The following is a 72,089-nucleotide window of genomic DNA, read 5'->3' as shown; positions in this document are numbered from 1 at the left end:
TTACAATGTAATTTTAATGGGAGACATGAATGGAGTGGTTTCTACAAATATGGACAAAGCACAAAGACAGGTGATCTCCAAGGATGGGAGACTACCTAAGACCTTTTTTGAAATGACTGACAATATGAACCTGATTGACATTTGGAGAACAAGGAACCCTCTTGAGAGAGAGGGAACTTTCTTTTCTGAGGCAAAAATGACTTGGACTAGAATTGACCAAATATGGGTAACTAGTGGGATGGCATCAAAGATTAAGAAAGTGGAAATCTGCCCAAAGACTTGCTCCGACCATAATGCTGTAAAGATGGAGATGAACCCAACAACAGCTGGTTCCTTTAGATGGAGGATGAATGACTCCCTGTTTAGAGATGAAGAGGTGTATAAAAAGGCCCAGAAAGAGGTAAAGGACTACTTTGAGATAAATCTGAGAACAGAAGTGGAAAAAAGAGTAATTTGGGACGCAAGTAAAGCCGTCATGCGAGGATTTTTAATACAACAGAATGCCATAAAAAGGAAGAGACAGAATGAGAAGAAGGATAAGATCTTGGAAAAGATAAAAGAAGGAGAAAAAAGATTGAGATCTAAACCAAAGTCACATGAAATTTTGAGAGAAATTAAGTTCTACCAGAGACAATATATGGAACTGATGAATCAAGAGATAGAATGGAAAATAAAACAAATGAGACAAAAGACATTTGAATTGGCAGATAAATGTGGGAAACTCCTGGCATGGCAACTGAAGAAGAGACAAAAACAGAATACGGTTACAAATTTAGAAGTGGAGGGAAAGAACATTTATAAACCAAATGAGATTAGAAATTGTTTTCAGAGTTATTTCAGGAGACTTTATGCACAAGGGCCGGTGAATGAGAAAGAAATAGAAGAATTTCTTAAAAAATATGGATTACAAAAAATTTCCGAACAAAGTAAAGTGATTTTGAACCAGAAGATAACTGATCAAGAAATTGAGTGAGCCATTCAAAATATGCAATTGGGAAAATCTCCAGGACCTGATGGACTGACCTCCAGATACTACAAAGCTTTGAAAGAATGGCTTATACAACCGTTGAAGGAGGTCTGCAACGAAATTTTAGAGGGGAAGAAGGCACCGGAATCGTGGAAAGAAGCGTATATTACACTTATACCAAAGTCAGAGACTGAGAAGAATCAGGTTAAGAACTACCGCCCTATATCATTACTTAATGTGGATTACAAAATTTTTGCAGACATTTTGGCAAAAAGATTGAAGAGAGTTTTGGTGGGGGAGATTCATAAAGACCAAGCGGGCTTTCTTCCAGGAAGACATTTGTCAGACAATGTGAGAAACATAATAGATATTATGGAGTTGCTGGAAGTTAATATTAATACTAAGGCAGTATTAATATTTGTGGATGCGGAGAAAGCCTTTGACAATATTTCTTGGAGTTTTATGAAAAAGAATCTCCAAGGGATGGGGGTAGGCCAAGGCTTTGAGAATGGTATAGGTGCAATTTATTCTGAACAAAAAGCAAAACTGATTGTAAATAATGTGGTAACAGAAGAATTTGCTATTGAAAAAGGGACACGACAGGGGTGCCCAATATCCCCATTACTTTTTATATCTGTCTTGGAGGTTTTATTAAACATGATCAGAGGGGACCAGCTGGTTAAAGGGATTCAGGTCGGAGCTAAACAATATAAATTGAGAGCGTTTGCAGATGACCTAGTATTAACTTTACAAGAGCCAGACACTAGTACGAGAAGAGTTTTAGAGTTAATACAAGCATTTGGTCAAGTAGCAGGATTTAAGTTGAACAAACAGAAAACGAAAGTATTGGATAAAAACCTAACAGTTGCTGAAAGAGAGAAGTTCCAGAGTGAAACTGGTTTAATGGTAGCAAAGAAGGTGAAATACCTGGGGATTAATTTGACATCTAAGAATGTGAATTTATTTAAAGATAACTATGAGAAATGTTGGTCAGAAGTTAAGAAAGATTTAGAAGTATGGTCAAATTTGAGACTTTCCTTGTTAGGCCGAATCGCTGTTATTAAGATGACTGTCTTGCCGAGAATGTTGTTTTTGTTTCAAACATTGCAGATTTTGGATAAAATGGATTGTTTCAAGAGGTGGCAAAAAGACATTTTGGATTTGGAAGGGTTCAATAACAGATTTGGCTGGCATGCATATATATGGTATGACAAGGTTAAAATCCACCAAGGTTTCAAAAACCATATTGTTAGGAAAGCACTATACAATGTTTGGATTCGGTACAAAGATTTGTTGGAAAATAAAACCCCTAGGTGGTTGTCACCAATGGAAGCCAAGGAAGTGAAAAAACTTAATATGGAATCCAAATGGCCAAAATATTGGGAAATTATAGAACATGAGGAGGGAAAAGTGAAATTGCAGAGTTATGAGAAATTGAAGTCCAAAGTAAGAGACTGGCTTCATTATTACCAGATAAATGAAGTTTTCAAATTGGACAGGAAAATTGGCTTCCAGGTGGAGAGGTCAAAATTAGAAACAGAGCTATTGGAACCCAATACTAAGAATCTGTCAAGAATGTATAACTTGCTGTTGAAATGGAATACACAGGATGAGACGGTTAAATCAGCTATGATTAAATGGGCACAAGACATTGGTCATGACATTATGTTTGCTGACTGGGAACAGTTATGGACTACCGGTATAAAGTTTACGGCATGTACTGCCTTAAGAGAGAACATTATGAAAATGATCTATAGGTGGTACATGACCCCAGTCAAGCTTGCAAAAATCTATCATACGCCCAATAATAAATGTTGGAAATGTAAGGAAACTGAAGGTACTTTCTACCACCTTTGGTGGACGTGCCCAAGGATCAAGGTCTTCTGGGAAATGATTTATAATGAAATGAAAAAAGTGCTTAAATGCACATTCGTGAAGAAACCAGAAGCCTTCCTCCTGGGCATGGTAGGCCAATTGGTGTCAAGGAAAGATAGGACGTTTTTTATGTATGCTACAACAGCAGCAAGAGTTCTTTTAGCAAAGTATTGGAAGACACAAGAGCTACCCACACTGGAAGAATGGCAGACCAAGGTGATAGACTACATGGGACTGGCTGAGATGACTGGCAGAATCCGTGACCAAGGGAAAGAGACGGTGGAAGAAGATTGGAAGAAATTTAAAGTTTATCTTAAGAACTGTTGTAAAATTAATGAGTGTTAAAATGTCTTGGGTAATGCAAAATAGAATTGCAGTGACAAACAATTGGATATGAGAAAAAAAGATTTAAAGAAAGTGCTATAAGTAATTGAAATTAGGGGTTGCTGGAAAGATTTAAAACAGGGATGCAGAAAGGGGAGGTATGGGGAAGTCGTTGAAAGAAGGTTTAAGGAAAAAAGGTTAAGAAATTATACGTGTTTATATGTTTGTTTGTTTATGTATTGTGTTGTATTGTCTTTTAATATGTGTTGAAAAACCAATAAAAAATTTATTTTAAAAAAAAATATTCCTTTTTTCCAGATAGATCTTATATCTGTAGCACCCCTAAATGCCACGCCCTGGCCAAGGAAATTTATGCTCTCCTTCCAGTCTGCAAGGACCCCACATCTTCTTGCAAGACAAAAAGATCGGCTGGCACCCTGGGAGATTGTAACAACAAGAGTCTTTAAGGACACGAGTGTTAAACCTCTTTTTGCCAACATCTTAACTGGCAATGAACGCTCGTTTCCTTCTTCTGTTCCTATAATAACGGGAAAAACACCTAGCCGGGTATCCCCTGTTCCACCTGCGACCCCAAGTGCCCATCTAGTTACGTTGAGGAATGATCCAATTGCAAGCGGAGATTGGAATATCCCTGAAGAGAGAAATCTTATCTCCTCTTATGGAAAACTCCCTTCAGAAGAACAGCAGGCTATTCTCGATAGATTGGATCTACTCAAACAAAGACTTCTATCGCAAGGGGACCCCTCTATACCGATGAGAGAGGCGAGCAGGCGCTCCACGTCCCACATGGCGTCTCCATCAAATGCCCTGATAATTTCTCAACCTGTTACCTTGTTACCCCCTACTGATCTGAATCAGCAGTCACCTGTTGATCAACAGCACCATTCTACCGTGGAGGAAGTCGATAAACTCAATACTCCCGTCTCAGACCTTATGCCCAATCAAAATATGGAAGTTGATGACTCCTTTGCCTCAATGCCTGAGCTAGAATCTACCCTGCCTGAAGATCACCAGGAAATGACTATGCATGCACCATCCTCACGTTCATGTCCTTTAATACATCTGCGTGATAATTCCTCTCCATCTGCGCAGCAACTACAAGTGATGGCTGGAACACCTCTTAGCGCTACCCTGGTTAAGACTGATAATTCTGACGGATCTACTAGTGTAGCCCATCAAAGACTTGTTACTACTCACCTCAATGAACAGCATCCGACCTCACCAACTTTGCCTAATTCTTCCTTCCCGGCAAAGCCCTTCCTGCCTGTTAATGTTACCAAATCATCGATACAATTAACACAGAAGAAGACCTTATCCGCACAAACTAAAATTACCGATTTCCTTATGGGTCCTCGTTCTACCTCCAAGAACCCATTAAACAACTCAAAGTGACAATTACCGGGACAGCACAAGGACTCGACATTATCAATACTTAGCTGGAACATTGCTGGTTGGAGAACCAAAAAATCAGACCCTGAATTCAGGAAGTACATAAATTCATTTAAAATCATTCTATTCCAAGAAACATGGGATGAGGAAGAGATTACCATAGATGGCTTTGATCTTCTAACACTTCCGGCCTCCCCTTCTTTGAAAGGTGGTCGCCCCAAAGGGGGCCTTTTGATTGGGATTTCACTCCAACTTCGCGCCAAATTCACTCTGGTACGGGCTTCCCCGCCTTTTGCTCTATCTGGACTGATCACAGAAGGGAAGTCCTCATTACTAATTACTAATGTTTATCTCCCCCCCCCCCCCGAAGGCTCAGCGCCTGATCTTGATTGGAGATGGGAATCATTTGAAAATCACCTACTGTCATGTCATACTAAATGCCCTAACTCGTACTCCTTAATTGGGGGAGACTTTAATGCTCGTATTGCCACAAATTGGGACTTACTAACCAAGTCCAAATGGTGGACTCCCCCATGTTTGGACAATTTTGACTTGGAACATGCCAGAATTAGAACTTCAAAGGACAACAGAGTAAACAAAGCAGGAGTGACCCTTTACCAAATGGCCATTCGCCTGAATCTAGTATTTTTGAACGGCACCTTCCCCCCCGATATACCGGGGAAGTTCACTCACCTGGGACTAACATCTAACAGTGTTATCGATTACCTCTTGATCTCCGCAAATCTGGCCGTTAATGTACTTTCCTTCCAAGTTGAAAACCAACATTTCAGTGATCACCTCCCAATAGTGACCACTCTGTCATTGTTCCGGTGCCAGACTGACAATAAACACTCAGTCCTTCTGGAAACCTCATCATCGATCAAAATAAGAGGGATCAAATGGTCGGAGGCTGTGGCCCAAAAATACCAGGTTTTCTTCCATAGGGAAATCAACGCCTACTTACCTCAAATAACTACTGATTTACAAGATTCCAATTCGGTTTTGAAACTTTTTAACCTTCTTATAACAAACCTTACCACTTTTTTTACACCACCTCCTCAAAAGGCGAAAGTGGCGCATTGCAGTGCTAGGGCCCCTTGGTTTAACACCTCTTGCAAACAAGCAAGATCCCTTCTTCGTTCCATCTATAATGAATACAAAAACTCTAATGCTCAGGCTCTACCATCTTCCTATTTACAAGCCAAAAGAGCATACAAACAGACTTTAAAGCTGGCCAAACGCGAGTGGTATCAAAAACGTTGGTGAGCCTTGATTGCGGCCTCGAGATCCCGCAGACCACAGGAATTTTGGGCTCTGATAAACAAAAGAGGAAGGAAGTACCCACTGACGATTATCCCCGCGCCCACATGGGAACAATTCTTGAGTAAATATTTCTCCTTGGCAGAGGAATCCAACTCATCCACGGAACTCCGAGCCGACCATCTACCTTTGTGGCCCTCCACTGACCCAGACCTGATAATGGACTTGATATTAGATCTGAAAACGGGCAAAGCCCCCGGGCCGGATCTAGTCCCTGCTGAGGCTATTGTTGCGCAACCGAGGTGGTGGGCTGAAATTCTGGCCAAAGTCTTTGATGCAATTAATTCTACGGGGCTTATCCCTAGGTCATGGAAGGAGGCCGTGATCGTGCCAGTCCATAAAAAGGGTCCCCCTGCTGACCCGGAGAACTATCGGAACATCAGCCTTTTGTCTATCATCGGGAAAATCTATGCAAAATTTTTGCTGTCCAAGCTGTCCCATTGGGCAAACGACTCAAATTTGATTGGCCATGAGCAAGCGGGCTTTAGGAACAATTACTCGACCTCTGACCATATGGTAATCATGTATCATCTTGCCAGAAAATATTCTGCCCCGAGTCGGGGGCGCCTATGTGTCGCTTTTATAGACCTAAAGGCTGCCTTCGACAGTATCCCGAGAAATTGCCTATGGAAGAAATTAGAGAGATGGGGCATAGATAGAAGGCTGTTATGGCTTATAACCCAATTACACCATGGGTCGTCGGCTAGAGTGAGACTCACACCGGCGGGAAACCTATCCAACGAGGTCCCAATAAATAGAGGTGTGCACCAAGGCTGCATTTTGGCCCCACTCCTCTTCAACCTGTTTATTAGCGATATGAAGCTCTTTCTGAACGAGTCTCAAGCCAACATTCATGCCCCCCGCCTAGCTGATTTTCGCTGCCCTTTGCTCCTATATGCCGACGATGCAGCGATCCTTTCCTACTCTAGAGTTGGTTTATGCAGAGCTCTAAAGATTTTTGCGGCTTATTGCAAACTTAACCATCTGACAATTAATCATGGGAAATCTAAAGTCCTGGTCTTTACCAGGTCTCGGAAAACTTACAGCTGGAAGTTAGATGGAGTCCAATTAGAACAGGTTTTCAAATTTAAATACCTGGGAGTCTTTTTTCATTACAATCTAAGCTGGAAGCCACAGATACAGTATTTACTAAACAAAGGGAAAACAATACTTTATACTCTACTCCAATTTCTTGCGGCCGACGGAGCCTCTCACATCCCTTCTGCATTGAAGGTATACCACGCAAAAGTGGTTTCCACCCTCTGTTATGCTGCCCCGCTCTGGGCCCCAGGGTCCAATTTAACATCACTGGGGACATTGCAGAATCAGTTTCTCCGTCGCCTTCTGAAACTCCCCATGTGTGTGAGCAACGCAGCCATACGTCTGGAGTTAAGGATTGCATCATTGGAGACTGTCATCTGGAAGCGAGTCTTTGGCTATTGGCTGTCCAGCTGGCACAGGCTTCCCGACCATTACCTTTTTCAGTGCCTCTGGCGGGACGTCTTTGTCAATCCGTGGGTGGGAAAAATCCATGCCAAACTTCTGAGCATCGGAATTTCCCCAGCGGACTCCTTAAAGATGAACTTACGCTCAGCCAAAAGCCTTATTGAGCAAAGATTAGCGGACATTGAAAATCAACACAACCTCGCCAGGGGTGGTGGTGTCTGCTCCCCCAGGTATCACGGAATAACCCCACCACTTGGCCTTCCATCATACATGTCATCTCTTTCATCAGTACCACACCGACGTGCATTTATTCGTGCAAGGTTCAATGTCTTTCCATCGAACCTGCTGAACCACAGATTTTCCAAGGGTTTGGTGTCTCCGCTATGCGTGTGTGACGGGGAAACTGTTGAATCTCTTTCACATATAATGTTCAACTGTCCCCTACATAGCATAGCCAGGGCTAAATTCCTGGGTCCTGCTTTACTGCGCTTGGTTGGCAGGCCTGTTGAGTCACACGCCGCACTGCTTTTGCAGGATACAGATCCTTCTGTAACTCTGCAGGTGGCGAGATTTCTGAATGCGGTTATCTCACACTCAAAAACCACCAAAAAACAACAACAACATCAAAACTAATCGGACTGTTATGATGAGAGTGCATGTCGGAGTTCGTCTTCAGTTTTCCTTTTCTGTGATCCGTCCCTTGGAGCTCTCCTGGCCCCAAGTTGTCACTTGGCTTTGCTCAATGACCCACCCTTCAATGTCGGATATATCTGTTTTTATGTCCCTGTGTTTTTATGTTTGTACATATTTTATGGGCTAATAGCCGTAAATAAATAAATAAATAAAATAAATAAATAAATATCTGCTTGGCAGGGTATTGAGGAGGCATCCTGCTAGCCAAAGGAGACATGGACTTAGTTGTGTATGTGCAATTCACATTTGTAGTGTTCTAAATATGTACAAAGCAACCTTGCTGGCGGATGTGGATGAGGTTAACCCTTTCTCTCCCTGCCATGGTCCCATGAAGCTGCTGTATTTCAAGGGAAGATCCCTTGGCCCCCCTGGCAGAGAGAAAGACTTTGACTCCCTCCTCCCAGCCATCCCAGCAGCCCTCAGGCTTCCCCTTGGCTGCTTCTAAGGTAATAAACAACCACCAATTAATACAATGCCTACTTTGGATCTGAGAATTAAGAAGATAACCTGCCAACAACAATACACAGCTATTTCTCCCCCTCAAGGTACCTTGTATTCCTCGACAGCCTCTTCCAGAGGAATCACCTTGTGGTGTTGGTGCTTCTTGGATCTGCCCCAAACCACACAGATGGGGGCTTCATCCTCCTTGCTAAAGAGTTTCAGGGGCTCCTGGTGCTTCTCACAGACTCCTCCTTTTCCTCCTTCCTCCTTTCCCTCTTGAAGACTGAGATTCTTGGCTACTTCGACAAAGGTAGCCAATTGTCGACTGCGGACGAGGCTCCTTCTCTGGACTCCAACTTGGCCTTGAGGACAGGAAGCCAGCCTCCTTTTTGCCCCGCTGCACTGGATCAGGCCGGACCGGCAGAAGTTGTGCCCACACTCTGGGATGGTCCCTGTGTCATAAGAGAGTCAGGGTCAGAGAGGGGAATGAAGGAGAAGGTGTCGGAATCAAGCCTTAGTCAGAGGAATTGGCCACTCTCCAGCATTGCTGGACCCTACCAATATCAAATAGATCGTATTCTGCCTTCACACCCTACAAGAAGGTCAACGGTGCCTTGGGGAATGGATCGTTTTTCGCTGTATATTTCTCATTGACTTTAAGAATGGATCTGAATGTATTTTTCGACTCAAATGTATTTTTCCTCAAAATGCTGTACTTTTCTAAATGTATCCAAATGTATCCAAATGGGTTTTTGTATTTCCCCCCAATCTCATCGCCTAGAGAATGTTCCCTAAATGTAACAATCACTTGTTCCAAATGTATTTGATTCAAATGTATTCGAGTGTATACTTTTATGGGAAAACGTAGCTAGGAAAATGTGGCGAGAGATATATATATATATTGCTTATAGTGCCTTTGAACGGTCAACGTTCCACCCTCTATCCTTTCACGAGCTGCCAAAAACACTCTCCACACCACACTGCCATCTACTGGGTCTACAAATGATACCATGAATACACACAAATACAAGCTCTAAAATAAATTAGTTTTCTTTTCGCATAAGTATGCACACCCGAATTGATAGCTATGCAGAACAGGATTTCCCCCCTCCCTCCATCAGATAGCTGACTGCGCGGCTGTCTTTGAGGGGGGTGGAGGGAGGAACGGGCGGGATCGACATCGGATAGCTGCCTGCCTGCCTGAACATGCCGTGCCCCCGGGGGGCGCTGCGACCGGCGCCCATTGGGAAGGAACAAGACAGGAAAAGGAAGGAAATGGGAGAGGTATTTTTAAGGCCCCACTTTTCACATGGTGTCCTGTTGTGTGGTCGGAAAGTACTCTTTATTGTTTGATTTGGGTTAATGTCAGAATAAAAGCAAGTTCCTTCAAAATAACGCATTCCTTTTTATCTTACCAATTTCTCATATTGTAAGAAGCGGAAGAAGAAACCATAGAGAGCATTCATATTTTCCTTCTGATCAATGAAGTCAAACGTTACAATTATCCATTTTAGAATGAGCACCTATAGGGAGAAGACAGATCTCAGTAAGCCAAAGCAAGGCCAAGACAACAAACCCCTTCTGGAATATGGTCAGCGTGTACAACATCTAGCTGAATCATCACCAGGATAACTAAGTCAGACTGGGGGAAATATCATTCTTCAGAACCAAGACATCATTACCATGCTTTCCAAGTTACCTGAAAGTCACTAGAACACTTGCGAGCACAGAGCCAAGACACAGCTGAAAGAAGAGCAAAAGACGGAGTTTGGCCTCATTAGGTCCCCCTACCATGAACTCCATAGGTGGGCCACCCTGCGCCCGCCTCGGCATCGCGCCTCGCTATTCTGCAACTCAAGATAACACTGAACTGCTCTGCAGGGTCGTTGTAAGGATTGCAAGTCAAGGCATCCAAAGTGCCTTTGAACATTGAAAAGCCCCTAGTCAATGCTCTGAACTACTGTCGCTTTAAAAAGGAAACTCTGATTAGTAAGAGTTTGGGGAATTAAAAATTGGTTTGCCCTGGGGACGCTGAAGCTGTGTTCTGGCTTGAAAACCCAGTGAGACCACTGGGCCATCTAGTTCTCTATGGTCTGCCACAGCCAGCAGCTGCTCTCCAGGATTTCAGAGCTCTGTTTCCCATGAATGCCACTTTTTGCATCGTGTGCCTCTCCCAGTGGGCCACCCAGAGCCATTTCCTGTATAGCGTTCTACATCCCATGTAGTCCTGCTTCTTCCAGCTCAATTCAGTTCATTCTGCAACTGTGCAAGTTAGGCCGCATCTGCTTTATGCATTCAAAGCACCATCATGCCCCTTGACATGCTAACAGTTGCATCTTTGTATTCAATCCCTTCAGCACCTTGGACAGCAGTCTCTCAAGGCTCAGCCACAGGTACCTGGTGCCCCATGCTTCCTAGGCCCAGGTCCGTGCTTTAAAGGCACTGTGTCCGAGTGTTTTGTTGTCCCAGGGCTGTCTAATTCTGGCTCATGTTCAGCATCCCTTTCCAGGGCAGCTTTATTTATTTCATGTCTTTAAGGAGTCCTCTGTGCGTGGCAAAGGCTTGTTGCTGGGACAATAGGAGGCTGCCTTATACGGAGTCCCACTATGGCTCTATCTAGCTCAGTCTTGTCCACAATGGATGGCAAAAACTCTCCAGGGTTTCAGACAGAGGACATTCTAGCTGGAGATACAACAGATTGAACCGGAGAGCTTCTGCATGTAAGCAGCTGCTTTACCACTAAGCTATGGCCCTTCTCCCATTGCTTCTGCCCTGAATGAACTGCAAGCCTGTCCTCCAGTCCTCCCAAAACTCTCTTTTGTGGCTACACTCTGCAGGAGGTCATTGGTTGCAGAAGTTGAGCTGTCTGCACAAGTGACTGAATCCACGAGAAGGCTGATCTGTAATGAAATGCTGATTTTCAGGCATCTCTTGAAGACCTTTTCTATGCCAACAGGTCTGTGCTATCATTTAAACATTTCCTGAGCACCCAGACATTTGAATTCTTTGGACTGATTTTAATGTCCACCCTCCACCCGCTTTTGTACATTGCCGTATTTTATGACATGCCCTAGCTTCTGAGAAGCCTTTCGCTCAAACCAGTTAGACATGACATGAATTAGTCGTTTTATCCACCCGGCATGTATGGAACAGACCCTGACAAATCAACTGACAACGCATAATTAATCCCCCTGCTGAACTGAACTGGGAGCCGCAGCTGGGGTAGAACATGCAAACAAGAAATTATTAGTTCAAGGTACAGAAGCCCCAGAACACCCCAGCCACATGGAGTTAAGAATAGCAATTCCAGATTAAAGGGCTTGCATCTGAGACATTTGTTCCTTCCTTTTTGCCAAGACAGGTGATGTTCCTATGAATACATTGGAAATTTTGAAAGGACCGTGGGCATTTCCCCTCCGCAGCTGAAGATCCAGAGCTATCTGAAGAGGGGAAAATACCAGGTCTTGCTCAGCTGGAGATGTCTTATTTCCTTTTTAGATATAAGCTAATGAGAATTTTAGGCTGCTGGGGGTGGGGCAAAATCTGAGGATGGGAAAAATGATATCACTGGCAGTCACATGGGAGGCTGCTGAAAATGCACATGGAGAAACAATGGGTCCTTGTACTGAGGGGACTGTCTGACCTGCAGGAGGAAGCCAGTTGTTGAAAGGGAACATGGATCTGAGAAGGAGCTTAGAGGGAGATTTCAACATCCAGCTGGAGCCATCAACGGCAGTTAATCACTAGTTTGGAGTTGGGGACTCTTTTTCAGTCTTAAGGGCCATATTCTCCTCTGGGAAACCTCCCAGGGGCCGTGTGCCTGTGGTGGAAGGGGCCACAGGTGAAAGTGGGTGGAGTGATGAATGTAAACTTTGTTTTCCTAAGGAAGGCTGGTTTCTACACACATTCAACTCTCCACTCTCTGTCCTTCATGACTCAAGGTTGCGAGGGGAGGGGTAGTACCTCTGGTGGGGGGCACGTTGTGCTCCTTCTGGGGTAGTTTGTCCACCTTTGGTCACTACAGCTCTCACCTGCGGCTCTTAGAAACTGTCAGCCTGCAGCAGCAGCCACACCCCAGGAATGGCTTCAACTGGCAGGCTAACCAGGTGAGGGGAGTTGATGGGTCTCAAACCCTCAGTGAGTTAGGGGCTTCCCCTGCATGCAAAGCTAGTGTCGGGTACTGGCTAGAGGAGGAGGAATGGTGGGAGGCTACAGCCAGGGAACCCCCCCGGGAAGCATCAAAGTGGGAAGGCTCCAAGCCAGGAGACTGCTGGTGGGATGCAGGAGACAGGTCAGAAGAAGAAGAAGAAGAAGAAGGGGGAGCAGATGGCTTGGAGGCTAAACAAGCAACAGGTTTAAGTGAGACTGAGGCAGCTGAGGAGGAGGAAGAGGAGGAGGAGGAGGTGGAGGCTGAGGCTGCAACAGATCCCCAGGCACCTGCCATGTCCACTGTTCCCTTCTCCCCTCCTCCTCTGTCCCCAGGAACAAGGGAGGCATTACATGGAGCAGAACAAAAGGCACAGAGAGCCCCTCCACGACTGTTGGGAAGTCAGCCGACAGGGGAGGAGCCTTAGGCTAGGGATGCCATATTTCTAAAAGTAGAAACCAAGACACCCCGAAAGCTGTGGAGCTATTTTTAGGAAGACCCCCAAATTGTTGAGCTTCTTAAAGGAAGACCCAGAAGCTGTTGATGTCTGATAGCCCTACCTTAGGAGGAGGCTAAGATCCTCCTTTCTGGCAACTGGGGCTAGTCCTGCCTGTGGAGTTTCTCTGCCGGGTTATGTCTCTCTGAAGAAAGAGTCCACCTTACTGCTCATCTCTGAGTTTTGATGCTGAACTGCAGCTGAATCAGCCCTGACAGCCAGGCTCCGGCCAATTGAGCAGATGAGACCACTAGGTGGTCCAACAGTCAAGAAGGTGGTTTCTGCCCGTGCTGTAGAGGGAAGTGACGAGCAGTGGGGCTCATCCACCTGGGAAGGTAGCTCATTTAAGAGAAGCAAGTCCCTGATCCTAAACCTGATTGATCCATTTAGTCCAGTATTGCCCACTTCCAGCCTGAGTGGCAGAAGCTCTCCAAGGTCTTGGGCAGAGAGAGGCTCCTACCTACATTGAGCTTCTAACTGCAGGTGCTAGGGACTGCACCTGGGACCTTCTGCATGCAATGCAGGTGCTGACACACTGAGGCTATGGCGCCTCCACAAAACCTTCAGGTATGGGCAGGAGGCACTACTCGGCATCCTTATATCCCACCCTTCCTCCCAAAGGAGTCCAGGGCAGCAAAGACACAACAGTTAAACAACCAAAACATCCAAAAACAGTTCCTACACAGAAGCAGACTAAGAAAAATCTCTCCTTAGAAGGCTTCTTGAAAGAGGAAGAGGAAGAAGGCATTGAAAAGATAGCAGAGAAGGGACCCCCGATAAGATGGTACCTGCAGGAAAATGTCACTACTCCTCTTTTGTCTCTTCCTTCTGAAGGATCCCGGTGAACAAGCAAAAAGCACTTGGAAAACACACACACATACACATACAAGAGGACAAGACAAGACAGGACTGTGCACCACAAACCATCCCAAAATAAGCCTCCATTCTGTGGGATGTAAAACACAGGAGCAGTCAATGACAACATTCCTAGAGTGTACATGTTAGAACATGGGGAGGGATGTCTGTCCAGCAAGCAGGTAAACTTCCTGGGACGGACTTCCTCCGCATGTGACCAGAGGTGGGTGTGGCCTCACCTGTGCAGGTAAATGATAAAAGCACAGGGCAGGCAGCCATCTCTCTCTCTTGCCTCTTGCCTCTCTCATCTTCATCTTTTGAAGAAGCAGGATGCCCTCTTGGCTCTCAGCCAAGAGAGGAGGATAGGACTATCTTCCTATAAGATAGATTCTAAATGTATTTTACCTTTTTAAGCCTGTCTGCCTTCTGGGATCATATTGTGAACAGAACGTGAGTAAACTCTTTTATACTTTTATAAAGACTGTGTCCTGTCTTGTATTTTAAGAGGGATCAAAAGGGGGAAATTACCAGAGTAATTATTATAGAGGTTCTAGCGAACCTGTGCAGACGTTACCGTTGCGAACTTAAAAGGGGGAATGTTATAAACTCTGCTGATATTTTGGGAACTTGTTAGCACAAGTTGGATTAGGATATAATCTCACAATATATCCTCTCCTGCACCCCAGAACATTCCCACACATTCCCCATCAATCAATATTGGGCTAAAAGCTATAGAACACAAAGCTAAATGCACCTAAAAACTGGTTTTGAAATAGCCTTGGTCTTGCCTAGTCCCTCAGCCTTGTGAGTTGAGGAGCTAGTCTGCAAGGGTGAAAATCTAATGGAGGATTCCATTGTTGAATTAACCAAGCAAGGGTCATAGTTGCCACCTATGTACCTTGTGGTTGCTCTGTGCCAGAGGGCAAATGAGGGTGGGCCTCCTCCCTCGCCTGGCTGGGAATGAGAAAGGAAAAGGTCAGAGTTGTGTGAGAGAGCTGGGCTGGAAGTTGCAGAAGTCACAGAGAGAGAGCCATGCCTGATTTCTTCTTGATTCGAAGGCTGTAACTGGAAGAAGCAAGACCTTCTGGGGCATTAATGCTGTGAGCCTCTCCATCTTCGGTTCAGGTTGTATATGTGTGTGTATAAACCATATATCAAAAAGACACCACAGTCTCCACTGAGCCTCATTCCAAGGAAACTTGCTCTAACAACCTCACTAATGCAGCCCCTTCAGTCCTTTATTCTAGTTCCCCTTTCCATGCCGTACCATACAAGGCTTTGCCAGTATTTTCAGGGTCATCTTCCACCACAATTTAGGGTTGCCATATGACTGGGGAAACCCGGACATGTCCTCTTTTGGGGGACCAACATGCCTATCTGGGCGATTTTTTACATTTTAAAGGAAATGTCCAGGTTGAGGGGGAGTTGTTGGGGTCTCGGGCTCAGGTGGCTCGGGATTGGGCTGCTCTGCCCGTCATGGCCCCTGCCAACCCGAGCTGGGGAAAGGGGCATGGCAGTGGCGACCCCGCCCAGCTCTTTTCCCAGCTCGGGCTGGCAGTGCCTCAGGCTGTCCTCTTCTTTTGCTCTTGTACCCTCGTTTTCAAACAGCTTAGTTCTTGAACGTTTTGGCTCCCGGAACTGATTCCATTCAACTTCCAAGGTACGACTGTAATCAAAATAAAAACAACAACCACCCAGTAACCCACAACTGGATGGCCCCATTGGGTTCTGGAATTATGGAGGGATGAAAAACTTATCGCATTCCACTTTCTCTACACTATGCGTGTACCCCTGACCGTGTCCTCCCTTACTCATTTCCCCCCTAAACTAGAAAGCCCCAAATGTTTTAGCTTCTCATCTGAATCATAGAATCATAGAATCATAGAGTTGGAAGAGACCACAAGGGCCATTGAGTCCAACCCCCTGCCAAGCAGGAAACACCATCAGAGCACTCCTGACATATGGTTGTCAAGCCTCTGCTTAAAGACCTCCAAAGAAGGAGACTCCACCACACTCCTTGGCAGCAAATTCCACTGTTGAACAGCTCTTACTGTCAGGAAGTTCTTCCTAATGTTTAGGTGGAATCTTCTTTCTTGTAGTTTGGAACCATTGCTCCGTGTCCGCTTCTCTGGAGCAGCAGAAAACAACCTTTCTCCCTCCTCTATGTGACATCCTTTTATATATTTGAACATGGCTATCATATCACCCCTTAACCTCCTCTTCTCCAGGCTAAACATGCCCAGCTCCCTTAGCCGTTCCTCATAAGGCATCGTTTCCAGGCCTTTGACCATTTTGGTTGCCCTCCTCTGGACACGTTCCAGTTTGTCAGTGTCCTTCTTGAACTGTGGTGCCCAGAACTGGACACAGTACTCCAGGTGAGGTCTGACCAGAGCAGAATACAGTGGCACTATTACTTCCCTTGATCTAGATGCTATACTCCTATTGATGCAGCCCAGAATTGCATTGGCTTTTTTAGCTGCCGTGTCACACTGTTGGCTCATGTCAAGTTTGTGGTCAACCAAGACTCCTAGATCCTTTTCACATGTACTGCTCTCAAGCCAGGTGTCACCCATCTTGTATTTGTGCCTCTCATTTTTTTTGCCCAAGTGCAATACTTTACATTTCTCCCTGTTAAAATTCATCTTGTTTGTTTTGGCCCAGTTCTCTAATCTGTCAAGGTCGTTTTGAAGTGTGATCCTGTCCTCTGGGGTGTTAGCCACCCCTCCCAGTTTGGTGTCATCTGCAAATTTAATCAGGATGCCCTTGAGTCCTTCATCCAAGTCGTTGATAAAGATGTTGAATAAGACAGAACCCTGTGGCACCCCACTAGTCACTCTTCTCCAGGATGAAGAGGAACCATTGATGAGCACCCTTTGGGTTCGGTCAGTCAGCCAGTTACAAATCCACTGAGTGGTAGCATAGTCAAGACCGCATTTTACCAGCTTCTTTACAAGAATATCATGGGGCACCTTGTCAAATGCCTTGCTGAAATCAAGGTAGGCTACATCCACTGTGTTCCCTTCATCTACCAGGCTTGTAATTCTGTCAAAAAACGAGATCAGGTTAGTCTGACATGACTTATTTTCCAGAAATCCATGCTGACTATTGGTGATCACAGCATTCCTTTCTAGGTGCTCACAGACTGTTTGCTTAATGATCTGCTCCAGAATCTTCCCTGGTATTGATGTCAGACTGACTGGGCGGTAATTATTTGGGTCCTCTCTTTTCCCCTTTTTGAAAATAGGGACAACATTTGCCCTCCTCCAGTCTGCCGGGACTTCGCCTGTTCTCCAGGAATTCTCAAAGATGACTGCCAGTGGTTCTGAGATCACATCTGCCAGTTCTTTTAATACTCTTGGATGCAGTTCATCTGGCCCTGGAGACTTGAATACATCTAAACTAGCCAAGTATTCTTGTACTATCTCCTTAGTTATTCTGGGCTGTGTTTCCTCTGCTGAATCATTTGCTCCAAATTCTTCAGGTCGGGCATTGTTTTCTTTATCGGAGAAGACTGAGGCAAAGAAGGCATTGAGGAGTTCAGCCCTTTCTGTGTCCCCTGTTTGCATTTCACCATCTTCTCCTCTGAGTGACCCCACTGTTTCTTTGTTCTTCCTTTTGCTACGAACATACCCATAAAAGCCTTTTTTGTTGCTTTTAACCTCTCTAGCAAGCCTGAGTTCATTCTGTGCTTTAGCTTTTCTGACTTTGTGTCTACACGTGCTGGCTATTTGTTTGAATTCCTCTTTGGTGGTTTCCCCCCTTTTCCATTTTTTGTACACATCCTTTTTAAATCTTAACTCAGTTAAAAGTTCTTTAGATAGCCACCCTGCCTTTTTTAGGCACCTTCCATGTTTCCGTCTCATTGGTATTGCCTGAAGTTGTGCTTTTACTATCTCCCTCTTAACAAACTCCCAGCCATCATGAACTCCCTTTCCTTTTAGTATTACTGTCCATGGGATCTCACCCAGCACTTCCCTAAGTTTTATGAAGTCGGCTTTCTTAAAGTCAAGAAATTGAGTCCTAGTATGCTTGGCTGCTCCTTTCCGCTGTATAGTAAACTTCAGAAGAGCATGATCACTCGCGCCTAATGATCCTTCCACTTCTACCCCACTAACCAGGTCATCAACATTGGTTAGGACCAGATCTAAAATGGCTGTTCCTCTTGTTGCTTCTCCCACTTTCTGGACAATGAAGTTGTCTGCAAGGCCAGTGAGGAATCTGTTTGACCTTATGCTCTTGGCTGAGTTTGACATCCAACAAATATCCGGGTAATTGAAGTCCCCCATTATTACTATCTCCCTTCCTTTTGCATGCTTGGCCATCTGTTCCAGGAAGGCATCATCTATGTCCTCCGTTTGGCTTGGGGATCTATAGTAAACTCTCACAATGAGGTCACTGTTATTCTTCTCTCCCTTAATTTTGACCCAAATGCTCTCACTTTGGCTTTGAGGTTCTAAATCTTGGATCTCTTCACAGGTATACACATCCCTGACATATAACGCCACTCCTCCTCCTTTCTTGTCTGGTCTGTTTCTCTGAAATAGATTGTATCCCTCCATTATTACATTCCAATCGTGGGACTTATCCCACCAGGTTTCAGTGATGCCTATTATGTCATATTTAGTTTGCTGTACCAAGAGCTCAAGCTCATCTTGTTTATTTCCCATGCTTTGCGCATTAGTGTACAGACATTGAAGTCCATTAATCATTCCCCCGTGTCTCTTATTTAAGGATTTTTTCCTCCCACCACTAGGTCTACGTGCTGTTTGCTCCATTTGGTCTATCTGGGAGTTGCTCCAGCCCCTTGATAATTTTGGTTGCCCTCTGCTGAACATTCCTGCCCCCCCCCCAAGCTCTGCCTTCAATGCAAACGTGGCAGACAATGCCTTCCCTGCAGTTGCACTGCCAAAAAAGTTCAGTTTTACTTTTAAGGACAGGAACTTCTCCTGCAGGCCATCTGTGCTAAAGAGAGGGTGCAGATATAACTCTCCTTGTTTTGGACCACGCAATTTGCATAAAAATAAGACAAGATTAAAAGTGTTGAGTTTTCCCCACCCCATGGAAAAGGAGCAAATGAAAAATCCTCTCCTGAGCTGTGGCTGCGACTTCCTGAGCATGAGAGATGAAAAGGGCCTGTATGGATTTGGCAAAGTCAGCATTCACAGTTCAAGAATCACACTTGGCTCATGACCAAGGGTGACCAAAAATAGCAAAAGCCAAACTTTTGGCTCAGAGTTGAAATGCTGATGTTCCTCTTCTCTATGGCCTGCTGGTCAGCGGATGCCTTGACCAAGACCTGGTTGTCTAACTTTAGACCTTTCGCCTACACCTGCTGTTCTGGGCTATGAAACAACAGCAGCAATTCAGCCCTTGGCTCACTGCAAATCATGTGTGCAAACACAGAACCTGGCTTGGGGCTGCTTTGCCTCTGACTTACTTTGCAACATCCTCTCCCTCCAGAGGAATCTTGCTTTGAACAAAAGTAACCCACAGTGGAGGATCAACTTCACTTTACTTGACTAGACCCAGTGGCATAGTGGGCTGCGGGGCACAGGGGCAGTTGCCCCAGGCACAAAATTGTTAGAGGTGCACAATTTCAGCACCTGGTGCTGCCTCAATACAGCTGCACGCTTCCATCACTGGGGTCCGATGACAACGGCTTGTCCATGCGATCAGGTAAGTGACCTCTCCAGACAATGGGTTGGCTCTTCTTTTCTTATCTCTGTGGCTGTGATCCCCTGGGTGATGTGGATGCCATTCGGCAGTCGAATGCGCATGCATACTCCATCTGTTTCCCTCCCTCCTACCCCCTCCTCCACGTGGCCCCGGGAACTGGCAAGCCGTCCTATGTCTCTGACTAGGCAGAGCTCTGGCACCCTCCTACCTTGCTGGAGTCTACCTCTTTTTATCTGCAGAAAAACTCATGACAGGAGTCATTACAGGAGATCTTGGACTCTGTATCAGACCCTGATGGCAAAGGTGGTTCTGTTAGACTATGAACCACCTGAAAGAGTCTCCTGGTACTGTTTTCACCAACAGATCCAGCAACAATGGTCCTCCTCACCGTCGCTATCGCCACTTGGTAGGCTCTAACTTGGTTGAGCTCTAACCCGTGTTTGGTCTCATTTGACGTGGGTTTTTCACCACCAGCACTTTAGCTGTCTCAGGAATTGTTTCATCACCCTCAGCCCCAGGGGTAGAACCACAGGGTCATCCAAGTGCCATGCCATTGGAGAGGGTGCTTTTTAAGGTTTGTGGAGCAGCACCCTCTTATTCCCCACCACCAAATGTGCTTTCCATGTGTTTGGCCGCCGTCTATCGGGTCTCCCCAGATGAATTTGCTATTAGAAGGAGGCATGTGAAGCCATCATCCTGGAAAGAGATTCTGGAGAGAAGCACTCGATCCAAATTTAGCCTTTGATTCTGTGAGAGGCGCCCAGTGCTTGGTCTTACTAGCTGCAGCTCAACTTTAACTATGTTTACAGCAGAGGAGCAAGTCCTGGAGGGCTGGCTTCCTATTCTGCCTCTATGGGTGAGTTGGCATTGATGAGGAAAATTCCGGGGTGTGAGGCTACTATATTTTTTCAAAATATAGTCCGGCCCACCACATGCTCTTGTGGGATGTGAAACACAAGAGCAGTCAAGTACAATATCCCTAGAGTGCACATGTTTACACATGGGGAGGAATGTTTGTCCAGCCAGCAGGTAAACTTCCTGTTTCCTTCTGGGCTGGGACAAACTTCCTCTACATGTGACTAAAGGTGGGTGTGGCCTCACCTGTGCAGGTAACGACAAAAGCACAGGGCAGGGCAGCCATCTCTCTCTCTCTTTCACCACATGCATCGAAGAAGCAACATCTGCTTAGCCGAAGATGCCCTCTTGGCCTCTAGCCAAGAGAGGACAAAGGGACTGTCTTCTTATGGAATAGTTTTCAAGTGTATGTTACTTTTCTAAGCTAAGTCTGCCTTCTGGGATCCGATTGTGAACAGAATGTGAGTAAACTCTTTTTATACTTTTATAGAAGACTGTGTCATGTCTTATCTTTTATGAGGGAATAAGGGGGAAATACCAGAAGAGTTATTATAGAGGCTTTAGCGAGCCTGAGCAAACGCATCCACTGCCAATTTTAGAAGACGGGAATGTTACTCTGCTAAATTGTGGAACTTGTTAAGACCAGTTGGATAAGGATATAATCAGACAATATATCCTCTCCTGCATCCCTGAACATTCCCACAGGTCTGAGGGACGGTGGACAGGCCATAGGCAAACATGTCCAGACTTCTCACTCAGTACAAGCTTAACACAGGTAAGCATGTCCAGGCACCTCTTAAGTAAAGCTAAAGGTAAAGGGAGCCCTGACCATTAGGTCCAGTCGTGACCGACTCGGGGTTGCAGCGCTCATCTCGCTTTATTGGCCGAGGTAGCCGGCGTGCAGCTTCCGGGTCATGTGGCCAGCAGGACTAAGCCGCTTCTGGCGAACCAGAGCTGCGCACGGAAACGCCGTTTACCTTCCCGCCGGAGCGGCACCTATTGATCTACTTGCACTTGGACGTGCTTTCGAACTGCTAGGTTGGCAGGAGCAGGGACCGAGCAACAGGAGCTCAGCCCGTCGCGGGGATTCGAACTGCCGACCTTCTGATCGGCAACCCTAGGCTCTGTGGTTTAGACCGCAGCGCCACCCGCGTCCCTCCTGCACATCCATACCCTGGGGCAAGTCTGGGGATGGGCTCTTGGTTTCTTTGGCCAACTAAAAAAGGTAAAGGGAAAGGTACCCCTGCCCGTACGGGCCAGTCGTGTCCGACTCTGGGGTTGTGCGCCCATCTCACTTAAGAGGCCGGGGGCCAGCGCTGTCCGGAGACACTTCCGGGTCACGTGGCCAGCGTGACGAAGCTGCTCTGGTGAGCCAGCGCAGCACACGCAAACGCCGTTTACCTTCCCGCTAGTAAGTGGTCCCTATTTATCTACTTGCACCCGGGGGTGCTTTCGAACTGCTAGGTTGGCAGGCACTGGGACCGAACAACGGGAGCGCACCCCGCCGTGGGGATTCGAACCGCCGACCTGACGATCGGCAAGTCCTAGGCGCTGAGGTTTTACCCACAGCGCCACTCGCGTCCCTTTTGGCCAACTAACTGCTCAGTAATTGTCACCTTTGGGCACTTCCCTGGGTGTACACGTGTCCTCACGCTTGAGGGATTATGGCGGGAGATAGAGGGGGAAAGAGTCCTTTCCTTAAGGGCAAGAATGGCGTTGGAATGGAGGAAATTGATGCAGGAGGTTGATTTTCGAGGATTTTCTGAAGTGAGGGGCTTTTCCTAAGCCAGCAGTCCATAAGGGAAGTGGCTTGACAGATTTCTTGCAACAAAGGATCACTTTTGGCAATAGAAACCAGTTCATGGGCTTTTGATGGACTGAGTCCATTGTTCTCTCAGCAGGCGGCCACTCACGAGCTCAGTCAAGCTGGCAAAGCTCCGCTGCTCTGCAGAACGGAAACAGGCAGCGGCACAAGAAAGATTCTGTCCACTAGAGGCCGCTATCCGCTATTGGCTAGCTGTCCAAATCCGATGCTTTTGATTGGGCTATACGCAGCAGTATGTAATTACAGAGTTCATGCCCAAGTCCCCGTTCATATTGATACGCTTTCATACCAGAAAGAGGGAAGCAGGGTCTTTTCTTCATAAAAAAAGATGTGGTGCTTGGTGCGACAGGGGAAGGAAAGGGCTTTCTCGAGCTCATTGTCTCGCGCCCTAGCTATGTGGAGGGGTTTCTGGGGAAGGCAAGATCCGTAGCGAATTTCCCCCTCGGGAATTCCGTATAGCATATTCTTAAAAAAGGGGGGGGAAGGAAAAAAGGAGGGGGGGAGAGAAAAGACTGAAAGGGAAGAAAGGTTTCCTCTGTTCCCCTCCAGTCTTCCAAAATAATTCCGAGCTGAGGTGCAGAGCTCTTTCCTCCCTTGTGACCTCCCCACCCTCCTCCTCCTCCCTTCCACATAACTGGCTGTGTCACTGTTATGTACTGAGTTGAATAGGATCCAAACTGCAGCAGTCTGATTGGTCCTAGAACAATAGGATCCAAAAGGCAGCAGTCTGATTGGTCCTAGAACAATAGGATTCAGAATGCAGCAGTCTGACTGGTCCTAGAACAATGCAGCAGTATGATTGGTTGGCAGGAACCACCCAATCATGCTCCAGATAGAAGTGAATCCACAACCTGATTGGCTTACAGTAGAATTCCGGAATTAGCCAATCATGTGCAGCCCATTGTGTAAATAATGTATATAAAGCAGATACCTTGATACCTTTCATTCATTCCTCCTCACCACTATGAGCTGAATAAAGAGCATGGAATCACTTTGCGACTCTGAGTATATTTCACTGGCGACGAGGATGGGATCCCGCTGAGCTGACTGCCACACACAGCACCGCAGTACCGCCACCTGCCGCACCGCTGCCTCACACTGTGTATCCAGGCTTCAGCTCCGGGACACAAGGAACTCAGAATGGCAACCGACAGCAGCTTCTCGCCGTTCAACCCAGCATCTGGAGACTGGGAAGCGTACGCCTCCCGTTTCACCTTTCTCCTAGAAGCCAAAGGGGTCACCGATGAAGAAGGCGCCGAGTTTTAACGTTTTACTAGCTGTTTTATTACCTCCTCGCTTTGTTTTTAGTTTATTGTTTTATTGTTTTATTGTTTGACTGGAGAACGGCGGGGCGGAGCAGTGGGTCGAGGGAAGCCACTTTCTACCTCCGAATAGCGATGCCCCAAGCTCGCAGAGAAAGCACCTTGCTCTCAAGTTAAAGAAATCTGGAGCATAAAGTGAAGTCTCGGAGCAACAAGGAGAACCCGGAGAGAAAAATTTCGTGGAGTTCAGCTGACAGCCGAAATCAGCACAGACGCAAAGCTATATGCAGAGCGGAAAAAGGAAAGTGAGTTGCCCTAGCGGCCATTGTTTCTTTCCCCCTACTAACTTTTTTTAAAAAAGTAACTTTTTAAGAAGATACACTGAGTGTTTTATCATTGTTTTAAGTGATAAGGAAGGCTAACAGCTGAAGGAAACCTGCTGTGAACTTTTAATGCAGCTGAGCATTGTAGCGTGTTTATTACAACAATAAAGAAATAATTTACAACTTTAAAGAAACAATGGTGATGACCAGAAGTGGTTGCAAAACCTCAGGCTTTTCTCTGAAGGCTGTAAGACCCACCTTTAAAAGAACCACTCTAAAGAATGCGCAAACAAAAATCACTCGCTTCTACATGAACAAAGCAAAATGTGGAACAAATGAGGAAACGACTGAAATGAGTGAGAACAAGAACAAGAAGGGAAGAGAAATTCTACTCTCTCCTACCAATCTCTCTTACAGCCATAGTGAAGGACTGGTTATGCAAAGAAAGGAGTGTACTAAAAGCAGTGATAAAAGCCTGAATATATTGGAAGCAACACAAAACATCCTCGATACAGCCGATGAGGCATCCCCGAAACTGAAAGGCAAATCCCAAGTTCCCCCCGAACCATCGTTAGATCAAAAAATGGAGGAACTAATGTTAAAACAAATTTCGGAATTGGCCTCGGGAAACAATAAACCTTCGAAAGACTCTTATCCTCATTCCCATGAGACAAATGAAGAGGGTCTCTCAATCATCAAATGGCTGGTGCTCCTTACTGAGGACATTGAATCCATAAAGTCCTACCTGGACATTTGCACAAAAATTCTTACCATCATGGCTGACTCCTGTAAAACTTTCTGGAGAAAACCCGTCGGAATGCCTGCAGAATCAGAAAGTAACCATGGCCTCGCCTCCACCCTCTGTAGGAGTGGCCCATTAAGGAAGGGTAAGAAAGCCTGCAGAGCTAATGCTTGTAAAAGAAGACCCATAGTTGTAAAGAATGTTAAAAAAAGTAAAAACATAAAAAAAATTAAGTCAGTGCATTATAAAAAAATGGTTTTTAAAAAGCTTTTTAACCTACTTGAGAGCACAACAGCCTCTGGGACTAGAGGGAACCTGGTGAAGTCTTTAGCCAAGAAGTCAGTTAAACAGGATTTGCCCCCAAACGTCTGTGCTGATAAAGCTCTGGATTGTCTAAAACCTTCAGCGCATGCTCCACCACCAAGCCCTAAGCAAGATTTATTGCCCCAAGACCCATGGTCCTACGTTTTAACCATAGACAACTCCAAATCCAATAAGGAGAGCATTCCAACAAATAAGAACTGGAAGCTGGTGTTGCTTCAAAACAAGCTTGTTTTTTCAAGCTATCCTAAGCCTCCAGGATTTATATCACAAGAGGATCGCAAAGTCCATTTACTGAACTTCCTTAAGGCATACATGCCAGGTACTTTGAGTAATCCCTCGGAGTTGGACAAAGTGGAATATCTATATTTTGATGGCTTGCTTGCCAGGGCGGTGGTTACATTCCATGATCGGAGATTGGCAAAACTGATATATAAACACAGAGAACACCTAAAGACAAGTGGTGTAAGAATATCAAGATACTTTAGGAATGAGGCCTCTCCTATCCCACTATTCCCCAGTCCTGAATCCTCGACTGCAGCACCTCATCAAAAGGCTGAATACCACACTTTAATTGATATAAAAGCCAATGAGGACTCGCCTAATCACCATCCAGAGTTACTTACTAATGATCTTCTAAGACCAGACTCTCCTGGGACTTTATATGAGGCGAGCCAAGGTAACGGGTTCGATAGTTTTGAAAATAACTTAATTAACTCCTACTGCGCTCTCCCCCAAGAAACTCAGAACAAAATACTCTATAGACTGAATAACCTTCGTTCTTGTCTGACAAAGCTGACGAAGGACCAACTGGGACCACACAACCAAAACATATCTGATTATGTCCCAGATCAGGCTTCATGCTTCTATCGTCACGAGCTGGATTTATGGGTCGGGAAACCCTCCGTCACCCCACGCCAATTGGTTGTTGCGGAGATGAATCCATCCTCTCAGATCTTGGAATCGAAATGCCCCTCCTATAACCCAGCTCGCATGCAACCCATCCCAGAGGCAAACCTGGTCACTACATTAGCATGGGATAAAATGAGAGAATTAAAGGAGACTGAATTGGGCTCCCCAAATAAAGTCCCCAGCATGGGTGCGCCAGGTTGCAATCTTAGCATTCCACCCTCCTCAAATGTGAGCATACTGAATACATCTTTAAACATCATCGAATTAGCATCTGAACTATCTGAACCCGGTGAAAGGGCTAATAGTAAGAATCAGAGGAACTTGGTGTGACATCCGGAATGCACCATGCATACCTCACTAGCACCCTTAAATCAAAGATCTCTCCAAACTCTCTCTATTATGTCCTGGAATGTAGCTGGACTCTCATGTAAATTAGCTGATTCTGATTTTATAAATTTTCTTGAGTCTTATGATATAATACTTCTGCAGGAAACCTGGTCTCTTAAACCTTTAAATATTCCTAATTTTATTACTTATAATTTACCTGCTACTAAAATGTCAACAAAAGGTCGCCCTAAAGCTGGTTTGATCTGTGGTATCAAACAGTCCTCTAACCTTAAAATCAATTATATCAGAAATATTGGACAGTATGCACAACTATTATCATTTTCCATTGTTTACAGGGAAATTCTTCTTTTAAATATATATTTTCCTCCCTTAGAGTTAGAAATTAGACCAGATTATGGTTGGAATATAGTCTCTGAAGAGTTGTATTTAATACGTAGTAAATCCCCAAATATCCCCCTGATTGTAATGGGAGACACCAATGCTCGAATTGGATCAGATAATACAGCTCTCTATAAACACTATGTCTCAAATCTAGCTGAAGACGCCCCTCTTCCATTGAGAATAGGGAGGAATTCAAAGGACATCATTATTAATAAAGCGGGAGGAAAACTCTTACAATTGGTTTTAGAATTTAACCTCTCATTTTTGAATGGCTCAATGTGGCCGGATATTCCAGGAAACTTTACCTTTAGCTCCAAAAGGGGTAGGAGCGTAATCGACTATTCTCTAGTTTCCGTTGAAATGTTAAATGAAGTTGCCTCTTTTACAGTTGTACCTCGCTCAGAAAGTGACCACTTCCCAATAGTTTTAGAGATGTACATGAATCCTAGAAATAATGATATTAGTCCTCTTATTAGTATTGATAAGACTATCTATGCCAAAAGAGTTTATATAAGTGATAAAAATAGGGAGGATCTATTAGCAGTATTTGAAAATAACCCAGTTATTCTTGAACCTGTGGCTAACCAAAATTTGATGCCCCTGGAGGATAATGATTGTTATTATAAGACTATCCAGGATTTATTTTCTTCTTTTTTAGACCCTCAGTTCAGCAACAAACCTTCAAATAAATATAACTGGTTTGATAAAGATTGCATTAACTATAAGAAAGAACTTAGAACTTGTCTAAAAGAAGCCTATATTACCAACTCTCAAGGTCTCTGGAAGACTTATTTTGAAATGAAAAAAGCTTTTAAGAACATGCTCCTGGAAAAAAAATCTGAGTTCGCACTAGCCAAATGGACTAAAATTGTTGCTGCATTAGAAATTAAAGATACCAAAACTTTTTGGTCACTTCTCTCAATAAAAGATATCATTGATTTCCCTAATATAAGCGATGAGGCTTGGATTTCACATTTTACTGCCGTTTTTTATGATCACCAAGTTTGTAAAAAGGAAAATTTTAAATTTTCTCTGGCAAAAACCACACAATTTCAAATTACTGTTGAGGAGATGAAAAGGATAATCTTTTCGTTTAAGCAAGGGAAATCACCTGGTATGGATGGCATTCCAATAGACCTGTTGAGATTAGATGTAGAATGGTGGGCCAATAAACTTGTACCGCTGTTTAATTCTATCTATCACTCAGCTCTTGTACCTAAGTCGTGGAACAACTCAATAGTGGTACCAATCTTTAAAAAAGGTGATAGGAATTGCCAAGAGAACTACAGGCCTATAAGTTTGTTACCATGCATAAGTAAAATCTATGCCAAATCTCTGCTTATTAAATTGGAAGAATGGATGCTGACAAAAGGTCTACCTGGTAAAGAGCAGGCTGGTTTTAAGGCAGGCTCGTCAACTCTTGACCAGTGTCTAGTGTTAAGTCATCTTGTGGATAAATATGTCATGAGAAGTAAACGAAAACTCTTTGTGGCATTTGTGGATTTAAAAAGTGCCTTTGATTCGGTCGACCGCAATAAACTATGGACTAAACTAGAACACCTTGGTATCGACCCATATCTACTTACATTGATTCAAAGTTTACATTCTAATAACCAAATATATGTTAAAGTATCAAAAGATGGTAGACTTGCAGGTCCTATTCTGAATAATCGAGGAGTTAGGCAAGGCTGTATCTTGGCCCCTACCCTATTTAATTTATTTCTATCTGACCTACCATTATTTCTTCAAAACGCAACCACTCATACTCCTTATTTAAACAATAGCCCACTCTTTTTATTACTTTATGCAGATGATGCTGTAATTATTTCACTCTCTGTTTTGGGTTTAAAAAAATTATTTAAGAGTTTCTCAAACTACTGCTCTCTCAATAATCTCAAAATTAATTATGATAAGACAAAGATTATGCAATTCAGAAAGAGAGGGAACCCAAAAGGCTGTATAATTAATGGACATCTAATACAGGAAGTTAAGCACTTCAATTATCTGGGAATCACATTCAAAAATAATATGAATTGGAATACACATATATGTGCTGCAATAGCTAAGGCCAAAGTGACAGCCCACCATATTAAATCCTATTTTTTTTCTCCAGTAGGAAACAGATTTATTCCAGCTGTATTGCAAGTGATTGACATGAAACTCTGTGCCCAACTTCTATACGGCACACCAGTGTGGATTTCAGGTGACCTCAAGAGGTTGGATAAATTTCACGCATCCCTTTTGAGGTCATTATTAGGACTTGCAAACTCTGTAAAATATGAAACAATATGTTGTGAGCTGGGAATACTGCCTTTATCAGTAAGGGCATGGCTGAGGACCTTGAAATATTGGATCTTCCTCCATTATAGAGCCCTATCCCCTAATACTATACTTTACGATCTTTTAAGTGATAGGGCAATCTACAATCTATCAGTGATTTGTAGGAGAAAACTGGATTCGATAGGGCTCACTCTAACTGATTTTGAAATCTCTGATCCCAAAGATATATGGGAAATTATCAGGAAGACCCTCACAGAAAAAAGTGTTCTCGCCATGCTTGAGGTTGCAAAGCGCAGCACCTGCTCTCCTATCCACCTAAATCTCCCTTTGTGTAGAGATTTCCAAAAGGGATACATGACAAATCTGAAGAAACATGAATCGTGTAGGCTGTTTATGTTGGCCAGATTTAACATGTTTCCCTCGGCGGTAGTGAGAGGAAGATACTTAGCTATACCAGAATCAGAGCGTCTCTGTAAATGCAGAAAGCAGGAACCCGATACTCTAGAGCATATATTCTTTTCCTGTGATTTTGGCAGCTATGCCAGAAGACAATTATCTGAGGCCCTAAAATTTAATAGACAGTTTTTTACACAACCAACTGTTCAGGACCTGCTGGCGGACAGTGATGATCAAATTACTTTAATAGCGGCTGAATTTTTAAGTGCTGTCCATGAAGAAAGAATGGGCCATGATAAAGAGACTTAGTGGTTTTAATGGTAGGTGATGTTGCTGTGTTGTATTATATTATTTATGTACATTGATTTATTTTTTGGAGTTAAGAATAGGACTGGGATAAATTGTGTTCGCTGAGCCCGTATTTTATACAGTCTGTATATGATGTTTATTGGTTAATGTGAGGTGTGATATGCCTAATAAAGGATTTTGAATTGAATTGAATTGAAGAAGGCGCCAAGAAGAGGGCAATATTCTTCAGCGTCTGCAGAGAGGAGACATTTGAAATCGCCCGGGCTCTCCTTGCACCTGAAGACGTTGCTACTGTTCCATACAAAACAATAATGGAACAGCTGAAGGGGCACTTTTCGCCACAGCCCTCAGTGGTGGCTCGTCGAAATGCCTTCTACGCAAAGCGGCAAGCCCCTGGGGAAACCATAACTGGGTTTGTGACCTCTCTCCACCAAGCTGCCCGGTTCTGCAACTTCTCAGAGCTGGAGAACATGCTTCGTGACCGCCTCGTCGGTGCCCTGAAGGATGAGAAGCTGCAACGACGCCTCTACGCTAAGAAGAACCTAACGTTCCAGGTCGCTCTGGAGGAGGCCCTGGCAATGGAAGCTGCCGAGAGGTCGACGCAAGAGGCACAGCCGAGCCAGCCGTCCCAACTGAGGGTCCACCACGAAGACCTCACCGACGACTCAGGATCCAACAGGGAGGAGGTGCACCGAGTACAGCAGCGCACTCAAGCAGCCCACATACCACAGCTGCCTCGACGAGAAGGAGGGAACTGCACAAGCTGTGGAGAAAGTCACGAGAGGAGGACCTGCCGTTTTCGCAACGCAGATTGCAGGCAGTGCAGAAAATTGGGACACATCGTCCGGGTGTGTCGGGCTCGGCCCACCCGACGCCAGGCATCAGATGACCAATCCAAGAGCCCCAGGTTCCGGGGCCCAAAGCACCAAGGCAACTCGACGGAGCTCACGGACTTCCAGGTATACCAGTTGCCCCACCCCAACGTAGAGAAAATTTATGTAGAGGTACAGATAGAGGGGGCCCCATGCCGCATGGAGCTTGACACGGGTTCAACTCTATCCATAATCTCGGCAAGGACCTTAAGGAAACTGTGTCCTACTGGGGGTCCCAAACTCAGGCCGGCCCCATTCACCCTCCGGGACTTCCAGAAACGTAAGGTCCCCACAATGGGGGTGGGGACCTTCAGGGTGCAGTACCGAGGGCGGACGCGGCAACTGGACTTGCTTGTGGTCAAGGGCCCCTACATTAGCTTACTGGGATTGGCATGGTTTGGACCACTGGGGCTAGCTGTCACCGGGGTGAACCACACTACCTTACAAGTGGACGTGGACGCCATATGCAAGGAATTTCCGGGGGTTTACGATGGGAAATTGGGACAGTATACGGGCCCCCCATTGCTCTACAGCTTGACCCCGCAGTACGACCGGTCAGGCTCAAGGCCCGCTGGGTCCCGTTCGCCCTGAAACCCCGTATAGACAAGGAATTGGACCGACTCGTGGAGCAAGGAGTGCTGGAGCCGGTGCCTAATGCCCCCTGGGAAACCCCAATCGTCACACCCGTCAAGCCTAATGGTTCGGTCCGCATCTGCGCAGACTACAAATGTACCATAAACAAGGCCCTCACGGCCCATGCATACCCAGTGCCAGTGGTCAGCCATGTCCTTAATACCCTGGCTGGGTCGAAAATTTTTGGCAAGCTGGACCTGGCCCAAGCATATCAACAGCTGCCAGTAGATGAGGCCACAGCAGAGGCACAGACGATTGTGACGCACAGAGGAGCGTTCAGGGTAAAGCGGCTGCAATTCGGTGTCAGCGTGGCACCAGGCATATTCGAGAATCTAATGGACTCTCTCCTTAAAGGGATTCCTGGTGTCACCCCCTTCTTCGATGATGTGTTGATTGCCGGGCCCACACCCGAGGAGTTTGAGGACCGCCTCCGCACTGTTCTGCACCGTTTCCAGACGGCGGGTCTCAAGGTGAAGCGGGAAAAATGTCTACTAGGAGTGCCTCAGGTGGACTTTCTGGGATTTATGGTGGACGCAGAAGGGGTCCACCCGACTGGGGACAAGGTACGGGCCATTTGTGATGCCCCAGCACCCAAGAACAAGACTGAACTTCAGGCCTTCTTGGGACTATTGAACTTTTACCATTCCTTCCTTCCCCACAAGGTGGCGGTAGCGGAGCCCCTACACAGACTCCTGGACAAGCGGGCCCCTTGGGTGTGGGGCCAGCGCCAGGAGGCCGCATTCCAGGCAATCAAGGACTTGCTTGTCTCAAACTCGGTCTTGGCACACTTCGCCGAGAGGCTGCCGGTGGTGCTAGCATGCGACGCCTCACCCTATGGCATTGGCGCTGTCCTGGGACACCAACTCCCGGATGGAAGAGAGGTACCGGTGGCATACTTTTCCCAGACACTCAACGCAACCGAGCGGAACTACTCGCAAATCGACAAGGAGGGTCTGGCAATCGTGAAGGGAGTAAAAAAATTCCATGATTTCTTGTACGGGCGGCCCTTCACCGTGGTGACTGACCACAAGCCGTTGCTTGGCTTGTTTGCCCCCGAAAAGCAGACCCCCCAAGTGCTGTCTCTTCGCGTCCTCAGGTGGTCAGTTTTCCTTGCCAGCTACCAGTATGCACTGATTCACCGCCCTGCGAAGGCAATGGGCCATGCGGATGCCCTCAGCAGGCTACCACTACCGGAAACAGGCCCCGACCCAGCACCTGCACAAGAGGTTATGAGCCTGGAGCTGCTTCCCGAGCGCCCCATTCAGGCACAAGAAGTTGCACACCATTCCAAGAAATATAGGGTCATCTCCCGGATCCTGGACTGGGTGTGGAGGGGATGGCCCAGCAGCAGCCCCGGGCCAGAATTCACCGGCTACACAACCCGCAAACATGAACTGTCGGCCCACAAGGGGTGCCTGTTATGGGGAAGCATGGTCGTTGTTCCCCAGCCCCTCCGCAAAAGGGTCCTTACAGCCCTACACGAGACACACCCAGGGGTAGTAAGAATGAAGGCCCTTGCCAGGAGTTACGTGTGGTGGCCGGGGATCGACGGAGAGATAGAGGCCTGGGTCAAACACTGCCAGGCCTGCCAAGAATCCTGCCCAGATCCCCCAAGGGCCCCAGTCCAGTCCTGGGAGTCCGCCCGAGCACCATGGTCACGCCTGCATGTGGACTTTGCTGGCCCCTTTCAGGGGAAAACATTCTTCATAGTGGTGGACTCCTACACCAAATGGCTGGAAGTCGCACTGGTACCGTCCACTTCTATGTCCGCAGCCATCCGGGTACTACGCAGGCTGTTTGCAACCCACGGGCTCCCTGACACTCTCGTCTCAGACAACGGGACTGCATTTACGTCAGGAGAATTCCAAACCTTCACAGCGCAGAACGCCATCCGCCACATCCGTTCGGCGCCATTCCACCCTGCCACCAATGGCCAAGCAGAACGCATGGTGCGGACCACCAAGGACACCCTTCGCCGCATGACGCAAGGGGATTGGGAGTACCGCCTTGCCACATTCCTTCTAGCACAGCACAGCACCCCCAGCTCAACGACTGGCCGGAGCCCCGTTGAACTACTAATGGGTCGGCGCCTTGCAATCAGATTGGACCGCCTTCACCCCGATAGAGCTCAGGATGAGGTAGTGGTGGGGGAAGGCAGGAACCCCCGGACCTTCGAGGCCCAGGACCCAGTGTATGCAAAGAATTTTGGAGCAGGCCCTGCATGGGTACCCGCCACAGTCACCAGGGTCACTGGCCCCGTGTCGTACGAGGTGCTAACAGATGGGGGGGCAATGCTGGCACCGCCACTGCGACCAGATACGGTGACGATTCCCGGGAGAAAACCAGGAGGAGGAGGACAGGTCAGAGGAGTCCCAAGGGAACAGTGGGGCAGTGAGGCCCATAGAGCAGCAGGGGCAAGCAGGAGAGGCAGAATCAGTAAATACAGAGAGGACCCGTGAGGCCGAAAGGACACTGGAACCAGAACCACGACTGAGCGAGCCGGTTGCGCCAGACCATACAGCCCCATCACAGCCAGCATCCTTGGAACACGAGCCAGAACCTGAACCCCAGACCAGGGAACACCCCAGGCCGCAACGCACACGTAGGCCGCCGGCGTACCTTGAGGACTATGAATGCGACCTCCCGGGCAGGACTGGAACTTAGAGGGGAGGGGTGTTATGTACTGAGTTGAATAGGATCCAAATTGCAGCAGTCTGATTGGTCCTAGAACAATAGGATCCAAAAGGCAGCAGTCTGATTGGTCCTAAAACAATAGGATTCAGAATGCAGCAGTCTGATTGGTCCTAGAACAATGCAGCAGTATGATTGGTTGGCAGGAACCACCCAATCATGCTCCAGATAGAAGTGAATCCACAACCTGATTGGCTTACAGTAGAATTCCGGAATTAGCCAATCATGTGCAGCCCATTGTGTAAAAAATGTATATAAAGCAGATACCTTGAGGGGACTTTCATTCATTCCTCCTCACCACTATGAGCTGAATAAAGAGCATGAAATCACTTTGCGATTCTGAGTATATTTCAGTCACCTTGCCTGCCAATCATACCTCCCTTTGAACTGAAGCAGAGTTCCATCCCTGTTTGTGCCAGTTCTGGAGTCTAAAAGCCGAGGACCTAAATCTTTTTTTTTTTTTTTTTATAATATTTTTATTTTTCCATATAGACACAATACAACAAACATAAACATACAAAAACAAAAACAAAACAAAAAACATGTATCATTTCATATCCTAATTTCATATCCTATCTTCCCTGACTTCCTCATGCCTCCCCTTTCTGTATTCCAAATTCTTATCGATTGTTCAGCAAATCTTCCCTTATTTTAATTTAAATTTAGACTATTCTTCCTTATTCTCCTTGTCATAACCATTGCTAATAGTAACCATTTACTTTCCAGTCCAACATCATTCTAACTTTCATTAACTTTGTAATATTTCTTTAAATAGTCCTTAAATTTTTTCCATTCTTCTTGCGCTGCTTCTCTTCCCTGGTTTCGGATTCTGCTCGTCATTTCTGCCAGGCCCATATAGTCTATCACCTTCATCTGCCATTCTTCCAGTGTGGGTAGTTCTCGCGTCTTCCAGTACTTCGCAATGAGTATTCTAGCTGCTGTTGTAGCATACATAAAGAAAGTTATATCCGTCTTTAACACCCCTTGGCCGACAATACCCAAGAGAAAGGCCTCTGGTTTCTTGGTGAAAGTATATTTAAATACCTTTTTAAGTTCATTATAGATCATTTCCCAGAATGCCTTAATCTTCGGGCAAGTCCACCAAAGATGAAAAAATGTACCTTCAGTTTCTTTACATTTCCAACATTTGTTGTCAGGCACATGGTAAATCTTTGCAAGCTTGACTGGGGTTATGTACCACCTATATATCATTTTCATAATGTTTTCTCTTAAGGCATTACATGCCGTAAATTTTATCCCGGTGGTCCACAACTTTTCCCAATCAGCAAACAAAATATTATGACCAATGTCCTGAGCCCATTTAATCATGACCGATTTAACCGTTTCATCTTGTGTATTCCATTTCAGCAGCAAATTGTACATTTTGGACAAATTCTTAGTACTGGGTTCTAACAGTTCTATCTCCAATTTTGATTTTTCCACCTGGAAGCCAATTTTACTGTCCAGTTTAAACGCTTCATTTATTTGATGGTAGTGGAACCAGTCTCTCACCTTCCCTTTTAATTTCTCAAAACTCTGCAATCTCAATTTGTCCCCTTCCTTTTCCAAAATTTCCCAGCCGAGGACCTAAATCAGCCAAAGGAAAATGACACCCTTCCTACCCACGTAAAAATGCAACTTTCATTGGTCTGTTTGCTACTGGACGTGGGTTTGTTTTTTTCTTTTGTTTTAAGAAGCGAAGCAATAGCTCATTTGCTTGCTAGTGTGGGAGTCTGCAATTCTTGGTGTTCCAGGGCTTTTTGCAAGTTGGAGTTGCCTCCAGTCCACCCCGGATGTAAGAACAGTCCTTCTGGATTAGACCAATGGATGATCTAGTCCAGCACCTTGTTCCCCATAGTTGCCCAGCAGAGGCTCACAACAAGCCCATAAGCAGGACCTGAGTGCAATGGCCCTCTCCCACTCATATTCCCAAGCAGGGCCGGACCTCTGATGAGCCAGAGTGAGGCAGCTGCCTCAGGCGGCCGATGCTGAGGTGAGGGGATTGAGCTGGGAGTGGCCTGTGGCCTGGCCTGTACCCCTACGTTAGCTGACTGCTCTTAAGTGCAGGGAAAGCTCCTGTCCTTTCCAAAGTACTTGGAAGAAGATTCAACAGTCAATCCAATTGGCTTCGGTACAGGAAAGATTTTGGGGTGTTTTACTGTTTTGGATGTTTCAATTTGCTGGCAGCACCCAGAATGGCTGGGGCAACCCAGTCCGATGGACAGCATAGAAATCTCAACGTTGAATTTGTCTGATTTCCTTTCAGAGCCATTCAAGTTGTTACTTTTCAGCACCTATGGGTGTAGTGGCATCTGGACCATGGACCTCTCAGCTGGTGACTTGTGGGAGTCAGTCTGCAGCTCACCACACCTCAGCCAGTGGGATGTATCACCAGAGATTACAGAACCCCAGCCGAGTCTTCAGAGATGTCGTGCTCTCAGCAGAACAGCTTCTTCCAGAGCAGTGGCGGAGCAGGGTGGGGACGGTCCGCACTGGGTGTCATCCTGCGGGGGGGGGGGACACATTCACTGTAGGCTCGGGAAGCTGGGGGTCGTGGGTGGGCGCTCCCGGCTGGAGGAGGCAGGCAGGGGAGAGGACGGGAAGGAGGCAGGTGAGCAAAGAACGGAGGGGGGCAGGAAGGGGAGAGGAAGGAAGCGGGATCGGTGGGTGCGCCTTTCATTCTGCCTGGAAGACCAGCGCCTACAGCTGGACTATCAAGTGGATTGAAAGGGTCACTTTGGGGGCAGCGCTGCAAATGCAGAAGGGATCTTGGCCGGTTTCTAAAAAGGAAAAGTGAGTTTCCCTCTGACAAACGCTTTCTGCCTCCCCTCTGCAAAGCTCCACATGTTTCCGCCCCACCCTGTCCTCAGCCAACCCCCCACTTAGAAGCCACTCTTGGGTTATTGACATCTGTGTGCTTGTGTATCTGTGTCTCCCGTGTGGGGTTCCTCTCTGCGTAAAGTCTTCAAGCTGTGCCTGTGTGCGCCTGACAAATCTGCCCCATTGCCTTTCCCTCGTCAAAATTTATCTTTCCCCCCACCTCCAGTCTCCATTGTTGTGTGTCCTGGCTGAGAGGAAAAACAGAAGACGGGGGGCCATCGGTCAGGGATAGTCTACTTGAGATTCCTGCATTGCCCCAGGGGGTTGGCTTGATGACCCTCAGGGGTCCCTTCCAGCTCCACTCTTCTCTGGTGCAGGCTTGTGCAGAGTTTTAGGTACAAGTTGGGTGCAAGGGGTGCAGCCCATCTTATGCACCGCCGGCTCGGGAAGAAGTCCCACTGATCATGATGAGACTCACAGGCGAGTACATTGCTGCTGTGCAGGCCTGCTGTTGAAATCAATGTTTTCCTTTTCAGAGCATGGTGAAATCCCCATGACTAAAACCTCCCATTCCGTAGTTTCTGTCAGGAGTTCAGCCTACACTCGAGTAGCACCCTGGCAGAGACACGTGCCCGACTGGCATGTTCCCTCCCTCCTGGTCGATCGTTTGGGAGCTTCATAAGCTTTCTTCAGCCCGAACATCACAGCGAACGATGCCAAGCGACACCGGCACACTTAGGGATCCGCAGAGTTTGTGCATCATGCGTGACAGACCTCAGCAACTCAGCATTTTGGCTAATCAGCTTTATTTACATATCAACACACACACGGAGCACTGCAACATGGCTCCCTCTCTCTCGAGCATCAGACAGCAAAGAGAAAAAGAACAAAGGACAATAGTCCCACTTCGCGGAACACAGGAACACAAACATCCTGTCGCCGTCACTTCCCACTCTGTGGAGTCAAAACATAGACAACAATCCCATGACTGCAATCATGGAGCTGGAATTCTCACAGTTTCAAGCACTCCTACAGGTTCCGCAGAATATCTGTACTGCATGGTTTAGTGTGGCAGCACCTGCCCTTTGGAACTCCCCGCCTCTTGCAACAAAGCACGTGCCTTTGCTAGACGCTTTTCAGGCACCTGCTAAAAGCGTTCTTGTTTAGGCAAGCATACCTATAAGCTTAGGAAGTTGAAGTAATTTTCATCTCTTTTAATATTTTAGCTTTTGTATGTTTTAAAGTAGGATTGTTAATTTTTCTTGATTTGACTGCTGTGGTTGTTTTTGGTTTTTTGTTTTGGTAAACCACTTTGCAGGCTTTTAAAAATATATTTTATTAAATAAAGAAGCAATACATAGAACTAATAATAGAAATATATAGGGGAATATATATTCCCCCCCCCCCATTTTCTTTATTTTTCCTTCTCCTCCTCCTGCTGCTGCTCCTCCTCCTCCTCCTCGTGTTCCTCACCTGAAGGAAAAGCCAAAGAACCACCATTAAAATTGGTGCCTGGTATGTGCAACCATATGCTGTATTTTTATTCTTTTTGGCAAGAAAATGGGCACACAAGGAGGCAGCAAACCTTTGTGCCCTTCAGAGGCACATGCACAGTCTGCTACTGGCCTCTGGTCTCCTGCGCATGGGGTGGGGGTGGGGGGGAAGCCACCCCTTCCACGCAGCGAAGGCGACCCTGGCATGGCTACCAGCTGCCCACAAAGGCGCACTGAACTGGGCTCCAGACTGTGGTGGGACTCCCCTAAGCCCCAGCCAACATGGCCAGCGCTCATCAGGGATGATGGAACTTGAAACCCAACATCATTGGGAGGGAGGGCCATGTGAAGACAGGATTCTCAAAAATACCTCTGGCTTGCGGCTCTTCGAGTGTTGCTGGCAACGCCTGGAGTTTCTCTTCAAGCTCCCAGAGCTTCACAAGGAATGTTTGAGTTTCCTTAAATACTGTTTCAGCTCCATGCCACACCTCAGCCAAAAGAGCTGCTATCACTGAGAAAAAGAAGGGAGTATCTGTGCATGTCATTCCGGTCAAGTTGCACCGAAGTGGGACTTGTTCATCTGAGCTCCACAGGCTGTTTTTTTTTAATTGTTTGACTGGGGTTGTTTGTTGGTTTTTCTTTAATTTGGGGCAAGGCCTTTTTATGTGCCCTTTCAATCCCCAAGAGCCAGCACTGTAAATCAGTTTTAAGGGAGTCCTAGAAGCACAGCTGCCACCCCCCAACATCATCATCAGTTACACATAAAGGCTTTTAAAACTTATTTAATATCTTTTTTAAAAAGTTAACCTTGTAATTCCTAAATCATTTTAAACACTTTGAAATACTTTCTAAAATTCTGCTTTTTAACTTTTATGTAAATGATGTAATAAAGGAACCCAAATGGCCAGATATTTCCCTGTTTCAGTTTTATCCCATAATGTATCCATTTTGCTACATGCCAACGATACGGTGTTGATAGCACAAACGCAAATGGGTATGAGGCGATTACTAAAGAACTTTGGGAGACTGTGTCGTAACAAAGAGTTGAATACAAATTATTCCAAGACAAAAGCCGTAGTATTGGGGGCACAGCCCAGGAAGCAGAAATGGCTCCTAAATGGGCAAGCCATTGAACAAGCCAGGCATTTCAACTACAGTGGTACCTCTGGTTGCGAACGGGATCCCTTCCGGAGCCCCGTTCACATCATGAGCAGAACGCAACCCGCATCTGCGCACGTGTGGGTCGCGATTTGCCGCTTCTGCGCATGCGCGAGCAGCGAATCCTGGAAGTAACCCGTTCCGTTACTTCCGGATCGCCGCAGGATGCAACCTGAAAAGACGTAACCTGAGCCGAGCGGAACAAGAGGAATGACTGTATTTGAGGATTTGCTTCTCTGATAGGAGTACTGGGTCTCATCAGATGACAGCCTCGGCCTTGAAGGCATCAAGATCTACACAAGCAATTCTTAGCTTTACCAGAACTGAAGGCAGCAATGGGATTGCCCCTGCTCCGAGAAGATATACAGTGGTACCTCGGAAGTCAAACAGAATCCATTCCAGAAGTCCGTTTCACTTCCAAAACATTCGGAAACCAAGGCGCGGCTTCCGATAGGCTGCAGGAGCTTCCTGCACTCAATCCGAAGCCGCGGACATTTGGGCTCCAAAGAACATTCACAAACTGGATCACTCACTTCCGGGTTTGTGGCGTTCGGGAGCCAAAACATTCGTGTCACAAGGCGTTTGGGATCCAAGGTACGACTGTATTCGTAAGGCGCCCCCACAGGTAACATGGGGGGGGGGAGAACGATAGGAGGGGATCGGGAGAGACAGGGAAGCCCGGAGGGAACGCCCCACCTAGCCCAGCTCCGACCCCAAGCCAATATCACCAGCGGTTGGAGCAAAAGAGCAGAGGAGCCTCACACCAGGGACCGGCTGGGGGCTAGAAGAACGCGGTGTGGACCCTCTTCTGCCAGTGCAGGGGGGCACAGCAAAAACCATGCTTTATTTTATTTAATTTATTTTCAGTCCATTTCTTATCAGTATTTTAAAGCCCTATGAACCCAGGTAGGCGGCCTGAACCATTGGAGCCCATTTCCTGGAACCGCCACCTCAGCCCTGATCTAGGGACCCAACACCAAGCCCTGGGGGTCCCATGGGCAATTAAAACTGCCCCTTTTTCTTGTTCCCTTCTCTCTCTCTCTCTCCCCTCCTTCTTCTTTAGTTATACACACAACCCTCCCTTTTTTATTAATACATTATTACTCATTATTCATCCATTTATATTCACTTCTTTTTTAAAAAAAGTTTTTTTTTCTAATTTCTCATTAAAGAATTCTATATATATATCTACTTTTCCATCCCCACTCCCCCCTTTTTCTATTTACTTATTACATTTTTTTTTTCTTTTCCTTCTCTTTTCTGAACAAACAAACCAACCATTTTCAGTAGGATTTTTTGTATTTTCTTTTTCTTTTTCTTTCTTTCTTCTTTTTCTCTCTATCTCTTTTCTCTTTTTTTTTTTAAATAAATTTTTTATTGGTTTTTCAACACATATTAAAGACAATACAACACAATACATAAACAGACAAACATATAAACACGTATAATTTCTTGACCTTTCTTTCCTAAAACTTTCTTTCAGCGACTTCCCCATACCTCCCCTTTCTGCATCCCTGTTTTAAATCATTCCAGCAACCCCTAATTTCAATTTCTTATAGCACTTTAAATCTTTTTTCTCATATCCAATTGTTTATCACTGCAATTCTGTTTTGCATTACCCAAGACATTTTAACATTCAATAATTTTACAACAATTCTTAAAATAAACTTTAAATTTCTTCCAGTCTTCTTCCACCGTCTCTTTCCCTTGGTCACGGATTCTGCCAGTCATCTCCGCCAGTCCCATGTAGTCGATCACCTTGGTCTGCCATTCTTCCAGTGTGGGTAGTTCTTGTGTCTTCCAATACTTTGCTAAAAGTACTCTTGCTGCTGTTGTAGCATACATAAAAAACGTCCTATCTTTCCTTGACACCAATTGGCCTACCATGCCCAGGAGGAAGGCTTCTGGTTTCTTCACGAATGTGCATTTAAGCACCTTTTTCATTTCATTATAAATCATTTCCCAGAAGACCTTGATCCTTGGGCACGTCCACCAAAGGTGGTAGAAAGTACCTTCCGTTTCCTTACATTTCCAACATTTATTATTGGGCGTATGATAAATTTTTGCAAGCTTGACTGGGGTCATGTACCACCTGTACATCATTTTCATAATGTTCTCTCTTAAGGCATTACATGCCATGAACTTTATACCGGTGGTCCATAACTGTTCCCAGTCAGCAAACATAATGTTATGACCAATGTCTTGTGCCCATTTAATCATAGCTGATTTAACCGTCTCATCCTGTGTATTCCATTTCAACAGCAAGTTGTACATTCTTGACAGATTCTTAGTATTGGGTTCCAATATCTCTGTTTCTAATTTTGACCTCTCCACCTGGAAGCCAATTTTCCTGTCCAGTTTAAAAACTTCATTTATCTGATAGTAATGAAGCCAATCTCTTACTTTTGACTTCAATTTCTCATAGCTCTGCAGTTTCACTTTTCCCTCCTCATGTTCTATAATTTCCCAATATTTTGGCCATTTGGGTTCCATATTAAGTTTTTTCACTTCCTTAGCTTCCATTGGTGACAACCACCTGGGGGTTTTATTTTCCAACAAATCTTTGTACCGAATCCAAACATTATATAATGCTTTCCTAACAATATGGTTTTTGAAACCTTGATGAGTTTTAACCTTGTCATACCATATATATGCATGCCAGCCAAATCTGTTATTGAACCCTTCCAAATCCAAAATGTCTGTGTTTTCAAGAAGCAGCCAACTTTTCAGCCAGCAGAAAGCCGCTGATTCATAATACAACTTTAAGTACGGCAGGGCAAACCCCCCTCTTTCTTTTGCATCAGTTAGTATCTTGAATTTTATTCTGGGCTTTTTGCCCTGCCAGACAAATCTAGATATATCTTTTTGCCACCTCTTGAAACAATCCATTTTGTCCAAAATCTGCAATGTTTGAAACAAAAACAACATTCTCGGCAAGACATTCATCTTAATAACAGCAATTCGGCCTAACAAGGAAAGTCTCAAATTTGACCATACTTCTAAATCTTTCTTAACTTCTGACCAACATTTCTCATAGTTATCTTTAAATAGGTTCACATTCTTAGATGTCAAATTAATCCCAGGTATTTCACCTTCTTTGCTACCGTTAAACCAGTTTCACTCTGAAACTTCTCTCTTTCAACCACTGTTAGATTTTTATCCAATACTTTCGTTTTCTGTTTGTTCAGCTTAAATCCTGCTACTTGACCAAATACTTGTATTAGTTCTAAAACTCTTTTCGTACTAGTGTCTGGCTCTTGTAGTGTTAAAACTAGATCATCTGCAAATGCTCTCAGTTTATACTGTTTAGCTCCGACCTGAATCCCTTTAACCAGCTGGTCCTTTCTAATTATGTTTAATAAGACCTCCAGGACCGATATAAAAAGTAGTGGGGATATTGGGCATCCCTGTCGTGTCCCTTTCTCAATAGGAAATTCTTCTGTAACCACATTATTTACAATCAATTTTGCTTTTTGTTCAGAGTAAATTGCACTTATACCATTTTCAAAACCTTGGCCTACCCCCATCCCTTGGAGATTCTTTTTCATAAAATTCCAAGAAATATTGTCAAAGGCTTTCTCCGCATCCGCAAATATTAAAACTGCCTTGGTATTAATATTAACTTCCAGTAACTCCATAATGTCTATTATGTTTCTCACATTGTCTGACAAGTGTCTTCCTGGGAGAAAGCCCGCTTGGTCTTTATGAATCTCCCCCACCAAAACTTTTTTCAGTCTTTTTGCCAAAATGTCTGCAAAAATTTTGTAATCCACATTAAGTAATGATATAGGGCGGTAGTTCTTAACCTGGTTCTTCTCAGTCTCTAACTTTGGTATAAGTGTAATATATGCTTCTTTCCACGATTCGGGTGCCTTCTTCCCCTCTAAGATTTCGTTACAGACCTCCTTCAACGGTTGTATAAGCCATTCTTTCAAAGCTTTATAATATCTGGAGGTCAGTCCATCAGGTCCTGGAGATTTTCCCAATTGCATATTTTGAATGGCTCCCTCAATTTCTTGATCAGTTATCTTCTGATTCAAAGTCACTTTACTTTGTTCAGAAATTTTTTGTAATCCATATTTTTTAAGAAATTCTTCTATTTCTTTTCCATTCACCGGCCCTTGTGCATAAAGTCTCCTGAAATAACTCTGAAAGCAGTTTCTGATCTCATTTGGTTTATAAATGTTTTTTCCTTCCACTTCTAAATTTGTAACCGTATTTTGTTTTTGTCTCTTCTTTAGTTGCCATGCCAAAAATTTCCCACATTTGTCTGCCGATTCAAATGTCTTTTGTCTCATTTGTTTTATTTTCCATTCTATCTCTTGATTCATCAGTTCCATATATTGTCTCTGGTAGAACTTGATTTCTCTCAAGATTTCATGTGACTTTGGTTTAGATCTCAATCTTTTTTCTCCTTCTTTTATCTTTTCCAGGATCTTATCCTTCTTCTCGTTCTGTCTCTTTCTTTTTATGGCGTTCTGTTGTATTAAAAATCCTCGCATGACGGCTTTACTTGCGTCCCAAATTACTCTTTTTTCCACTTCTGTTCTCAGATTTATCTCAAAGTAGTCCTTTACCGCTTTCTGGGCCTTTTTATAGACCTCTTCGTCTCTAAATAGAGAGTCATTCATCCTCCATCTAAAGGAGCCAGCTGTTGTTGGGTTCATCTCCATCTTTACAGCATTATGGTCGGAGCAAGTCTTTGGGCAGATTTCCACTTTCTTAATCTTTGATGCCATCCCACTAGTTATCCATATTTGGTCGATTCTAGTCCATGTCATTTTTGCTTCAGAGAAGAAAGTTCCCTCTCTTTCAAGAGGGTTCCTTGTTCTCCAGATGTCAATCAGGTTCATATTGTCAGTCATTTCAAAAAAGGTCTTAGGTAATCTCCCATCCTTGGAGATCACCTGTTTTTGTGCTTTGTCCATATTTGTAGAAACCACTCCATTCATGTCTCCCATTAAAATTACATTATAATCCAAAAAGTCTATTAATGCCTCATGCAATTTCTTAAAAAATTCTGACTTCCCTTCATTTGGTGCATAAACTCCTATTATCAATAATTTTTCTCCTTGAACTTGAATTTCAATTGCCAAATACCTTCCTTGTTCATCTTTAAATATTAATTTAGGGGCCAACTTTTCCTTTGCATAAATCACCACTCCTCTTTTCTTCACTTTGTCCGATGAAATGAATTCTTGTCCTAATCTTTTGTTAATAAGTAATTTTCGATGTACTCTAGTCACATGGGTTTCTTGTAAACAAATCAAGTCCAATTGTTCTTTTTTTAAGATATGAAAAACCTCTCGTCTCTTTCTAGGAAGATTGAGGCCATTACAATTCCAACTTAGAAATTGCAGAGACATCTTGTTCTTTATTTGGTTACCCCTCCAACAGCTCCAAGAAGGTCATCTTCTGTTGATTTTTTAGCTCCAAAAGATAAATTGGAAATATCTGGTAAATCCTCAAGGTCCGTAGGTTCCGCCGTTCCCTTCAGAAGATCCTCCTCATTCCTTGTCAGAAACTGTTCTTTGTCTTGCACTGTTTTAATCTTAATTTTCTTTCCTTTGTAGTTAAAAGACAGGCCTTGTGGGAACTCCCATCTGAATAGTATGTTGTTCTTTCTCAATAGAGTGACCAAATCCTTGTAAAAGGTCCTCGCTTCCAAAATATATTTAGGAATATCTTTAAAGATCTGCACACGAGAATCTTCAATCTCAAGAGCTGTTTGGAAGTGTAAATTCAATATCTTGTCTCTCTCCTCCTGAGATCTCAAGGTTATCAGGCAATCTCTTGGGCTCTTTCTGTTCTGTCTCCTTCCCAGTCTGAAAGCAGTTGTTATCTTAAATTCCTCCTCTTTTAAGCTGTCCTGCCAAAAGTCCAGAAATTCTTTTGTAAGATAGTCTATCAAATTGTCCTTTTCATTTTCTGGAATAAATCTCAATCTCAAATTTTTACTTTTCCTCTGTAGTTCCATTAAAGACAGGGCAGCATCATGTTCTTCCAGCTTTTTACAGACTGGTACTATCTTTTCCTGTGTGTTTCCTGCAGAAATTTTTGCCTCCTCTGCCGAAGTTTTTGCCTCCTCTGCGATCTTTCTAGTTATCTCATTTTCTTGAACTAATTTATTTATAGTCTCTGTGTTCAGGTCCAATTTTGTTGATAATTCATTCAACTGTTTGGAGTTTTCAGTGCTCTGCTTTGTTAAGACTTCCAGAGTTTCATTTATTTTAACCAATGCCTTTGTTATTGTTACTGTATCCATGGAGGGAGTTGAAGCAGGTGCAGTTGGGTTTGTGATTGAGCCTCTTCTCTTTTGTTCAACTTTGCTCTTAGCCCTGGTTAATCTCTCCTCTGTTGGGCCACTCATATCCCAAGGTCTTTCCCACGAGAATCACTTTCAGCTGGGAAATTCCACAAGCCTGTTCCTTACAGTAAAAAAATAGTGGCTATATTCCTACAGCCTCTAGATGGAGCAACACAAAGTTCCAAATACAAAGAAACGAAAGTTCCCTTCAGAGGTAAACAAAAGTAGCAGCCAATTGTCCAATAATTTCCAAAATATCAAATTGTATCTTTCCAAAGTGCCAAACTTATAACAAATAGTGTCTTTAGTTTATCCAAGGCAAAGCGCCTACTTTGTAGCAAATCAAATGACAGTTCTCAGTCCCGGTGGCTCACTTTCCAAGCAGTCCTCCCCAAGGGTTTAAAACGGCAGAACTTTCCCCTTCTAAGCTTCTTCCATGCAGGTAAGACAAATCACCAATCTTCCCCCCCTGCCCCTGCCTGCTAAGGGGGGGATTTAAGTCCAATGTCAGAGTCCGTCACTTTAAAGGCTGCTTTCTGTCAAATTGCAGCTTCCTATTTCGTTGCTTTAGTTAACATGCAGTCCGAGGAAGGCAGACTTCCTTACTTTTTGCCTTCTCCGTTTTCAGCCAATTTCAAATTGTTACCTTTTAGATTTGTTGTTCAATCTTACTCACGGTAGTCCAATTTAAGTTCCAAATGTCAGGAAGGAATCGGCGCTCTCCGTCAATGGCGACGCGGCTTCACTCCACGGGCTGGGTAGCGGCTCTCAGCACCGCGCTCCCCGATGCCGCTCCGGAGCCTTTAAAAAGACTCCTTTGCAGTAAGGGGGGGGCGCTTAAGGTGCCCACCGAGCCTCCTTGCTCTCAGGCTTCCGCGCCTGAGATTTTAGGGGTCCCCGCTTCGCCGTAGCGGTCAGACCCGAACTCGTGAAGAAGCCTCCCTGAGCGGAGCTCAGCAGGAGGCGGCCATTAGCGCTGGCGCCGACCGGAAGTCCTCCTCTATCTCTTTTCTCTTTTCCTTATCTTTTCTTTTCCATCTTGTCTTTTGTCTCACACTATAACTTGAATCACCACAGCGACTTTTGATTTTTAAATAGAATTGCATTAGCCTTTACATTTTTAACTTTGGACTCTTATCTGCAAACTCCCAACCCCACCTCCCCACCTTAACACTGGGAGGGCCATGTCCCCGGAATTTGTGAAGACAGGATTCTCAAAAATACCTCTTCCTTGCGGATCCTGAAGTATTTTTGGCAACAGCTGGAGTTTTTCTTCAAGCTCCTGGACCTTCATAGGCAATGCTTGATCATCATTAAGTACTGTTTCCGCCCCCGTCTTAGGGCTATTGGGCGCCTTCTTCAGTATTTCAACATCCTGGAGAGGACAGACACTTCCTGCTAGACATTTACTCCAGACATTTACAGAAGGCACAGAGGCACTGGCTGAAGAAGTTGGGAATGAGCAGACAGTGCTTTTGCTGAGAAGGAGCTCCACCCCAGGGCGCTAAAGAGCTCTTTCCCTAGCCTGCAGGTGCCAGAAGGCCAAGCGCTGGTGTTGCAGTGGTGGTACTTCAGAGGAGTATGAGAAAAGGCTGCTCTGGATTCCGGGTATATAAATGGCCTTGCCTGAAGCTGTGGGTTGTGCTCTGCATTAGCAGAGAGGCTCTACTTAGTTGCAAATGAAGCACATTTCAGTTATTATAGAAACCGGTGTTTCCATGCATGCTTGTTCAGGAACTCTGTGAACTAGACAGCCGCTGTTTTAAACTGGCCCTTTTTCTGGCAGGTTAAACGATTAAAGTTGACTTGATTAACTTCATCCGCCAACTACCCTTCTAAGCAACCAGAGCAATTACAAATCAAAGGCTCTCCAACCGTGCGCTATCCCTATCTGCAAGCAAGCTCTCCCACAAAGTGTTCTATGAGACACATGAGCCAAATAGCCGAGGAGACAGCTTTTTAGCTGCCTGTCATTCATACACTTTATACGGAAAGGATTTCAGGGGCAGATGCTCTTTTTCTGCATGGAGGGTGGGGGTTTCCAAAGGAGCACTATTCAGACCTGCATTCATGGCTTATGAGTCGTAGCCGTGTGACAACTGCACCTCATGCTGATGTGTTGAAGGGCTGATGTTGCACTTCCAGGTAGAAGAGCTCGTTGGCATTATTTTAGGCTCTGTGTCAATTGACTTTGTGACATGATGGGGGGGGGAGTTTTTATTTTTAGAGTATTTACCTGCAACCTATTATGTGGGAATCTCAAGGTACTTTATAGCTAGTTTAGAAAATAGGTAAACATTGAAATGCAGCAGAATAAACAGGCCTACAGTAAAAAAAAATATCCTTCAAAGCCCATATTGGCTGGCAGCAGCATCCCCCCAAGTCCATGATGGATAAACACTTTCCCCACATGGAGCAGAATTGCACCCATGTTGGCAAAGGCCTCCTTTCTAGAAGGGGGAGCAGAGGCTGCCCCCACCCACTGCTCTCTTCTCCCAGGCATCTGAAGAGACAAACGGCTCCCCTTCTCTACCTGTGTGCCACAAGCCTGAATTGCAAGACAGTTCCCACTTTGGGGCAACAGGGAACAAACATGCAGAGGACGAGTTCTGAGGCTCCCCCAACAAAGCCATTTCCCTGGGCCCACCTGCCAGCCTGCTGCTGGCTGGCTGCCCACCCACAGGAAAACGGCACGATTCTCCCCGCCAAGAGGACATAACAAGATGGGGACTATAACATAGGACTTCCTAACTTGTGAGTTCTGATGAGCCGCTGCTGCTTCCCCAGTTTAAAGGATGGCGGCTCAGGTGAGCCATTAAGCTAGAAGCTGCCTTTTGGAAATGTGGCACGCAGCAGGAAAAGACCGACCCCGGGATGGGCTGTCTGCCTTCCTTTTGCCTTCCACCTCACGACATCCTTCCCCAGCCTGGTGCACTCCAGGTGTTCTGGGGCTCCATCTCTCACCAGGCCCAGGCGGTATGGCCAGGGGTCAGGGATGGGGGCAGTTGTCCAAAGCAGCTGGAGAGACTCAAGGAGGGCATTGCAGCCTCAAAGCCCTTTCCCTACCTCTCAATCTGGACTTACCTGGCCTTGCCCCTGGCCGCCTTTAGCCAGATCAGCTGTGCTCGGAGCTGGGACAGACCCCTCTGGAGACTTAGAGGTAGAGGAAACAGCCTGGGTCCCCTGGAGAGCACTCCCAAAGGAGATGCCCTCAAAGCTGATCATACTTTTCCTACTCCCAGACTGCAAGCTAGAGAACGTCGCTGCACACTGGTGACCCGTTCCCTGGGAAGAAGAAACCTCATCCAGAGATGGGAGGGAAGCACTTTGGCCAGTGCCATGGGGCCTTTCTTCGGAAAGCTGCTCGGGGACCTGCAATGGAGCACTGCCCAAGGAGGAAGAAATGTGGGAGGCCTGCTGGGAAGGCTGCTGGGACCCCGACTCTTCCTGGCTAAGGGAAGCAGCTCTTCCAGTGGTATCTCTGGGAACAGAGGGCATCGAAGTGAGCTGGAAATGAGAAGGCTCAGCCAGATCATCTCCAAATCAGATGATTTGGTATTGACATTACAGGAGCCAGAATCTAGTACTAAAAGAGTACTGGAACTGATTCAAGAATTTGGTCAGGTAGCGGGATTTAAGTTGAACAAGATGAAAACGAAGGTTTTAGAGAAAAATCTAACAGTGACTGAGAGAGAGAGGTTTCAGAAGGAGACAGGATTAAGCCGTCATGCGAGGATTTTTAATACAACAGAATGCTGTAAAAAGGAAGAGACAGAATGAGAAGAAGGATAAGATTTTGGAAAGGATAAAAGAAGGAGAAAAAAATTGAGATCTAAACCAAAGTCACATGAAATTTTGAGAGAAATCAAGTTTTACCAGAGACAATATATGGAACTGATGAATCAGGAGATATAATGGAAAATAAAACAAATGAGACAAAAGACATTTGAATCGGCAGATAAATGTGGGAAACTTCTGGCATGGCAATTGAAGAAGAGACAAAAACAGAATACGGTTACAAACCTAGAAGTTGAGGGAAAGAACATTTATAAACCAAATGAGATTAGAAACTGCTTTCAGAGTTATTTCAGGAGACTTTATGCACAAGGGCCGGTGAATGAAAAAGAGATAGAAGAATTCCTTAAAAAATATGGATTACAAAAAATTTCTGAACAAAGTAAAGTGATTTTGAACCAGAAGATAACTGATCAAGAAATTGAGGGAGCCATTCAAAATATGCAATTGGGAAAATCTCCAGGACCAGATGGATTGACCTCCAGATACTACAAAGCTTTGAAAGAATGGATTATACAACCGTTGAAGGAGGTCTGTAATGAAATTTTAGAGGGGAAGAAGGCACCCGAATCGTGGAAAGAAGCGTACATTACACTTATACCAAAATCAGAGACTGAGAAGAACCAGATTAAGAACTACCACCCTATATCATTACTCAATGTGGATTACAAAATTTTTGCAGACATTTTGGCAAAAAGATTGAAAAGAGTTTTGGTGGGAGAGATTCATGGAGATCAGGTGGGCTTTCTTCCAGGAAGACATTTATCTGACAATGTGAGAAACATAATAGATATTATGGAATTATTAGAAGCTAATATTAATACTAAGGCAGTATTAATATTTGTGGATGCGGAGAAAGCCTTTGACAATATCTCTTGGAGCTTTATGAAAAAGAATCTTCAAGGGATGGGGGTAGGCCAAGGCTTTGAGAATGGTATAGGTGCAATTTATTCTGAACAAAAAGCAAAATTGATTGTAAATAATGTGGTTACTGAAGAATTTGCTATTGAAAAAGGGACACGACAGGGGTGCCCAATGTCCCCATTACTTTTTATATCTGTCTTGGAGGTTTTATTAAACATGATCAGAGGGGACCAGCTGGTTAAAGGGATTCAGGTCGGAGCTAAACAATACAAACTGAGAGCGTTTGCAGATGATCTAATATTAACTTTACAAGAGCCAGACACTAGTACGAAAAGAGTTTTAGAGCTAATACAAGTATTTGGTCAAGTAGCAGGTTTTAAGTTAAACAAACAGAAAACGAAAGTACTGGATAAAAATCTAACAGTTGCTGAAAGAGAGAAGTTTCAGAGTGAAACTGGTTTAATGGTAGCAAAGAAAGTGAAATACCTGGGGATTAATTTGACATCTAAGAATGTGAACTTATTTAAAGACAATTATGAGAAATGTTGGACAGAAGTTAAGAAAGATTTAGAAATATGGTCAAATTTGAGACTTTCCTTGTTAGGCCGAATTGCTGTTATTAAGATGAATGTTTTGCCGAGAATGTTGTTTTTGTTTCAAACATTGCAGATTGTGGATAAAATGGATTGTTTCAAGAGGTGGCAGAAAGACATATCTAGATTTGTCTGGCAGGGCAAAAAGCCCAGAATAAAATTCAAGATACTAACTTATGCAAAAGAAAGAGGGGGGTTTGCCCTGCCGGACTTAAAATTGTATTATGAATCAGCGGCTTTTTGCTGGCTGAAAAACTGGCTGCTTCTTGAAAACACAGACATTTTGGATTTGGAAGGGTTCAATAATAGGTTTGGCTGGCATGCATATATATGGTATGACAAGGTTAAAATTCACCAAGGTTTCAAAAACCATATTGTCAGGAAAGCACTATATAATGTCTGGATTCGGTATAAAGATTTGTTGGAAAACAAAACCCCTAGGTGGTTGTCACCAATGGAAGCTAAGGAAGTGAAAAAACTTAATATGGAATCTAAATGGCCAAAATATTGGGAAATTATAGAACATGAGGAGGGAAAAGTGAAATTGCAGAGCTATGAGAAACTGAAGTCAAAAGTAAGAGACTGGCTACATTATTACCAGATAAATGAAGTTTTCAAACAGGACAGGAAAATTGGTTTCCAGGTGGAGAGATCAAAACTAGAAACAGAACTGTTGGAACCCAATACTAAGAATTTGTCAAGAATGTATAACTTGCTGTTGAAATGGAACACACAGGATGAGACGGTTAAATCAGCTATGATTAAATGGGCACAAGACATTGGTCATGACATCATGTTTGCTGACTGGGAAGAGTTATGGACTACCGGTATAAAATTCACGGCATGTAATGCCTTAAGAGAGAACATTATGAAAATGATGTACAGGTGGTACATGACCCCAGTCAAGCTTGCAAAAATCTATCATACGCCCAATAATAAATGCTGGAAATGTAATGAAACTGAAGGTACTTTCTACCACCTTTGGTGGACGTGCCCAAGGATCAAGGCCTTCTGGGAAATGATCTATAATGAAATTAAGAAGGTACTTAAGTGTACCTTTCATAAGAAACCAGAGGCCTTCCTCCTGGGCATGGTAGGCCAATTGGTGTCAAGGAAAGACAGGACGTTTTTTATTTATGCTACAACAGCAGCAAGAGTTCTTCTAGCAAAGCATTGGAAGACACAAGAACTACCCACGCTGGAAGAGTGGCAGACGAAGGTGATAGACTATATGGGACTGGCTGAGATGACTGGCAGAATCCGTGACCAAGGAAAAGAGACGGTGGAAGAAGATTGGAAGAAATTTAAAGTTTATCTTAAGAACTGTTGTAAAATTAATGAGTGCTAAAATGTCATGGGTAATGTAAAACAGAATTGCAGTGATAAATAATTGGGTAAGAGGGAAAAGATTAGAAACTGAATTACAAGTACTGAAATTAGGGGTTGCTGGAAAAGTTTAAAACAGGGATGCAGAAAAGGGAGGTATGGGGAAGTCGTGGAAACAAGGTTCAAGAAAGAGAGGTTAAGAAATTATACGTGTTTACATGTTTGTCTGTTTATGTGTCGTCAGTTGTATTGTGTTTTAATATATGTTGTAAAATCAATAAAAATTTATTATAAAAAAAAAACAGAAGGAGACAGGATTAACACTGGTTAAGAAAGTGAAATGCCTAGGGGTCAATATGACTGCCAAGAATGTGAATTTATTTAAGGATAACTATGAAAAATGTTGGATGGAAGTGAAAAAGGATTTAGAAATATGGTCAAATCTGAAACTATCATTGCTAGGCCAAATTGATGCGATAAAAATGAATGTATTGCCAAGGATGCTGTTTTTGTTTCAAACATTGCAAATTTTGGATAAAATGGATTGCTTCAAGAAGTGGCAGAGAGATATTTCCAGATTTGTCTGGCAGGGCAAGAAGCCTCGAATAAAATTTAAGATATTAACCGATGCTAAAGAGATGGATTTGCCCTGCCAGACTTTAAACTTTATTATGAATCAGCCGTGTTTTGCTGGCTGAGAGAATGGCTGCTTCTGGAAAACACTGACGTGCTGGACCTAGAAGGTTTCAACAATGTATTTGGGTGGCATGCATATTTGTGGTATGATAAGGTCAAAGCACATAAAGCGTTTAAAAACCATATTGTCAGAAAAGCACTGTTTAATGTTTGGATAAGATATAAGGACTTGCTTGAAAATAAAACCCCAAGGTGGTTGTCACCGATGGAAGCGAAGGCTCAGAAAAAGCTCAATATGGAGGCCAATTGGCCGAAATATTGGGAAATTTTGGAACAAGAGGGAGATAGATTAAAACTGCAGAGTTTTGAAAAACTAAAAAATAGAGTGCGAGACTGGCTTCATTATTATCAAATAATGGAGGCGTATAATTTGGATAAAAAAATTGGCTTCCAGGTGGAAAAATCAAAATTGGAAACAGAACTGTTAGATCCCAAAACTAAGAACTTGTCAAGAATGTATAACTTCCTGTTGAAATGGAACACCCAGGATGAAACGGTGAAATCTGCTATGATTAAATGGGCACAAGATGTTGGACACAACATTATGATGGCTGACTGGGAACAGTTATGGACCACAGGTATGAAGTTTACGCCATGTAATGCCTTAAGAGAGAATCTAATGAAAATGATCTACAGGTGGTACATGACACCAGTCAAGCTTGCAAAAATTTACCATGTGCCCGAAAATAAATGCTGGAAATGTAATGAGACGGAAGGTACATTCTTTCACCTTTGGTGGACATGCCCAAGGATTAAGACTTTCTGGGAGATGATTTATAAAAGGTATTTAAATATACCTTCCTGAAGAAACCAGAGGCCTTTCTCCTGGGCATGGTCGGCCAATTGGTGCCAAAGAAGGATAGAACTTTCTTTATGTATGCCACAACAGCAGCAAGAATACTTATTGCAAAGTACTGGAAGACACATGATCTACCCACCCGGGAAGAATGGCAGATGAAGGTGATGGACTACATGGAATTGTCGGAAATGACCGGCAGAATCCGAGACCAGGGAGAAGAGTTGGTGGAAGAAGACTGGAAGAAATTTAAAGTTTATTTACAGAAACATTGTAAAATTAAGGAATGTTAGGAAGATGTTGGAATGAAGTTATGTGGTTTTAGCAGAAATGTTATAAAGGATTAAGAAAAAAACAGACTGTTAATTGGTGAAAAGAGGGAAAGTAAAGTTACATTATAGTAAGATAAGGACAAAAATTGGAAAAGATGGAAAGGATTTGCTGAAATAGCTAACCGAACTAGAATACAAAAAAGGGAGGTGTGAGGAGGACAAGGAAACAAGTGAATGAAAGATAAGTTATGGGAAGGTTTGTTGTGTTGTTTTTTTTTAATTGTGTTTATTTTTCTGTTTTTTTATTGTTTTTTGTTTTTTTCTCATTATTGTGATGTGATGTTTTGTTTTTGTTTAATATGGTGTTCTTTATTTTTTCTTTTTGTAGCCTTTAAAACTTTAACAAATATATATATATATATATATTAAAAAAAGAGAAGGCTCAGCCAGGTGGGAGCCGGAGGTCTCTGTGGTCGCACCCAGGGATTCATTGGACGAACTTTTCTTCTCCATTCTGTGGACATGAAGGCAAGTCTTCTGACCACTGTACCAGCTGGTTTCAAAGGCTATTTTTTATGAAAGCTTGAAAAACAAAGAAAACACAATATACAGAAATCAGTGTCAGATATCAAGCATTTTGAAAACATAAAAATGAAAAGAAACAGAAGACGAAAAGACTTCTGATTCCTTGTCTATCAGCTTAAAAAACTTATGCAAAACTCTTACTTCCCACCTGGGATGAGCCGCTTGGCACACTAAACTGAGCCGCCGGAGAAAGACTGGGGTGGGCGGCAAGTGGGAGGGGGAAGTCGTGCGCTTCTGTCCCTTGAAAAAAAAATGCCGATCCTCCCAGGAGGCAGCCTGCTTGCAGACAAGGGGGCTGGGCTGCCTCAAAGCCCATCAAGGCCACAGGCTGCTAGCATGACTCATCCCGGCTTTCTCATCTGAGGGGAAAGGATGTGCGGTCTTAAATGCTTAAATGCCTTGGCAACCTGGCTGAGCTACCTTGGGCCAGTCCTTGGGCCAGTCCTTGGGCCAGCTTAGCCTCCCTCACAGAGGGTTGTTCTGAAGATACACTCAGGCGGAGGAGGACGTCGGGTTGGGTGGGGGTTGCCAGGAGCAGCACGATGTCCCTCCAACCCCCGGCTTCCACTCTCTAGGCAGGCGCCCAACGTGGCCAGCTGGCAAGGGCTCTTTCTTACTCCAGCCTTGGCGTGCAGATCCCGGGTTCAGCCCCAGATCTCTGGAGCGGAAAGGCTCTTGGGCGTGAATATGAAAGGCAGCATCTGTCAGAATAGGTCATACTGAGCCAGTACAGATGAACGTGACTATTGGTTTGCTTTCTCTGCCTCAGAGGTGGCAGAGAGAGGCAGGGGAGAGACTCCGGCCTCTACAGAAGGCTGCACCCCTTTCCTCCATGTCCCCACCCCAACTCTTAGGACCAGAAGCAAGAGACAGCTTTGCTGAGCACGTGCCCCTTCCCAGGGAGATGCAACTCTGCACTACTGTTCCCTGAATTGCTCGGGAAGCAGCCATACTCCAGGCTCTTATTGTCACAGCCCTGCAGGATCAGACCAAGGCCCATCTAGTCCAGCTCTCAGCAGCCCAGCAGATGTCCAAGGGAAGCCCCAAGCAGACTCCAAATGCAGCCCCACTCTCCCCACTGGGGACACCCGCAACGGGTACGCATAGGTAGACTGCCTCTGCGGCTGGAGGTGCAACATGGTCTAACCCTCCATGAATTTGACGAATCCTCTCTTAAAGCCATCCCCCTCAGTGCCTCTGGAAGGAGGAAATTTCAGTGTCACTAGGAACTCTGTGTCTGGCCTGAATCTGCCAACATTCCTCTTTCTTAAAGAGATTCAGGTTCTGATATTATGAGAGAGAAAACATCGCTCTGCACCTTTCCCACATCATGCATACTTCTATGATGTCTCCACTTTCCCCCCTCTCGCAAAGCCCCAAAGCCTCCTACATTGTAAGCCTTCCTTACAGGGGAATCATCAGAACCACCTGTGCTGCAGAGCTTCTGGCTGAAAGGCGACTCAGGAGATTTGCAATGACTGCTGCAATGCACCCCTAATGATTCAGATTGTATCATTATAGCCTTATTGTGTTTATTTGTTGTTGATATATTAAATTTGTATAATCTTAAAAGTGGTGTGGCTGTGAGTACCATGAAGGGAGCCTGCACTTTGTGATTTGCCAGGGCACTACTGCAGGTTAGGAAGGAGGAAGAGGCAAAGATCCTTTCCCCACTAAAACATGTTTGCACCCAGGGTGTTTCCAGACTGTCAGTATTTTGTGGGAGGGATTCAGGTCCAGCCCAGAACTTCAGCTTTTCCAATGAGAATGGATTAAAGCACTCTGACCATTCCCTTAGTAGAGTCTAACCACTGTGTTAAGTTTTGGGCAAGCAAGACATGAACGTAAAACAAACAAGTGGTCGTCTCCTCCGGAGGAACCCCTGCACTGTAAATATATTGACAGCACACTTACAGGTCTTTGGCATTGGCACCCCAGAACTGTGAAGGTTGCCTCAACTGTTGAGCAACACAGCTAAGGAAGAAGGAGTGGAGTGTCTCCAGGGGGAGCATAGCTCCCATTCCCTTCCAAACACACAGACAGGACAGTGTGGTGGCACCCAGGGAATAGTTGCAGCAGCCGGATGGCTGGCTGAAACACACACCATTGCAATCTTTTTGCCTGGGATTCACTCTGAATCAGCCAGTTAGTGAACTTGGTGCTCCTGTGCAACAAAGCCACTACAAAATTGCTCTTCCGCGCACACTTCCAGGTCCCTCCAGCTGGGCTTTTTGAGTGTGATGGGTTTTTCTCACTCCAGAGCAGTTTGTGTTTAAGCTGAAGGTCACCAGGAAAGCAAGGGAGACTAAAAAAATTGCATTTGTTAATATAGTAAGGTTTTAATAACTCTAATAATGACTAACTGTGTGGAAATGACTGGAAAAAGAAAAAAAGGGAAATCAAGGCTTTCGACTCTTGGTTTCCTGGAAGAAGATCAAAAGACTCCCCTGGACTAGAAGAGACATCTCATTAACAACTGGAGAAATGCCAAAGAACTTTGGATATCTGCTTGGGGGGTTTCTGATGCAGTATTAATTTAACAAGGAGCCAGGAGTGAAACCGAAAGTAGACTGAGCAGCTAGCTGAATCAAATTATATTGCTATGGGTTGGGGGAAACCTCTAACATTTTACTTTTTGATACTTGTACTGCCAGGGTGAATTGAATGTGGGGGGGGGGTGGAGGAGAGGCAGAAAGAAGAGCTAACTTGTCCGTGGCTGGGGGCGCAATCTGGACGGTTCTGCCTGGGCGCAAGATCACCTAACTACTGCTCTGCGCCTCTGGACCAGGGGTGGATGGTGCTCATTGGGACTGGGAGGGTGGAAGGCAAGGAGGCCAACAGTAGGTGGCGCCAGAGCCAAGGAGTGGCAGAGCAAATGTGTTCTGTATCTGAGATGGAGTGGGAAGGGGCTGGCGGCCACAGCAGCCATCCCGTCTGCCCTCATGGACCGGCCAGAATCCACTGGGCAAATGCTCATCTTGCCAGAGACTGGGTCTTCTGCTGTTGCTCTCTCAGAAACCGTGCCCAGGTGGGATGTTTCGTTTTTCGTAGCTGCTTCGTCCCCGAGGAAGTTGGAGGTGACGCAACTCCTGCATCTCTGACGTGGGAAGGTTTGGAGGTATTTCAAATTCCCCCCTTCTCCCTTGGCTCCCTGGAAAGAAGGCATCTTTACATTTTGAGCGCATTTCACAGGCCAGGAGCCAAGCACCCCTTCCTGAGGGGGAGAAGAGGCCCAGAAAAGATGAGCCCTTCCCAGCCCAAAGGCGTTCCCCTGAGATTCAGCTTCTGGGCTATGGCTAACCAGGCTAGGAGCAGGAATATTGGGAGCGGGAAGGAACTGATGTCATCTGCCAGAGCAGCTGGCTAATTGAAGGGAATGAGGTGATAACAAGGCTTTCAAATCTGAACTCTTGTTTGCGGCTGATTAGCATAGAGGGAGGTGGAGAACAAGGGCAATCGGAAGCAGACTCTGGGTAGTTTGTTCCTTTTCTTTGTTCGGGTTCCTACGTCACACCAGCAGTTTAAATGGCAACACTCCTTTGCAAGATTGTCCGCCTTTTTAATTGTTTGTTATGGAAAATCAATAAAATGATAAGTTGCCCCTGCCAAAGGGTTGCATGACATCTGGCTGAAGACTTTTTGTGCTAAACGTTGAAGCTATGCTGGTGTGTGTGTGTGTGTGTGTGTGTGTGTGTGTGTGTGTTTGTTGCAGAATGGTTTAATTAGCTCATTCTCCTCCTAGCACATCGTCTTCATTCAACTCTGGCTGTTGAATGAATGCTTTCTTATAATCATTCTTATGTTTAAGTGGGCTTTGGCCTCCTTCCAGACAGCAGCTTGAAAGGGAAGCAGAGGAAAACTCAAATGATGACAGAAGGCAGGGGCATCCAACAACCCAGAGTTTTGGTTTGGATGTGACACTTTGAGAATTCCCCAAGCCATCCCGAAGCCCCCATTTCACTCTGGTCCATCTGAGTATCTCCTTTCCACCCATGCCTCCCCTCCCCCCAAATATTCACAATTAAGAAATCAGAAAACAACCCCCACCTCTCTTTCGACAGAACTAGATGGAATGATCAGGCATAGCAACTCCTGCAGAGAGGATAAAACCAAAATGTTTCCAAGGGACACATTTATCAAACAAGATATCTGTCCATAGCTCAGTCAGTAGAGTGTGAGACTCTGCATCTCAGGGTCGTGGGTTGGAGCCCCACGTTGGGCAAAATATTCCTGCATTGCAGGGGGTGGACTAGATGACTCTTGTGGTCCCTTCCAACTCTACAATTCCATGATATCCTGTGAGGAGGAGTCAACTGAGTTTTACTCAGAAGAGATGCGTCAAAATCAACACGTGCCCATCAATTTAAATAGGTCTGCTATGGAAAGGACTGATGTTGACTACAACCCTGATGTTTTCTGATTATTTTATAGAGCGTTTCCCTCAATACCAAAAAATGGAGGCAGAGACAATTTACTGAATTTCAAAACCACCGAAGCTTTATTGAATGAACGAATCAATTTATTACACTTACAAACCAGAATATGGACTTCTACAGAGATAGACTAGTGGAATGAAATTCACGGCAAGTGTCACACTCAGGGAAAATTTGGAAAAGATGGAAAAGATGATGTATAGGGAAAATGTATAAAACAGGAAATAAGGCTTGCTGGAAGTGTAAAATCAAAGAAGGCAATTTCTACCATATGTGGTGGACATGCGAAGAAATGAAGAAATATTGGGAACTTATTTATAATGAGTTAAAAAAATATATTTAAATAAACTTTTCCCAAAAGGCCAGAGGCCTTCCTATTAGGAATAATTGGGGATGAAATCAAAAAAGAAGATAAGACATTATTCCAGTATGCTACAGTTGCCGCTAGAATATTAATTGCTCAAAATTGGAAAAGCCCAAACACCCCAGCGATTAGAGATTGGCAAATAAAATTATTTGAATTTGCTGAACTAGCAAAAAAATACAAAGTTTATTAGTGACTGGAATAAATTTATGATATACATTGAAGGGAATTATAGAAACTTAAAAACTATAGCAGGTTTGATATAGATCTTATGATGTGTAAACCGTTAACAATTATCAGCTGCAGGAAAAAGAAAGTATTTATATTAAGAAGCCTGAAATCGGGAGGGATGGAGGTCAATAGGTGTGTAGAGGAAAGATTTAAATATTTAAAGATATAAAGATTCAAGTGTGAAGACAAAGAACTGTAATGGAAACTGATGTTATTTTTATGTTATGTTTGGATATCCCTTTTGAAATTGTTGATTTGTTTTCTCTTTTGGTTATCTAAGTGAAATTCAATAAAAAGAAATGGGAAAAAAAAGAGATAGAGAACATGTAGAAGAAGAAGAAGAAGAAGAGTTGGGATTTGATATCCCGCTTCATCACTACCCTAAGGAGTCTCAAAGCGGCAGCTAGACTGGTGACTGGGGGCGGCCGCCGAGACCATATAATACCGGTCTTGAAAGACCTACATTGGCTCCCAGTACGTTTCCGAGCACAATTCATAGTGTTGGTGCTGACCTTTAAAGCCCTAAACGGCCTCGGCCCAGTATACCTGAAGGAGCGTCTCCACCCCCATCGTTCTGCCCGGACGCTGAGGTCCAGCGCCGAGGGCCTTCTGGCGGTTCCCTCATTGCGAGAAGCAAAGCTACAGGGAACCAGGCAGAGGGCCTTCTCGGTAGTGGCGCCCGCCCTGTGGAACACCCTTCCAGCAGATGTCAAAGCGATAAACAACTACCTGACATTCAGAAGACATCTTAAGGCAGCCCTGTTCAGGGAAGTTTTTAACGTGTGATATTTTAGTGTATTTTTGGTTTCTATGGAAGCCGCCCAGAGTGGCTGGGGAGGCCCAGCCAGATGGGCGGGGTATAAATAATAAATTACAAGATGTACAAGAAAATGGTACATCTATTTTACAAGGGTATTCACCAACCTGACCCGCACACCGCTATGCACCAGGATAGGTGCTGTTTGTGCTGATGCTGGGCCTGTGTACCATAAAGAACAAATAGTCGGGGGAATGGAGCCGGGACACATTACCCCTCAGGGAGTGGCAAGCCTGCCCGCAAATGACCTAATTGATTTTCTACACCCCCCGCTTGGTACCCTGGTCTCTACGTGCAACGAGCCTGGTATTGGACTACCCAAGCCAGACCAGTTTGAAATGCTCTCGTCCTCATATGCCTCGATGCCGGAATTGGAGGCTTCCATTATTTTAAGTCCGATACGTAATCAAGATCCACAGCATTTGTCAAATTTTGACCCGCTAGCAGTACCGACACAAGACTCAGCTGTTGACCTGCTACCTGTACAGCCTATATGGGTCGGCAAAGCCCTTGCTCTGCATAAACCAGCTGAACATCATGATACATCAGCTGATCATCATGATATTTGCAATGGTGTCATCAAAGACCCTCTGGGCCAAATCAACCAATTGGCCCCTCAGTTAAAGCCATCACATCTACCTTGGGACCAGAGACCTCAAACCTGGAACCACCAAGCAGGGCAGAAGGAGGAGGAGCCTAACTCAGGAGCTTCAAACCACCGGAAAAGAGATTGACTGCCACTATTTCCACCATCGCCCTATTTCAACATCCTATCTTGGAATGTGGCAGGATGGCTATCTAAGCAGGGTGACGTCGACCTTCTGGATTTCCTCACAAAATTTCAGATTATATGCCTGCAGGAGACATGGTGTCTAGATCTCCATGTCCCTTCTCTACAGGGATACGAAGCTTTTGCTACCCCTGCGATAAAACTAAATTCTCGAGGCCGACCTAGTGGTGGCTTAGTCACTTTTGTTTCCACCAAGCTAAAGTGCAAGGTCCGGCAACAGCAGTGGGCGAAGAGTAACAATCTACAAATCCTACTTATTTCTAGCAGTGAAGGAGGAGATTTCCTTTGCTTTAATATATATATCCCTCCTATAGGCACCCCTTCCCAGTCGCTACAAACCTGGGAAGATTTAGAGCTATGTTTGGAAAAGGCTGAACTAGAATTCCCTGGCATGGATATCCTGCTGGCAGGTGATTTCAACGCCAGGATAGGAAACGACATTAATACGTACTGCTCTAAATCTCAGTTGCTGCCAGAGGCAGATTGGTTTATTCCCTGGTCCTCTGATGATAAGGTCTTGAATAAGGCAGGCATTACATTAATGGAGACTGCCTTTAAACATAATCTGTATAATTTGCATGGTACCCATATGGACAGGTCAGGGGGTTTCTTTTCTTTCCTTGGGCCTAGAGGTGTGAGCGTTATTGATTATATCCTGGTCTCCCCAAAACTCTTGGAGAGGTCACAGGGCTTTAGGACTTTCAACAGAACTGAGAGTGATCACCTCCCTATATCAATTTCACTAATTCCCCGTGGTTTGGAGGATCCGCAATACCGCAATCACTGTGCAGACCCACCTCCAACTCTGGCCCTTCGCAGGCGTAAATGGAACAGCGACCTGGAACTCAAAATCAAACTACACCTGCATTCATCAGAACTACTGGCCTTGAGAGACCAGTGTATTTTATCTAATTCTGACCCCTTTCTAACATTTCAGCAGGTCTCAGAGTCGCTCTTCCCACTACTCACGAACCCCAACCCTCCCAAACAACAAAATAATTCGAGGACCTGGTTCGATAAAGACTGTAGGAATCTAAGATCTTTGCTCAGGAAATTACAAAATAAGGTAAAACAGGAAGGGACCCTGTCCTCAGTGGAAAACCTGCACAGGTGGCGCTCTCATTATAAAAATACTCTAAAACTTAAGAAATCCCTCTATAGAAAGGAACAGTGGGAGGCACTCGACAAGGCGATCAAATTGCGGGACGACAAAAAGTTCTGGGAAATAATTGCTCAGGGAATTTCACCCAAAGGGATTATTGGGAGATTGATTAGCAGCTTTGCTTGCCCCCGGAGTCCACACGCTTCCCTGCGTTGCTCAGCTCCCTCTGGGCAGTTTCCAGCTGCAGCTTAGCAGAGCGATGCACAGCGTTAGAAGCAGAAGCGGTGTTGCCGTGTGTGCGTAATAAATCAGGCTGACGCACGCTTTCTTCCTTATCTTACAAAGAGCTTTATTCTCGTACAGTTCAACAGGTTACAGCTCCCGGTGACACAGAACTCATTTTCTTTGCTCCTCTCCGTACCGGAGCGAAACACACTCTGTGAGACAGAGTAGAAGAACACTCCCTCTCAGTGTTCTACGCCACGCCTCAAAGAATGTGAGACGTCACTCAGAACTTCTTAACCCTGTGAGTTCTGGCTCTCTCCATACCCCCTCTCGTATCACATTCTGAGAGGACTTGTGAACACACATTTACAGACCTCTGAGTGTTCAACACCTTCCCACCTGCCTGCTGAGTCTCCTCACAAATCTCAGGTTCGCACTGTGCGAGACCAACCCACGCATTTGTGACTCGAAACCTCTCAGGTGGAATTCCCTTTGTTGCCCGAGATGACCGCCTGGGCACAAACTGGGGTGCTTCTTCTGACCCACTGGGGCCAGCAAGTGCGTCTTCTTCATCAGACGACTCCCCCTCTGACTTGACCTGTCTGTGAGCTTTCTCCTTTACTCTAACAGGAGATGAGGGCTCACTCTTGGACACTCCTTTAACAACCTGTGGAGACGCCTTCTCCTGGTGCTGACCCTGATCAGTGACCTGGTCACCATCACCTGGCTCTCCCTCCTCCTCAGATTCAGACAGACAATCTGAGTGAACGTCAGGGCTCGCTTTGCGCCTTGCCCTACCATCCTGTTCAAAGAATTCAGCATGTTTACTGATCAGAAGCTTGGTCTGATCACCTTCTGGCCATGCAAATCTCCACCCCTTTGTCGCAGGTTCATACCCACAGAAGATCATTTCCTGGTACCTTGGACCACCCTCTTGCTGCTGACACTTTGGTACAGGCACCAAGGCTCTGCAACCAAACGAACAGAAGAAATGCACCTGCGGCCTCTGTCCGTTGAGCAAGAAATATGGGGTGTCACCTACCACTGAATTGTAGCACCTGTTCATCGTGAAATTGGCCGTCTTTACTGCTGTCAGAGCTGCCCAAGGTCCCAGCTCACAAAGGACCAACGCTGCTTTGTTGTTAAATACAAAAGTCTTTATTGAAGTTCAGTTTCACTTCCAGAGCCGCAGCGCGCAGCCCCACGTCTCAAGCTTTAGACCGCTGATGACCCTTCTGAATCTCCTCCCCCTGTACACCAATTTAAGACCCTCGCCTTGCTCCACCTTTTCCGCTGCTCCTTCCTCCTCTGGGTCCGCCTGCCCGCCGGGGTCTCGCCCTTCCTAGCCTCTTCTGACGCTGATTCCCCTGAGCCTTCTCCCTCCCTCCGGCGGGCTTTAGGAGCTGGTTCCCCATCCGGGTCTCCTGCTGTCCCGCGCGCCTGTACATTTGAACTTGGCGCGCGCGCCCAGCCAGCAGTTTTCCTCCTAACCGTTTCACTGCTGCTGTCACTGCTTCCCCCTTCGGGTGGGCTAGCTGCAACTGACCTCCCCTCCATTCCCCCACTCTCCGATGGAGGCGTGGTCAGCCCTGACTCACTCTCCCTCCCCTCCGGAGGAGACGCTGGCCCTGACACATGTGACTCTCCCCCCCCCACTATGCTCTGGTGGGGAAACTGGTCCCGATCCTCCACTGCTGCTTTGGGGTTCCCCTCTGGCTCCTTGTTTCTGGTGCGTCCCCCCTGGGACCCCCCTTGCCCTGACCATCGGAGCCCCCTTCTGGGAATCTTCTGATTCGCTGGAGAAGCTCATAGAATCTCTCGGGCCACTGTCATACTCCCCTACGCTGCCCTCGGATTCTTCCCCTTTGCTCTCCAATTCCTCTCTCCCCAGTACTCCTGCTCCTGATTCCCTGACATCCATCCCCCCCTCGAAGCCCCTCCTTCCCCCCTCCCCCTCTTCGGGTGTGGGTTCCGGGTGTTCCAGTGCTGTGGGTGTGAGTGCGGGATACCATTCTTCCCCCCTGGTTTGCAGCCGGTCCGCTGGATCCGGCCAAACCGCAATGGGCTCGTCGACATCGATTTCCTCTGCTTCCATCTCTCTGCTGTTGTGCTCGAATCCAGGATCCTCCCCCAACACGTCCATGTCCTCCCCTCCCCCGGGTACCTCTGGTGAGATTGCGTGTAAAGGTCCCCGCAGCAGCTCCCTGCGCCACCCCACCTCCAGCTGAGTGTCCCACCAATAGGAGCGGTCTGTGGCAAACCCCGAGAGAGACTCCTCCGAGGAACTTGTTTCCGGCGTCGTCTGCTCAGCTGATGAAAAACCCTGGAACGTGCTGGCTGAAAGTGTGGGTGTGGAAAGCCAGTCGTCGAAATACTCTGCCGGCATAGGTCTGTGTGGGAAGAGTGCATGGAACTCGTCTTTGAGGTAGTGCTCCTCCACGGCATAGCACGGTACCCACCTGTTGGCGCTGGCTGGGGTACCTTCCCTGGCGAGGAAATATTCCACTCCCTCTTCTCCCCACCTCGAGTCTAAAATCTCTGTGACCTCGTTGAGTGGCGTCGCCCTCTGTGACCCCTCCCTCTTTGGAGATTCGTTAAGTGGGTCTGGCGCGTTCCCTGGCGCCTGAAACCTGTGGGGTGCCCTGTAGGGTGTGAGCACTGACCTATGAAAGACTGGGTGCATTCTGGAGCCCTCCGGGAGTGTCAACCGGAAGGCCACTGGATTGATTTGCGCCGCGACCTGGTAAGGCCCCAGCTGCTTGTGTTTGAGCTTCCTCTTAGCTAGCGTCCTGGCCGGCACTGCCTGGGCTGCTAACCAGACCCAGTCCCCCACCTGGATGTCCTCCCCGACTCTCCTGTGCTTGTCTGCCTGCATTTTGTAGGCGTGTTTCGCCAGTTCCAATTGCCTTCAGAGTTGCTCGTGGACCTCCTGTAACTCTGCTGCTAAGTGCTCTGCTCCCCTTGGCTCCCCCTCCCCCCTTGTCTCCAACCCCGGGAAGGTTCTGGGATGCCGCCCATTATTGGCGAAGAACGGTGTCACTCCTGTAGACCCATGCTTCGTGTTGTTGTAGGCAAACTCGGCCAGCGGTAGGTAGTCCACCCAGGTCGAGGGTTGTTGATTGGCGTAGCATCGCAGGTACTGCTGCATGATGGCGTTGACCCTCTCCGCAGATCTGTGACAAAGTCCAGGGCCACTCTCTCCCACGGTTCGAGCGGCGTCTGTAGGGGTTCTAGCAGACCCGCCGGCTTCCTGTGTACTGGCTTGGCCCTTTGGCAGGTGTCACACCTGGAGACGTAATCCGCGACTTCTCCCCTCACATTGGGCCACCAAAAGTCTCTGGTTACTAATTCCGCCGTTTTGTCCTTGCCGAAGTGCCCAGCGCTGGGCGCGTCGTGTAACTGCTGCAGGACTTTCGCGCAGAGGTCGTCTCCGGGTACGTAGAGAGCCCCTTTGCGGATGAGCAGTCCGTCTCGTATCTGGAACTCGTCGTCCTTCGCTGTGCCTCTTCGCACCACCTCCATCTTGGATTGTGCGAACGAATCCGTCTGCAGCGCTCGACGCACCGCGTCCAGGTCCACGGCGGCTGAAGTGCACGCCCACTGTCAGGGAATCAGGAGCAGGAGCACTGGGGAGAGAGGATTGGGAGAGCGAAGGGGAAGAATCCGAGGGCAGCGTAGGGGAGTATGACAGTGGCCCGAGAGATTCCATGAGCTTCTCCAGCGAATCAGAAGATTCCCAGAAGGGGGCGCCGATGGTCAGGGCAAGGGGGGTCCCAGGGGGGACGCACCAGAAACAAGGAGCCAGAGGGGAACCCCAAAGCAGCAGTGGAGGATCGGGACCAGTTTCCCCACCAGAGCGTAGTGGGGGGGAAGAGTCACATGTGTCAGGGGCAGTGTCTCCTCCAGAGAGGGAGTCAGGGCTGACCACGCCTCCAACGGAGGGGAGGTCAGTTGCAGCTAGCCCCCCCGAAGGGCGAAGCAGTGACAGCAGCAGTGGAACGGTCAAGAGGAAAGCTGCTGGCTGGGCGCGCGCGCCAAGTTCAAATGTGCAGGCGCGGGGGACAGCAGGAGACCCGGATGGGGAACCAGCTCCTAAAGCCCGCCAGAGGGAGGGAGAAGGCTCAGGGGAATCAGCGGGAGAAGAGGCTAGAAAGGGCGGAACCCCGGCGGGCAGGCGGACCCAGAGGAGGAAGGAGCAGCGGAGAAGGTGGAGCAAGGCTAGAATCTTAAATTGGTGTCAAGGGGGAGGAGACTCAGACGGAGCATCAGCGGTCTGACACTTGAGACGTGGAGCTGCGCGCTGCGGCTCTGGAAGTGAAACTGAACTTCAATAAAGACTTTTATACTTAACAACGAAGCAGCGTTGGTCCTTTGTGAGCTGGGACCTAGGGTAGCTCTGACAGTATGCTCCGTCTCACATAAAAACCTTGCAGCGTGAGTTGGTGCAGCGAGGGGCAAGACTTGGTGTTTTGCGAGCTCACGAAGATAGGCAAAGATGGCTACAGAGAGCCAGGTGAAAGAACTGCAAGAAGCAGTCACGACGCTTTACGCAGAAGTAGCAGCATCCAGGAAAAGAGAAGAAGAAGCAGTAGCGCTCTGCCGGGATCTGCAGGCCAGGTGGGACCGTTGGGGGAAAGAGGGGCTGCCAGGACCCAAACCGGAGGGAGTTGGCCTCGGGAAGAGGGGGGGCAGCCTAGTAGCCCACTTCGATGGGAACCTGCAGCAATACCCTAACTTCAGAGCTGACGTGGTTTACGCGCTCAATTTGCTTCGGAAGGACTTTAGAGATGAGGAAGAGAAAGTGGGCTTCATAATCACTCATTTGCATGGGGAAGCAAAAGCGTGGCTGCGGAATTTGTGGCGCGAAGAAGACCCCGCCCTCAAAGATTTCGATGCATTTATCAAAGCTATGGACGCTTGCTTTAAATCTACGGTAGATGTAGATGTTGCTCGGAGGGAAATGCATGGACTACAGCAAGGGAAAGCGACGGTGAGGCAATATCACTCACGCTTTTTTGCCTTATTGAACGTGCTGGGCTGGGAGAAGGACTCTATTGCTGTCAGAGACCTGTTCTGGGAGGGGCTAAGTGGAGAGGTGAAAGATGAGCTGGCAAGAGGGGAACGACCGCAAAGTACCCAAGAAGTTGCCCAAAGAGCGTTGGCGATTGGTGTGCGCCTGGAAGGACGCCCTTGGAGCAGGGAGGAAGGACGTAAGGCAAGCAGCCCAGCCAGGACAACCCCTTTCTTTCCCAGAGAGGCGGGGCGGGCGCTGTCCATGCCTCCTTTGGGAAAGGGAGAAGAGCCGATGGAGATTGGTGGTGCCAGGGCTCAGACTGCCAGCAGAGCCCAAACACCGGGAGCAGTCAAGGCGAAGGCTCCTAGAGGGACCACGAAGTGGTACATCTGCGACAGTGCTCAGCACATGGCCAAAGAGTGTCCCCAGAGGCTCCAGAAGCACACTGCAGCCTCAGCAACAGTAAAGGGAACAAGTCAGCAGCCGAAACAGCCGCAGGGGGAAGAAGATGCCTGGTTGGAAACAGAGCCACTGGGGCCCAACCAGGCAAGTCAGTGAAGCAGTCCCCAGAGATTTTACAGCCCACAGACCCCCTCCCACCCAAACCAGTGGTGCAACTCACCGCATCGCTCCAGGTGCCCAATGGGCACACCATGCAAGTACCAATAACCATTGACTCTGGGAGCAACGCAGACTTTATAGGACTGGACTTTATCAAGCAACATCGCATAGCACTCATGCCAGCCACGATTCCCCTAAACGTCGTCACGGTCGATGGCAGGAAGCTACTGGGAGGAGAGGTGGTACAGAAAACACCACCGATGGTGATGCAAATTGGAAACCACCGCGAAGTCATCAGCTTCAACGTCACCCACCTGTCAGACACGCCCATAGTGTTGGGTATGAGTTGGCTGGATAGGCACAGCCCGGCATTAGCATGGTACCAGCGGCAATTGACCTTCTGCTCCTCCTACTGCGCAGAACACTGCATCCAGACCCGCCAGGAGGAGGAGGGGCAAGAGGATGAACCGCAGTTACACCTAGGCATGGTGCAAGCGGTACCCAACAAGTACAAGGAGTTTTTGGAGGTCTTCTGCGAGAGGGAAGCGGATAACCTGCCTCCCCACAGGCCTTACGACTGCAAGATTGACCTCCTGCCGGGAGCGACGCTGCCGACTGGGAAACTGTATTCCATGTCTGAAGACGAACTGCAAGAACTCAAGGAGTTCATAGATCACAACTTGAAGCGGGGATTCATCCAAGAATCTAAAGCAGTGGGGGGGCAGTCCCGTGTTTTTCGTAAAGAAGAAGGACACGCCCCAACGCAGGCTCATAGTTGATTATAGGATCATAAATTCCAAAACAAAGCCCGCAGCATTCCCCATGCCCAAGATCGACGACCTGCTCGCGACGGTGAGGAAGGGACGGATCTTCACCAAGTTGGATCTACGAGGGGCGTACAACCTTATACGCATGCGGGAGGGCGATGAGTGGAAGACAGCCATGTTTACACCTTTAGGCACCTATGAATATTGCGTAATGCCTTTTGGTCTGCAAAATGGCTCCCATACCTTCCAAGCTTTCATGCATCACGTGTTAGCGGGACTCCTCTACAAGAAGTGCGTTTGCTTCCTGGACGACATCCTGGTCTTCTCGGAATCGCAGGAGGCTCACGAGAGGGACGTCAAGGAGGTCCTGCAGAGGCTACGGGAGCACAGACTTTACGCCAAATTAGAGAAGTGCCAGTTCGACATGACGGAGGTGGATTTCCTGGGCTACAAGCTGTCCGACAAGGGACTCGCCATGGACAGCACCAAGGTCCGCGCGGTGTTGGACTGGAAGAACCCGCGCAATCGGAAGGAGGTCCAGAAGTTTGTCGGCTTCGCCAACTTTTATCGCAAGTTCATCAAAGGGTTCGCGAAGGAGACGGCGGCCATCACGGACACCCTCAGCTCCAAGAAGAAGAAGTTCACCTGGACGGACCAGGCGGAGCAGTCCTTTCGGAGACTCAAGCATCTCTTCGCGTCAGAAGAACAGCTGCTACATGTAAACCCCAGCAGACCAATGAGGGTTGAGACGGACGCCTCGGACAGAGCGGTGGGGGCCGTCCTGTTGCAGCAAGATCCGCAAGGGGAATGGAGGCCGTGCGCATTCTACTCCAGGAAACTCAGCAAGGCGGAACAGAACTACACCATCTGGGACAGGGAGTTGCTGGCCATTCATGCAGCTTTCAAGGCGTGGCGGCACTTCCTCGTTGGAGCCAGACACACAGTGCAAGTCCGCACGGACCATAAGAACCTGGAGTACTGGCGCACGGCGCGGTTCCTGAACCAGAGACACATTCGCTGGGCGGAGTTCTTTGCGGATTTCGATTTCCGGATAGAATACAACCCGGGAGACAACAACGTCATGGCGGATGCACTATCCAGGAAGCCGCAGTATCTCGAGAAAGCGGCGCCGGTGGCGGCCAAGCACATTTTCGCACCGAAAGCGTGGGCGTGCGCTTCAGCTGCCGTGGACCTGGACGCGGTGCGTCGAGCGCTGCAGACGGATTCGTTCGCACAATCCAAGATGGAGGAGGTGCGAAAAGGCACAGCGAAGGATGACGAGTTCCAGATACGAGACAGACTGCTCATCCGCAGAGGGGCTCTCTACGTGCCCGGAGACGACCTCCGCGCGAAAGTCTTGCAGCAGCTACACGACGCGCCCAGCACTGGACACTTCGGCAAGGACAAGACGGCGGAATTAGTAACCAGAGACTTTTGGTGGCCCAAGGTGAGGGGAGAAGTCGCGGATTACGTCTCCAGGTGTGACACCTGCCAAAGGGCCAAGCCAGTACACAGGAAGCCGGCGGGTCTACTAGAACCCCTACAGACGCCGCTCGAACCGTGGGAGAAAGTGGCCCTGGACTTTGTCACAGATCTGCCCAGCTCGCGAGGCAAAACAGCGGTGCTCGTGGTCGTAGACATGTTCACCAAGATGGCGCACTTTATTCCGTGCGCGAAGGTGGCCACAGCGGAACAGACCGCCAAGCTGTTCATAGACCACGTGTTCAAAGCTCACGGCTTGCCGCGGTCCATCCTGTCCGACCCGGGTTGCCAATTCGTCTCGAGCTTCTGGCAGAAGCTGCTGGGCATCCTGAACGTCAAGATCAACTTAGCGTCGGCACGACACCCGCAGACCAACGGACAAGCGGAGAGGGTCAACGCCATCATGCAGCAGTACCTGCGATGCTACGCCAATCAACAACCCTCGACCTGGGTGGACTACCTACCGCTGGCCGAGTTTGCCTACAACAACACGAAGCACGGGTCTACAGGAGTGACACCGTTCTTCGCCAATAATGGGCGGCATCCCAGAACTTTCCCGGGGTTAGAGACGAAGGGGGAGCGGGAGCCAAGGGGAGCAGAGCACTTGGCAGCAGAGTTACAGGAGGTCCACGAGCAACTCCGAAGGCAATTGGAACTGGCGAAACACGCCTACAAAATGCAGGCAGAAAAGCACAGGAGGGTCGGGGAGGACATCCAGGTGGGGGACTGGGTCTGGTTAGCAGCCCAGGCAGTGCCGGCCAGGACGCTAGCTAAGAGGAAGCTCAAGCACAAGCAGCTGGGACCTTACCAGGTCGCGGCGCAAATCAATCCAGTGGCCTTCCGGTTGACACTCCCGGAGGGCTCCAGAATGCACCCAGTCTTTCATAGGTCAGTGCTCACACCCTATAGGGAACCCCACAGGTTTCAGGCGACAGGGAACGCGCCAGACCCACTTAACGAATCTCCGAAGAGGGAGGGGTCACGGAGGGCGACGCCACTCAACGAGGTCACGGAGATTTTGGACTCGAAGTGGGGAGAAGACGGGGTGGAATACCTCCTCGCCAGGGAAGGTACCCCAGCCAGTGCCAACAGGTGGGTACCGTGCTATGCCGTGGAGGAGCACTATCTTAAAGACGAGTTCCATGCACTCTTCCCACACAGACCTATGCCGGCAGAGTATTTCGACGACTGGCTCTTCACACCCACACTGTCAGCCAGTACGTTCCAGGGTTTTTCGTCAGCTGAAGAGACGACACCGGACACTAGCTCCTCAGAGGGGTCTCTCTCGGGGTTTGCCACAGACCGCTCCTATTGGTGGGACACTCAACCGGAGGTGGGGTGGCGCAGGGAGCTGCTGCGGGGACCTTTGCAAGCAGTCTCACCAGAGGTACCCGGGGGAGGGGAGGGCATGGACGTGTTGGGGGAGGATCCTGGATTCAAGCACATCAGCAGAGAGATGGAAGCAGAGGAAATCGACGTCGACGAGCCCGTTGCGGTTGGGCCGGATCCAGTGGACCGGCTACACACCAGGGGGGAAGAATGGTATCCCGCACTCACACCCACAGGACTGGAGCACCCGGAACCCACACCCGAAGAGGGGGAGGGGGGAAGGGGGGCTTCGAGGGGGGGATGGATGTCAGGAAATCAGGAGCAGGAGCACTGGGGAGAGAGGATTGGGAGAGCGAAGGGGAAGAATCCGAGGGCAGCGTAGGGGAGTATGACAGTGGCCTGAGAGATTCCATGAGCTTCTCCAGTGAATCAGAAGATTCCCAGAAGGGGGCGCCGATGGTCAGGGCAA

This window comes from Podarcis filfolensis (genome assembly GCF_964270895.1).
Source record: "Podarcis filfolensis genome assembly, chromosome: W".
In the NCBI taxonomy this organism is placed as follows: domain Eukaryota; kingdom Metazoa; phylum Chordata; class Lepidosauria; order Squamata; family Lacertidae; genus Podarcis; species Podarcis filfolensis.
Note: the sequence above shows the minus strand (reverse complement) of the source record.